The 68610-nt window shown below is 38.2% G+C and overlaps 4 protein-coding genes and 1 long non-coding RNA gene across 11 annotated transcripts; 2 read left to right on the plus strand and 3 right to left on the minus strand.

Moving 5' to 3' along the window:
- Positions 1–1451: 1451 nt before the first annotated feature.
- Positions 1452–5683, minus strand: LOC113462830. The gene is made up of 3 exons (XR_003385991.2): positions 5479–5683; positions 5239–5340; positions 1452–1700 (listed from the first exon to the last, which is right to left on the minus strand). It is a non-coding gene; the product is annotated as an uncharacterized LOC113462830 (long non-coding RNA).
- A 6848-nt stretch (positions 5684–12531) lies between these two features.
- Positions 12532–21462, plus strand: LOC103714699 (C2 and GRAM domain-containing protein At1g03370-like). 2 transcript variants are annotated; one of them, XM_039122472.1, is made up of 9 exons: positions 12532–13667; positions 14196–15458; positions 16481–16663; positions 18207–18490; positions 18591–18707; positions 19280–19542; positions 19914–20079; positions 20206–20478; positions 20616–21462. In XM_039122472.1, the coding sequence occupies exons 1-9, from the start codon at positions 13319–13321 to the stop codon at positions 20808–20810; spliced, it is 3093 nt and encodes a 1030-aa protein (XP_038978400.1). In that variant the 5' UTR covers positions 12532–13318; the 3' UTR covers positions 20811–21462. The 2 variants fall into 2 exon arrangements, with proteins under 2 accessions (XP_038978400.1, XP_038978401.1); XM_039122473.1 differs by having other exon boundaries at positions 18630–18707.
- Positions 21463–24961: 3499 nt separating this feature from the next.
- Positions 24962–26189, minus strand: LOC120108765 (probable E3 ubiquitin-protein ligase XERICO). Its single transcript, XM_039122474.1, has 2 exons — positions 26030–26189; positions 24962–25848 (listed from the first exon to the last, which is right to left on the minus strand). Exon 2 carries the CDS (start codon positions 25712–25714, stop codon positions 25199–25201), a length of 516 nt encoding a protein of 171 aa, XP_038978402.1. The 5' UTR covers positions 25715–25848; positions 26030–26189; the 3' UTR covers positions 24962–25198.
- Positions 26190–35196: 9007 nt separating this feature from the next.
- LOC103714696 (zinc finger protein CONSTANS-LIKE 10-like) lies at positions 35197–41853 on the minus strand. 3 transcript variants are annotated; one of them, XM_008802057.3, is made up of 5 exons: positions 41721–41853; positions 39866–40524; positions 38783–39004; positions 37584–37906; positions 35197–36096 (listed from the first exon to the last, which is right to left on the minus strand). In XM_008802057.3, the coding sequence occupies exons 2-5, from the start codon at positions 40445–40447 to the stop codon at positions 35976–35978; spliced, it is 1248 nt and encodes a 415-aa protein (XP_008800279.2). In that variant the 5' UTR covers positions 40448–40524; positions 41721–41853; the 3' UTR covers positions 35197–35975. The 3 variants fall into 3 exon arrangements, with proteins under 3 accessions (XP_008800279.2, XP_008800277.2, XP_008800276.2); XM_008802055.3 differs by having other exon boundaries at positions 41692–41843; XM_008802054.4 differs by having other exon boundaries at positions 39866–41842.
- A 5823-nt stretch (positions 41854–47676) lies between these two features.
- LOC120108766 lies at positions 47677–60189 on the plus strand. 4 transcript variants are annotated; one of them, XM_039122478.1, is made up of 10 exons: positions 47677–47914; positions 51422–51781; positions 52027–52151; positions 53676–54496; positions 54625–55946; positions 57830–57909; positions 58030–58125; positions 58218–58291; positions 59268–59403; positions 59892–60189. In XM_039122478.1, the coding sequence occupies exons 3-10, from the start codon at positions 52140–52142 to the stop codon at positions 59973–59975; spliced, it is 2625 nt and encodes an 874-aa protein (XP_038978406.1). In that variant the 5' UTR covers positions 47677–47914; positions 51422–51781; positions 52027–52139; the 3' UTR covers positions 59976–60189. The 4 variants fall into 4 exon arrangements, with proteins under 4 accessions (XP_038978406.1, XP_038978405.1, XP_038978403.1 ...); XM_039122477.1 differs by having other exon boundaries at positions 51422–51777; XM_039122475.1 differs by having other exon boundaries at positions 51422–51514.
- The last annotated feature ends 8421 nt before the right edge of the window (positions 60190–68610 follow it).

Here is a 68610-nt window from a genome sequence, read left to right on the forward strand (position 1 = left end):
CTATAAATATAATATCATATTATATTATATCATAATACATTAATATGTTATGTTAAATAATTTAATATTATGTTATATTATGGAAAATTAATTTATACTAATAATTATAATATTTTATAACTTTATTATTGTATTATACTATAAATATTATATTATATTACATTACATTACATTATAATACATTAATATGTTATTTTAAATAATTTAATATTATGTTATATTATGAAAAATTAATTTATAATAATAATTATAATATTTTATACCTTTATTATTGTATTATACTATAAATATTGTATTATATTACATTACATTATAATACATTAATATGTTATTTTAAATAATTTAATATTATGTTATATTATGAGAAATTAATTTATACTAACAATTATAATATTTTATACTTTTATTATTGTATTATACTATAAATATAATATATATTACACTATATCATAATACATTAATATGTTATGTTAAATAATTTAATATTATGTTATATTACCAAATATTAATTTACTCTAATAATTATATTACTATTATGCTATATTAACATAATATTATTTTATATTACAATAATATTATACTATATCGTATATTTATGTATTAATTTATGTTATGTTTTATTATGTTCTGTTGTATAATACTATGCAATGTCCTTTATGGTAATTTTGTCATACAAAAGCACTTTCTAAGTTTGTTTACCAAACATAAAACAAAGTACCACAACACTTTACGAATGTAGTTACCAAACAGCAAACAGCTTTTTATAACAGCTCTACTTCAGACAGCTCTACTTCCAACAGCTCTACTTCTAACAGCTCTGCTGCCAACAGCTCCCCCAAACAGGGCCTAATTTATTCTAGGTGGGTTTCGACGTTTGGTAGTGCATGTTAATTTTTACTATCCCTAATTAACACGTTACTATCCAACAAGGCTATACCAAACTGAAAGATCATCATAGTTCCTTTGTTTTTGTAAACATGCCTTTCATTCAAAAGTTTTGGATCAAACAAAAGCTTGTTCCTCCACAAAAAGGAACAAAACCAAGATTTTTAGGTAATACAAATTCGAAGTATATCAAGAAAAAGCTACGTAAAACTGCAAAAAGCCACGAGTGCTGCTATGGAACACCACTTAGCTATTCGGGGTTATGGATTCTTACAATTTTAAATGATAATATTGAATTTTGTACTAAACTCACAAACTCGTATCTGTTTAGCCAAAAAAATCCTCTACTTCATAATTATATGAATTCACAGCACATGCAAATCAAGTATAAAAATTAATAAATAATTTCAGATGTAAATCAAGAATAAGATAATTTAAAGACAAATAATAAACCGCTGATGATATTTGATAATAATTTTCTCTTTTTTATGCGCACGAGGTATTTTAGAATTAATAGAAAAGATGTTTTCATCCAAAAAATTGGACAAGCAAAACTATTGGAGAATATTTTAAGATTTGAAATCATATCTTTTAAAATTATCAACATTTGTAGGAAGTCCAATGTATGAGTTTTGTTGTGAAGCTATAAACTATTCCTTTGAGGGGGGAGGTTGCAAACATATCACGATCATTGAGCAAATGATCAAGAGCAAATTGCACAAAGTTGTTTCCTCCATTTGGAGTCATTTGTTTACGTGGGCTTTGCTTGGGTGTGTCGTGTCCACCTTATACTCTCGATCTAAAGACCGCTGTATCTGCGTAAAACACCAAAAAAAGCTATCAGATAATACGGAAGTCATTCCGTTCAGAGGTGTATAACAAATTTACATGGAAACTGATAATGAATTATAAGCATCCAAAATTGCCAAAATCAGGTTATTGCAGTGCATAAGTTAAATTTCAAAAAAAAAATCAAAATTGCAAAAAGAAAGAACAGAGGGACAAAAAGTTAACATGAGGAGTGAAACAGTCAGTTGGCACGTGCGGCACAAGCCGAGGGTTTGTTCTCTCAAACAAGATTCACAGCTATCTTCACATTAGTTGTGTCACGCCCCGAATTTGGTTCATAACACGGCCGTGCTATTGCGAACCCTTGCCCACAATAACACGCAGCCACTTTAAAACTTTAAATCAATTATGAACAATTTCTTTCTTGAATGTTATCAAATGTTTCATCAATAAAAGATTGATTACAAAGCATCTAAAAATAGCAACATTTAATGTGTCATTTTCTTTTCCCCATAACCCTGAAGCATGTCACGCTCCTCGTTCCTAGCATCTCCTATTCATCTGTAAGAACATAAATAAATGGGTATGAGCTATAAAGCTCAGTAAGTAACCATGCATAATCTTATCTGATCAATCATAATATTTTCTCATACTAGTGCATTAATTTAAGAAACTAACGGTTGTAACAAAGTAAGCATTTCATATAACAAACCAGTCATATAAACTATGCATGTCCATTTATGCAACTTCATAAACATGGCTATGCATCATAAAACTTTTGTCATTATCCCATGAGTTGAAATCCGTGCTCATCATTATTTATGCTTTGAAATCCGTGCTCATCATTATTCATGCTTTGAAATCCGTGCTCATCATTATTCATGCTTTGAAATTCGTGCTCATCATTATTCATGCTTTGAAATCCGTACTCATCATTATTCATGCTTTGAAATCCGTACTTATCATTATTCATACTTTGAAATTCGTGCTCTCAGATGATAGTGCAGCTATGGTCACTATTATTACCCGTGACAGGACCATAATCTTTACCAACTATTATTCCCCGTTGGCAGGGTCTAAGTCAAGCTACTATAACCCGCTGGCGAGGGCCGTATGCCGAGCTACTGTAACCCGCTGGCGAGGGCCATAATCTTTGCCAACTATTGTTCCCCGTTGGCAGGGTCTAAACCAAGCTACTATAACCCGCTGGCGAGGGCCGTATGCCGAGCTACTGTAACCCGCTGGCGAGGGCCGTATGCCGAGCTACTGTAACCCGCTGGCGAGGGCCATAATCTTTGCCAACTATTGTTCCCCGTTGGCAGGGTCTAAACCAAGCTACTATAACCCGCTGGCGAGGGCCGTACATAGCGATCTGAGAGTTCTTAAAAACATATCATGCTTTTCATAAATCTTTTCTCATCGGTACATTGGAAAGTGAGTAATGGCATCATGCTGAATAAAATTCATGATCATGCTGAAAACTTTATTTTTCTTTCCATGCATCTTTCTACCTCATCATAATAATGTGTAAATAATATAATAATCATTATGGATGCTATTTATCCAAAATCATGCAATCATTTGCTAACACATGTTGGATCCTAATTTTGTGAAAATATAAATAATCATATACAATTTCATAATCAAATAGTCACAAGTATTTGATAAAACATAAGATTATATCCGGGTTACTTATATTTTCTACAATTTATATACATAATTCCAATTCTATAAATAATACTTTTTCACCATATAAAACGTGATACATGATCCATAATAAGATTAAGACATGTTACTTACTTTAATTTGCCCATCAAATGCCAATTCTTCAATACCTAGCAAGATCATTAAATTACATATCACTGACATATTTAATTTCTATTTATTTATAATCTTAAAGTCATTTACAACCCATCCCTAGGACTCAATTTCATTTTCGGGTCCATAGCCCAATTTAATTTATGGTTCAGGCCCATGGCCCAATTCAATTTCTGGTTATGGTCTAATCTACTTCCTGGTTCGGATTTGATTAAATTCCTGATTCAGGTCTGGTTTACCTTCTGGTTCGGGTTTGACCCAATTGCTCTCTGGTTCAGGTCAGGGCCCATTTGCATTCAGGCCCAAAGTTTAATTGGTTTCTGGATCAGGCCCGTGGCCTGATTCAATTACTGGGCCCATTTGTATTCAGGCCCAGAAACACAATTAGTTAATTTATAATTAATCCTTATCAGTTCTAATTAATTTAAAAGGGAGCCTAGTCTCAAACTATATTCAATTTAGTTCCTATATTAAAATTTGAGCTCTTCAAGCCCAGTTAGTTTTAGTTTTAAGAACACTAGGCTTGAATCAGGGCCCAGCCCGGCTTCAGGCTTCTAAAGCCAAGTTTATTTGAAGCGCACTCCGGAATCAGGCCCATTTCGGCCCACAGCCATTTTTTATTATTTTTTTTATTTCTCTAATTTTCTTTTTGTTCTAATCATTTATCCGGACAGGTCGGAATATGAGATGGAAAGGATAGAGTGATCAGAAGATTCACCTAGCTCCGGGAAGGGGCTGTGAGCGATGATGTCGAGCTGGGGTGCCTCCTCCTCCGGCGCCGCCGCTCTCAATCCAATTCCTTGTAGCAGGAGAAAGAGGGTAAGAGGCAGTGAAGGATGGTCGATGGAATCTCACAGAGGAGCCATGGCATTTATAGCCTCATCGGAAGGTAGGGGGAGGGAGAACGGCCACTGTTGAGTGGTTATAACCGCCTCAACAGCTTCCTTCCCGAAGCTCCCACTGTTGGACCTCCAGATGGGCCACCGACTACGATCCAGGTTGGCCCGTCTGGCCCAATAATTACAAGTTGTCTTGTCATTTAATTTAGTTTGACCTATTCAATAAATGAGTTATATGGGTCTGATCTAGCTACCTATTGAATAAACAAGTCGGATTTAGATTTAAAATTTTAACCCATTTAATAAACAGATCGGATTTAGATTGATGAATGTTTAATCCAACTCGCATCCAATTCGACCCATATCTGGCCCAACCTAACCCGATTGCCACTCTTAATGTAGTGTTATAACAAAATGCAGACGGCACCAAAAAAACAAAACGAGGAATGTGCAAGTCATTTCACCCGAAGTTTAATTAGCCAATCAAACGAACTGATATAGCTCATCAAAAAAGATGTCTTTAAATTTCAGTTTATTTTACTCGATTTTATGGTTACTTTTCTTTTCTCTATTACTCAACAAGCCGAATGCTTTCAAACTTCTAACTCTATCTCTTACTCTAACAATCCTTCTATAATTCATTACCATTTTAAAAAATAATGGTAGATAATTACAAGAACTACGAAAGTTGTTAAAAAAATAATGACAAAAAAAAAAACATTTTAGAATAACACCCAGATGATAAGATACAAGTACAGTTATTTGTCCACTAAATCAGAAAACCAACGAGCATCATCATATGATTCACCCGAAAGTTTCGGAACAGACATCCTTAGGAAACTCCAATTTAGTGGACAAATAACCAAAAACAATAGAGATAATAGTATATGAAAGAATCCGAACACACCTTCCGGAAAAGAAACTTTTTTTTTTCTTTCTGAAAAGCATGAACTCAGCTAAAACGATGGTTGGAGTCCCAGCTATCTTAGCCATCTGATAGAACCCCACACTGCAAACAGGAAAACAACACTCAGAAAAATTGAAGAATAAATTAATGAGCGTTAAAAACAATTTACAGTGGCAGTTCAGCATCAAAAATCACTGATGGTTTCTGCAGTTGTTTCAGCAATTACAGGCATAATTATACCTCTTACGTTTTCAGCTGATGTTAGACAGACCAGTGGAAAGAAATATGACAGCACCCAAGATGAACAGAGAAGAGTAAGGTGTGGATTTAGAGGGAGGGGAGGCAGGTAATAGTGAAAGAGCATTGAAGATGGCCATCAGAAACCAAGCAGTCCCATAGTGGATTAGTGACAGCGTCACTGGGAAATTGAATCCAACCTTGCCCATCACCTATCATAGAATGTACTGCATAAGCAAGCATTTTAATTTTTGCAGAAGAAGATAATTAACAGGAAGTACAGTTAGTGTAAAGATCCTAGCAACTGACTGAAGTGATAAGGAACAGAGCAACCAAGATATGTAGTACCAACCACTTTGTTTGCCATGATAATTCCAACAGCTGCTGTGAGATTAAATGTCATTGCTATTGCTACAACTGGACCACAGAATCTTAGCTGCTGGCATTTTACTCCTTGGGAAGTATGAAGGTCACTATGCAAAGAACTCCGCAGTTGTTCCAGTGCTCGAACGTGGCAGCAGCAGCCATGAAAGTGAGACACGAGTACCACACAAAACCATTTTAGTCTTCCCATGGAAAAATTTACTTCATTTGCTGCCATCATATGATTGCTGAGTCTTGAATTTGGTAACAGGAAGCTTCCTATCTATCTATATTGGATTTTTCAAAACGCAAACTCGACGGAAATACAGGAATATCGGAGAAATGGTGGGAAGAGTACAAGCTGTAGAATGCTATGCAAAGACGTACGGTTCGCTTCTGCTAGTTTCAAAGAGCAAGGAATGAAGGAAACAGGAAACCCTTGCGTAATTATCTGTTTCTTTTTCAAAAGCTTGAATTTTGTATGTGGAAGAGCAGCAAAAAAGTTTGAATTTTGTATGTGGAAGAGCAGAAAGCAACAAGCAGTAGAGCACGAAAAGAGAATGGTAGTGGAGAGGATAGGGCTTCTAAAAGATTCAAACTTCCATACTTTTAAACAAAATAATCTCAGCTCTGCGAGCAAACTCTAAGCCGCATGTGATGTAACAACCCGAGACATCACCTAAAATAATTAGATAGAAGATATTTTTTGAGTTCCTCAGTTCTACATAAATAACTAAGATCTTGTCAACAAATAAATGATGCAGGACCAAAATTACTAAATATACATTCACACCGATTCTTACGTAGTTTTTCTTTTTAAGTCTTAATATTCCAAATATAAAGATCAAGATAACCAAAGCCCATACCTTATTACAGAAAACTATAACTTCAGATTTATGTTGAGAAAAAGAAAATAAAAACCCATATACCAAGGGTACATTTGGTATGGCTTTTATTTTTATTTTTGAAATTATAAAAATTTAAAAAATAATACAATTTTTTCACTTATTATTTTTAAATATTATTTTTATTATTGGATATTTTTTTAAAAAAATATTATTTTCAAAAATAAAATATTCATAAGCCCTACCATCTCCGCCACCTTTGTTTTATTGTTCTTATTATTATAGCCCTAGTTACACCATTATTACTATTGTCACCACCATCGTCTAGATAGTGTCCCCACCATCCTTATTACCATCTTCACGTTACTAGCACCCTCACTACCACCATCATCGTTATCCTTTTATCACCATTATAATTGTATAGGATACTATATTTATAATTTTTAAAATAATTATCTATATCAATTATATTTATATTTTTAAAAATTTAAAAATAAAATAGAAATTTTTTACTTTCCTTTTTTTATTTTCCTATTTTTAAAAATAATAAAAAGACCTTGGTAGGAAATGGCATCTAGATCAAATGCCCACGGAACCGATTTTCAGAGGCCTACAAGCCCCATTGCTTCGATTGAAAACGAAAGACATAACATAAAGATCTAAAAAATTCTATAAACTAAGAAACTCCATGCCCTAGAGAGAGAGAGCCCAACCATGTTCCCCTGCATCGCTGACCTTGCGCTTGATAAACTTCCGAGCATCCCGACCGATGATGAAATCCAGCACTCCCCTACCGATTTGGTGGAAGAGCGCATCAGCTCAGCCCCCAAACCAACCACCGATCCTCTCCCTTTCCATCCCCAACATAATCAGAGATCGATTTCCCCAAATCCCTGTGCTTTCTCCGCTCCAATGGCGATCCTAGGATCCAAAAAAGAACAGCTTGGCGAGAAAAATGGCGTCTTTCTTTCCGTAAAGCTAGCATCTTGGACAAAGAAGGAGAGGAAGGAATCAGAAGAGAGTTGACAGAAGTCCGTCGACCTCGAGCTCCGTAATGGAATCGATGGATCGAGAGAGAGAGAGAGAGACAGTGTGTGCGTGTTGAGGAGGGCCTGCCGGTAACAACATTTGAAACTGTACGAATTATTTAGTTTAGAGTGGTCTTGTTTGCATAAAAGGATTTTTTGTGTGCATCCCATACATGGAGGCTCTTGAAGGTGCTTGACTTCTGTTGGTCGATCTCATATGTCTGATCTACCGTGTTTAATCCATTGAAACTTCAGTCGCTACATTTTAATTGAACATTCTGTTTGCATTACTTTTTTTTAAAAAAAATGAAAATAGAAAAATAAATTGGCTAAAGAAGTGATGATAGCAATGCAGGCAATGAAGATGCCGGTAGTGTTGGTTGTAGTATAATGAAAGCGGTGACAATGGCTATAGAAGTAGTAGCGGTGATAGGAGTACTTACGATATAGTAGAGACAACAATGATGGTGACGGTAATGTTGTGAAGATGAGAGTGATGATGGTGGTAGCAATGGTACCGAGTTTGTGGTAGAGGCCATTATAACGGTGATGATGGTATTTCAATATCAATAATTTTGTAATATGGATATTGACAAGATTTCAAAATAAAATTTTCTCATTTTCATTTTTTATAAAAAAATATAAAATAAAAATAATAGTATCATACATTTCTATTTAATTTTAATTTTTTAAAATAAAAAATAAGAAATAAAATAACACCAAACAATAAATTATATACATATATATATATATTATTATTTGCTTACCGCCTTGTATTTAAGATGATATTGTTTATCAAAGAGTAATAATAGCAAAGTGATATATTAGATTTGTGATTTTCAAGTACTCTTGTGCATTCAAATTCTTATGGTTTTAACAAAAAATCTATAACCTTCGGTAAGCACCGAATACATGACGTCTACTTATCGCAAGCAGTCGCTACATTCTTGTGCATTTATAGTGCAAGCAGTTTATATATTGCACCCATTTTTTATTTAGACTAATTTGAGCATATTGCTTTAAGATTTTCTTGATAGGGCATTTGGCAGCATCAATATATACGGTAGTGTTCGTAAGAAAGTCAAAAATGTCAACTGCATGTGCATAATACACATTTACATTCAATTTCTTAACAAATGCATGAAAATTTATATGAGTGCATGACACATAGGATAGATTATTATTCCATCCATTGGTTTATCATATCACACCCAATGAAAATTCTCTCTCAAATGTCGTCCATCAACGATGGTCTGAAATATGCAAAACTCAAATTAGCCTTTGCATAGAGCTTCTATTTATTCGCTTAAAATTTTGTCTTATTAACACAATATTGGAGGTTACTCCATTTGATCCAACTTGGCTTTCTTCTACCAAGTAGTTGTCTAATTAGCTACAACTCAACTCACTTGTAGGGTGAGTTACAATTAGGGCTGGAAGTGGGCCGGGCCGGGTCGGGCCAAACCCCTACCCGAGCCCGGCCCGAATTTTTTTTCCGGGCTTCGGGCCGGGCCGGGGCCCGAAAAATTTTTAAGGAACAAGGCCCGAGCCCGGCCCGAGCCCGGCCCAAGCCCATTTGGGCCGGCCCAGTTGGGCCCTAACCTGGGCCGGCCCGTTTGGAATGTTTTCTTACCTTGATGTAGTAGGCCTTCTTTATCTCAGCAGCAGATGGATCAACATTCACACCCAAAGTATCATAATACTCGGTTTCTTTCACCATGGCTTTAAAATCTATCTACCTAACAAGAATCCAGAAAACAGCTTTACTTATCGGTCTCTACCTAACAAGAATCCAGAAAAAAACCATGTGAATATATGCAAATACCTAAAAGTATGAATTACAAACACCCACCTGGAAGGGGGAGTGGAAGAGGGAGAATAAAATCCCGCAATTTTAACAGAAAGCTTTGAATATCAGCTTAAACGTGTTCATATAGATCTTTTCTTTCATCTTTTCTATGCACATAGTCCATCAAATAACAATATCACACAAAGATATGTACAGATTCAAACCCCGACATATTAAGAAAAGGAAAGCCTAAAAAATTTCCCAAAAATATCTGAATAAGCTAAAGATAAGCATCCTAAGTGGAATTAAAAAGTAGCCAATGTCAATGCTCGAACATAAATGAAAATCGCTGAATAGCATAAGATAACCCAAAAAATTTTTAAAAAAAAACTTGAGACCTAATGTTAGAAGATACAAACAGTGCGGAATAAATTTACAAATAACATAAAAGAAGAACAAATAAAAAGAAAACGACACGAAGAACAAATCTTGTGTTTTCCCAGAACAATGAAAAAGGAAAATAGGGCACGGACAACTTAATTGAATAGGAGAGGAGAAAAACGGAGGGGGAAGACCACATCTCCAAAAAGGATAGGAAAATCGCAACGATTAGAAAATAAAGATCAAATCACGGCTTATTTATGCGATTTTTTTTTTCAAAAATAGAAAGAGGAGACAATACCTCAACAACACGCAGGCAAATCTTGTGAAGCTTCCCAAATCTTTAGAATTTTTGGATCCTTTTCTCGTTTCCTCCCGAGTCCGTAAACAAGATCTTGACGGGAGCAACCGCGGGGGGGGGGGGGGGGGGGGGGGGGACTTGGACCCTTGGTTGTGAAGGAGCGGAGGGAGAAGAGGAGGCCGAACATGAGTTTCTGGTCCTGCTGTGCGTCGAGGGTGTGAAGCGGAGAGAAGAGGACACGCCGGAGAGAGTGGGGGTGGGGGGAAAGGGGGTGTATGAGTATGAGGCGTTGGCGGGAGAGAAGAGCACACGCCGGAGCCGACGACAACGAGCCTCCCCCGCTCTCGTCTTGCCTCTGCGCTCGACGAGCCGACGACGACGCCTCCACCGGACCCTAGACGACGACGACGACGAGCCTCCACGCCTCCACCGGACCCTAGACGAAGAAGACGATGGTCGACGAGCTCTGGCGGACTGGCCCTCTGCAAATCGCGCACGGCTAGGGCTAGGGCTGGAGCAGTGGAGGCTCTGGCGGCGGCTCTGGCGGACGGCTAGGGCTGGAGCCTAGAGACGATGGTCGAGTGTCGACGAGCTCTGGCGGACGGCTAGGGCTGGAGCAGTGGAGCTGGAAGTCGGCACGGGCGCACGGCAACCTTGAATCCTTGATAAAATCCCCAAATCCCGTAACCCCTAAACCGGCTAGTCCCACTCCCAAATGCAATTCGGGCCGTGAATTTGGGCTTGGTTCGGGCTGTCATTGGGCTCGGGCTTGGTCCGGGCCAGGGCCGGGCCAATGGGAAACCCGAGCCCGGCCCGAAATAAAATTGGGCTTAAGTTTGCAGCCCGAGCCCGGCCCGAAATTCATTGGGTCGAGCCCATAGCCCGGCCCGCAGGCGGCCCAGCCCGATGGGCTTCGGGCCGGCCCGAGCCCACTTCCAGCCCTAGTTACAATGCAACCTAACACCATTGTTTGGAAGCTTGTGAGTTATAGGTTGAGCTGCAGCCTATCTGTACATTAGCTTGCAACTTAATCTATGTCTAAAATAGTAGTAGGTCGAACTACAACAACTCAAGGGATAAAAAATGGCATTTGATGTGGTTCATCTCATTTCTTCTAACCCTCTCTTGTTCACAAGTGAAATTTTGAGGACCCTCATTCGAGAGAAGGCCACATTAGAGATGTTCTTGGCAAGCCTCATCTGTATGCTGGAGACAATCTCGACATCCCTCATCTCTATGATAGAGCCGATCTAAATAGCTCTTGTAGCCCTCTGGCCATGGTTTGTCAAATTGGTACCAAGGGGTGTACCAGTTGATGACGTTTTGGTATAGTACAGACCTATATCATGTCGATTCGATATGTACTGAACTAGGGGAGGGAGAGAGAGTTAGAGAGAGACAGAAAGAGAGGCCCATAGGGATGGGGAGAGGGAGGACTAGGAGGGAGAGAGAAGGGCGATTGAAGGGGTCGACAGTTGCTAGAGAGGGGAGGAGTGGGAGAAGAAAAGGGAGGGAGAGATGAGAGAGAGAGAGAGAGAGTGAAGGGCAGTCCACAATTACCCCAAAGAGCGAAGAGGAAGAAGAAGATGGAAGAAGGAATGGAGGGAGAGGGAGATAGAATGACAATTGAAGGGGGTTGATAGTTGCCGAAGAGTGGGGAAGGAGGGGAGCATGAGGGGACCTAATATTGAGAGAGAGTCAGAGCTAGGGTTCCGAAAGATCTTTGAGCTAAGGTGGATCACGAAAAGTCCATCGAATCTTGGAGAGAAGCGCCAAAGAATAGTTTAAGGACTAAACTGACTCGTATGACCATACCTGATGTTAGTTCAGTTCAGTACAGAACGAACCATTCAATTTAGGTCTGTTTGGTATTTCTTGCCTTCAGCCTTTACAATGAACAAGAAAAGAAGCTCGAGGGCAAGCAAAAGGTTGCTGTCACCGTCCCTTGGTTTGACTCCTAAGAAGAGAGTAATAAAGTTGACGATGTCCACAATCCTAAAATTGGCCATGATGCCGTCCCCTCCAGATCGTTGTAATACCGCTATTGCTACCCTCTTCTCGTCCCTTGCTTCCTGCCCTAGACCTTGTCCTATAGTTGGTGCCTCCTACATCATTGCTGACCCCTTTTCCTCCCTCCCCTCAGGCATTGCCCCTCCTCCTCATCGATGGTGCCACTCTCTCCTGCCCTGACCCTACCCTTCCTTCACTTCTACCCTGAACCCCAATGCGGCGCCAACCATTTTAAAACCCCTGCAGGTGGGGACTCTAGCGGCATTGCAGTGCAACTCCGCCAATGGGGGTCAAACCACCCCTAATCGCAGGGTTTGTCCGCTCCAAATTATATTATTATAGCCTTCTCATTCTCATTATTTAAAATATCAAGCAGGGCATGTTATGGCCATCACACCAATCCTCTAATGCCATGTTGGCATGAAAGGCAGATTGTTTTCCCAAGTTAGTAACCCAAATTTGTCAGTTTAATAAATAATTATAATTTATAAAAAGGGTCGACATTAATTTAATTAAAGTTCAAGACCGCGCGAGGACGGAGACCTTCCTTCCCCTCTCCTAGCCTCTTCCCCCACCCCAACCAACCCTATCTCCCGAGTCGTAAATTTCGTACCACCCGGTTTTAGTAAAAGAGGTTTTTTTATAGCTAAAATCTGGAAAAAAAATTCGACATTTTTTTGTCCTCCTCCCCTCGCTTCCCGTGACATTCTCACGAAATCCCCTCTCCAGTGATGATTTCCGGCGCCGATTTCTTTGCTTTCTGATCAAATTCGTGGAGGGGTGGTTCGATTTCCTGCGGTCGTTAAGTTGGATATCGGTTTTTCTCTGTTTCGCCTTTTGTCTTGTCGCTCTCGTCCGAGTCGCTCTTCCTGTAGCTCTCCGCTGGATTTGAGTCCATTTGGGGTTTTCGATGGGTCGTGTCGGATTGGATGGGCATAAGGAATTAGGGTTTTTAGCAGCCGAAAGGGAGTTTTTCTAATTGTTTTTGGTAATTGACTCTGTGGCGAATGTGATCTGTTCTCATCTGTTTTTCTCTCTCCCAAAAAAAACTCCTTTTGCAACTGATCTTCCTCATTTATGATTTTCCCATCATTCTTTAGCTCCTATCGTTTGATAATTCTTCACAATGAAGCTCCTGGTGCATGTTATTGAAGCCCGTAACCTCCAGGCGTTGGGTCTCAATGGCCTGAGTGATGCCTATGTAAAATTACAGATCGGAAAACAACGGGCAAAAACTAAGGTGGTCAAGAAGAACTTGAACCCTGTATGGAATGAGGAGTTCAGCTTCCTAGTCGGGGACCCCAGCGAGGAGCTCACGGTCTATGTTTTGGATGAAGACAAGATCTTCAGTGATGATTTCCTGGGACAGGTCAAGGTGCCATTGTTGAAGGTCTTGGATACAGATGATCTTTCACTTGGGACGCAATGGTATCAGCTGCAGCCCAAGAACAAGAAGTCTAAGAGCAAGGACTATGGTAATATATCTCTCTTAATATCTTTTCTATATTGGTGGATTTTTATATGTGTTTTGCTTGACTTTTGTGATCTTTATTTTTTTTATTTTAATATTCGAAATAAGTTTCCACCAATTGAGCTTCATAATAGTTTCCTTTGATTACAGTTTTAGTGAATATTGAGCAATCTATCTATGTGGCATTTTGCTATCTATGTGCTGCATTTGAATATGTTTGTCTCCTAGTTGAAATTTAGGATTCTGTTTCATGATTCACGGTTTCCAAGTGATCCAGGATACAAAGGGTAGGCTAGCAGCCATTTTGATCCAACTATTTGTTCATTGTGTTAAATTTATCTAATGATCTGATACGCTAGTCACGATTAAAATAGTAAATAGATGTAACATTGTCATGTGCTGTAAATGTCTAAGTATGAAGAAGAAATTAATGGAGACTTCAGATGGAAAGAATGCTGTGACTGTGTGGTTAAAGGGTCAAGTTTCTTCTCTTCTTCTCTCGTAATTGTATTCTTTTGGTTTTGTCCTGCAGGAGATATTCGTCTCACTGTAACTTTGTCTCAGAAAAACACTGATGAAATACCCATAGTCACTCATTCATTTTTTGTTGATCATTCATCAAACTCTGATAAATCATTCGAATTAACAAGAGGACCAACCCCACTATGTTCTAACAGAATCTTGGAAAGATATGCTGTACCAGTGATTGACAAAACGGAACCTGTCAAGGGAGACAAGTTGAATGCACCGACATTTGTTGATCGTCTGTTTCATATTTTTGCCGGGAAAAATGCAGAGGCTGCATTGCCTTCTAGCAGGAATCTTGACTGCCCAGAAGACCTACAAGAAGCATTTGCAAGCCCTGAGACTTCTGAAAGACAAACTAATGATACATGCTCTAATATCACATTTGATGAACTACTGAAAACAATTGAATCGAAGGATCAAGGAAGCGAAATGCCTGGAAATCTACGAGGAGGAGTACTTCTTGACCAATCTTATGTTGTTGCACCTCGTGATCTGAACTCTCTTCTCTTGTCACCAAGTTCAAATTTCTTGCAATCACTTGCTGAGCTTCAAGGAACTACAAGTCTGCAAACTGAACCTTGGAGACTTGAAATTGGTGGAGAGAGCTTGAAAAGAGTGATTACCTACACAAAAGCTGCGACCAAATTAGTAAAAGCTGTGAAAGCCACAGAGGAGCAGACTTATCTGAAGGCTGATGGAAAAAATTATGCTGTTTTAACAAATGTGAGTACTCCTGATGTTCCTTTCGGTAATTGTTTCCGGACAGAGGTTCTTTTCTGCATAATGCCTGGGCCTGATTTGCCATCTGAAGACCAATCTTCACGTCTGCTAATTTCCTGGCGCATGAATTTCCTCCAGAGTACTATAATGAAAGGTATGATCGAAAATGGAGCAAAGCAAGGCTTAAAGGATAGCTTTGCCCAGTTTGCTGATTTGCTTTCGCAGAATATAAAACCACTTGATCAAGAAGACACTGGGCACAACAAAGACCAGATCTTAGCTTCTTTGCAAAATGAGCAGGAGTCAGACTGGAAGCTGGCATTTAGATTCTTTGGAAATTTTACTGTTATATCATCAGTTTTTGTGGCCTTCTATGTTCTTATACACATCTTGCTTGCAAGCCCTAGTATAGTTCAGGGGCTCGAGTTTCGTGGCCTAGATCTGCCTGACTCAATTGGGGAAGTTGTGGTTTGTGGTGTTTTGGTTCTTCAAGGACAGCGTGTTCTTGATATGATAGGACGCTTCTTGCAGGCCCGGAAGCGGAGAGGTAAGACTTGATTTCCCTGGACCATATCTTATATTTCAATCAACTTTTTCTTTTAAAATTCTATCAGCACGAAGAGTTTTTTTTTTTACATTACTAAGAGATATTGTAGTTTCTCATAATATTAGTGCAGTTCTAATATTGAATTTTATGTGATTCAGAAGGTGTTCGTAACCTTTAGTTATTTGATATGTAAGGTTAGTACTAATATAGTATTATATTTATAGCAAAGCGTAAGACATCCTCCTTCTTTGTTGTTTTCAAGCCATTTGTATATTGTTCAGAGGTAATGATGCTATATTCAAGGGGTAGTATCACTTGCTGGAACTTTTTGCTATCCTTGAAAATTCATGCCTCTATCATTTTGCTTGACTTGCTGAACTTAAAACATCCGAAACAGGTTGACGAGTTAAGTCTTCTATCGTCCTTACAAGGAAAACCATAATATGATACATAATATGCATATATCCTTAGTTCTAAAGCTTAGATACTTCCCTAGAGGAGACTTGCTGGTGTCTAATATGTATCAGATGCAAATAGTTCTCAGTATACAGTACAGCACTTGTTAAATATTTTCGTACAGACTCAATTATTTAATAAAAATATTGTGGTATCTAATTACTTTACCTGATTTCTTCTTGCATTGTTAGATGTTTGTTATATAATTAACTATGTAAATGATTTTTTTTTAATTTCCATGCAATGACCATTTTCTTGACAATTTTTTCTGGATTTGCCGATACCAACATGTCCATTATGTGTTATACATGTAATTTGTATCCATATACATGCTTCATAAATTGTAAGACTTCATTTATATTGGTACCTTTATCAATTTCAACTTCGACTTATGGTGAATAAAGAATTAAGTTTTCCTGCTTATAGCAACTGCACTCTGTCTTAGGCTGGAAACCATCAGTCTTAGTTCCCTTGTTTTAGCTTGCCAGTAACATATCTTATTCTTTTTTCAGTTAGTTGGAGACTATCCACATGCTGTAGAAAGTAACTTATTTTCCTTAATGCAGGCAGTGATCATGGAGTCAAAGCACAAGGGGATGGATGGTTGCTAACTATTGCCTTAATTGAGGGCAGTAATTTAGCAGCAGTGGATTCAACTGGTTATTCTGATCCCTATGTGGTTTTCACATGCAATGGTAAAACTAAAACCAGTTCAATAAAATTCCAAACTCTGGAGCCTCAATGGAATGGTAATTAAAGATATCTCTAAATCTTGAAATTCTTTAATATTCTGCATAGATTACTACTTTATATTACTAAATTGAACCACCACCATATTTGCATTTTTCAGTTTCCAGCCTAGAATTTTCTTAAATAACGGACTGTTGAGACTTGCTAACTTTATGTTTGATGACCAGTAACCAGTGAGGATGCCAGCTAGTGTAGTTGGCTGGTAAATTCATTGGGGGTTGGTATGCATGACATGGGTTCAAGTCCTGGAATCACCTGATTTTCGGTGAGGTTTCCTTCTACAAAATTTTAGATGGTCCATCAGTTAGGGAGAACAAAAGACATATGCAGACTTAAAAAGTATTGATAATACAGGTGAGAGTGTTCAAATTATTAAAGCAATTTATTATATTAACAGTATAATAAAGATTTGGACTACCCAATTTACATTAACTCCTTGAAAAGAGGATTTTAATGGTTCAAAATCAATGGACTATCAAAATTCAAGATCCAAACTTAGAAACCAAAGTTGATGTGTTTTGATGGTCTCTAACTTAATTATCAAGTAGGTGTCAAAATGAAAGATTTTAATAATATGATACTATATTTTACTATATTTTGATGATCAAAACATAATGAATTTAAATCCACCCATGTTTTAAGATGTATGGATCATGATCCATAAATTGGATTTTCAATTTATGTACCTCATTATGTATTTTATCACACGCTATAATTGATATTCTTCATTTTTGTACCAACTTGGTACAAGATTAGAATTTAGAAATCATAAAAGTATTTGAATCCTGATTTTGAGCATCTTTTTTATCAATGTTTGGATCTTCGTTTTGAATGGTCATTAACTCATTTAGCAAGAAGTTAACTTAGAGTGCGTAGTCCAACTCTAATATAAATTACTTATATATTAAAATGATATATGGCATTGTAATAAATTTTTATGTTTTCACATATAATAATTATCTTATAATTTGTACACTACAATATTAGGTGCATCCTAATAATATGACTTTATTGTAGGAATAATATACTGCATAAACTGTTGGTCAGCTGTGTCAGAATAACTAAACAGTTTACTGAACCAAAAGAGTGTAGCAAGGTCATTTCCAAGGTAATCACAGCTCTTTCTATCCTAAACAACCAAATATAGAAATTAAGCTAGTCAGTTGTAGGTGATGAAGACAATAGTTCCTGCAACTGTAACTGCTAGCAAATTAAACAGAAAGTTGTTAATTGAATTGTTGCATTATTAGTTGCACCTGCAACTTAAATTGGAAGCAAGTGGAACTACAGGCAATTAAACAGTCCTATAATAGTTCAAGAACATTTTTGACTCTCTTCCAGTCTGATGCGTTGTTCATTTATAAATTGGTGTCAAACTATATAACTTACCGACCTGCACTATAATATATGATCAATATACAGAGATAACACATTGACTGAAACCTTGTGTGAATGAAATAACAATATATGAGAGGTAGGATACTATTATCTCTAATCTATAAGTTTTCCATTCACTAATTCATTTTCTGTTGATTTTTACAGAAATCTTTGAATTTGATGCCATGCATGATCCTCCATCAATGATGGATGTGGATGTGTATGATTTTGATGGGCCTTTTGACGAAGCTACATCTCTTGGTCATGCTGAAGTCAACTTTGTGAAATCTAATTTGTCAGAACTAGCAGATTTTTGGATTCCTCTTCAAGGGAAGTTAGCTCAGGCATGCCAGTCTAAGTTGCACTTGAGGATTTTTCTGAACAACACACGGGGCACTGATATTGTGACAGAGTATCTAACAAAAATGGAGAAAGAAGTTGGAAAGAAGGTGGGTACTTATCTCTTATTTGGCATCTCTCATAACTCAGTGTGAAACTGTAGCTTATACATTCCTATTTTAACTAAGTTCGGGACAAATCTATGTGTAGATAAATTTGAGGTCTCCTCAGGCAAATTTTGCATTTCAGAAGCTTTTCGGTCTGCCACCAGAAGAATTTCTCATCAATGATTTTACCTGTCACTTGAAGCGCAAGATGCCCATGCAGGTACTTATTTACTTCCATTATGTTGTACTCTATTGGAATCCTCAGTTTGCCCCCATACTTCACAATGCTGTCTGAAAAATTTGTTCTCCTCAAACATTTCACATAGGATGGCAATAATATATTTGGTCTGCTTGTTAGCTACTCAGTCGTCATCACTGTTACAGTCATATAGTGGGCCAGTCAGCTTACTTCAGCAATCGGCAGCTCACCATGCCAACTTGCAGTTTTTAAATTTTTGACTCCTCGGGCAATTTAGACAATAGTTTCTTGGCATATTTATGGTCTGAATGTCGAGGTAGTGATTATAGAAAATGGTTGCCTTCAAATGTTTGACATTGTCCAATCAGGTTCAATAATGATATGATCCAATTACATCTATTGGTTGATTAATGGAATAATGTGAATGCAATTTTGATGGCCTTTTATAAACTGAGTCATGTTATAAATTTTGTATAGTTCGTCAGACTATATGACCCATGCCTTATTGAAAGTATATAATGTTCATATGATATAAGGATCAGCATACATGCCAACTGAAAAAAATTACTGGTTTTTTTACTTTTTCCTTGCAGGGCCGCCTCTTTCTATCTCCAAGAATAATTGGGTTTTATGCAAACTTGTTTGGACACAAAACAAAGTTTTTCTTTCTTTGGGAAGATATTGAGGACATCCAGGTGATTCCTCCAACTCTGGCATCAATGGCTAGCCCATCTCTTTTGATTATTCTCCGCAGGGGAAAAGGTATGGATGCAAAGCATGGCGCAAAGACTGTTGATCAGGATGGGAGACTTAGGTTTCATTTCCAGTCATTTGTATCATTCAATGTAGCCAACAGGTAATACTCTTCACTTATTTCCTTGTACAATATTTTGAATCTTATGTAAGGCATACATTCAAGTTAAAGAAAATTTGTTTCCTTTTTTACTCTTATCAGTTTGTTTTCTGCATGGGTTGATGATACATTAGTTCCTTATTCTATTTCATTTTTGTACTGCCCTTGCTATTAGTGGTTTATAAACCTACACAACATGCTCATACATTGTTTTTCTAGTCCTTTGGATTAAGAAAGTGCTGTTTTTTGGTTTAATGCCTACCAGGGTTTTCATGTATTCAGATCTGGATTTTAGGTTTTTTAAGTTGCATGTCTGATTCTCCAATACTTCACCTCTTGATAAAGAGAGTATATGTAATTTTAATGCCTAACAGGACAATCATGGCATTATGGAAGGCTAGGTCCTTGAGCCCTGAACAAATAGTGCAGATAGTTGAAGAAGAATCTGAAGCAACCCTCCATAGTGAGGAGAGTGGATCTTTCTTAGGGATAGAGGATGCCAACATGTCAGAAGTCTTCTCATCTACCATTTCAATTGATGTGAGTTTTCCTTCTTTTTTTTGCCCTTTCTCCACGTATATATATGATATGTGTGTATTCTCAAATTGAGCTTGCCTGGGGATCACCAAAATGACAAGGGAACTGCGACCATTGACGTGTCTTCAGATGAACTCATTGATGGAGGTATTTGAAGGAACTTCATTGGAGCGAAGGGTAATGGAGAAAGTTGGTTGTGTCAACTACTCTATATCAGCGTGGGAACCAGTTAAGCCTGACATTTACCAAAGGCAAGTTCATTACAAATTTGACAAGAGTTTATCTCGTTATGGAGGTGAAGTAACTAGCACGCAGCAAAAATGTCCCTTGGCTGATAAAAATGGATGGATTATTGAAGAAGTGATGACACTCCAAGGGGTTCTGCTTGGTGACTACTTTAATGTAAGAACATCTTTTTCAAACTAATGTTTTCGCTGTGGCTTTAAGTGTATGGAAGTACTGTATATAGATTGTACAGATTCTCAATAGTGGCTTTTCTGAGATTTTTGTCCAATCATGTGCTCTTTTTTCTCATGCAGCTTCACTTGAGGTACCAAATGGAGGATCTTTCCCCTAAACTGAAGGCCTGCAATGTTCAGGTATCCTTGGGGATTGCTTGGTTGAAGAGCACTAAGCATCAGAAGAGAATAACAAAGAATGTAATGTCCAATTCATCAGCTCGACTCAAGGAGATGTTCAGTCAAGTTGAAAAGGAATTCATAGGGGGAAAGTAGAATGATTCTTTTCACTGCTACATGCAGCTATTTGTGAATAGCAGCACCACATAAAAAAGATAGTGTGAATATCAGCTTGGATTCTGAGCATCAAAAAACAGATGATCCGTATTCAGAAGTTTGATTATTTTGGTTGGAACGAAGCAACTTCAAAGGTTCGGCTGCGAGCCTGAGAATTGGTTCTGAGCTCTAGATTTTGATTCTTGCTCATTCAGGCATCAAATAAAAGAGTACCAAGAGTTTTCATTATGGATTCTTCTGGATATCGTATGATGGATCCTCGGCGGCTTTCTCCATTCTCCTGTCAATTAGGGAGCTTTGGTAAGAGAGGGGCGTGCCGCGCTGGTGAAGTATGATGAAATTCTTGGGGGCATCAGGGTCTGAAGTGGTAATGACTTGGAAACTAGCTGGCCAGTGATATTTCTTGCTAACATGAGTAGCAAAATTATTGAAAGGAATATTGGTTTCATCCTGCCTGTACACCTATAGTCCAATCACAAGGTAAAAACATGATAAATGATTCTTTTCTGCAAGTAAAAAGGTTTTGATGATCTTTTTTCTTTCCTGGTCCACATACCAAGTATGTAGAGGGAGGTAAAAAAATTTGTATTCAGAATTTATCTTAGATGAACATGTTTTTCCTAATTTTTAACAGCGGGCACTGTTGTTAAGCCCCTAATTTTCTTCCTGAAGGTAGGCTGAACAAAAGGAGGGTCTTCTTAGCCTCTTAAATGCAGAGCAATTCTTAATGCATCCACATTTTGACAACTGAAGCCTTTTCAGGGGTCTCATATTTGGCCTATTAGAGGATTTATCCAAGTAATCATCACAAGTCGTTCCATCTTTTCTTTAAAAAGCTAACTTCGATCTATAGGAGGGCCAGGATGCCATAGCCTCCAATTTGTCATCCAGGATACTAGGATACTAAAGCCCATATCCTTGATTTGACCGTCAATTCACTTCCCGAGAGATTAAACAGAAAATTAGCATTTTCCGACGTTCTGGTTTCTCCGTGGTCATCCGCAAATAGAATGCCAGTAAAAGAGATGCTCTTTCTCGGTAATAATCTTAAAGTCCTTCCATTTAACTAGCCGAACACCCTCTAGCTTTCTTCTCGGCGATAGGCACTCCACCTCCAGGTCCGAGGCGGCTTTCACCACCACCTTCCGGCGGTCCGCATCCCCGACCCTCAACCCCACCGGCGCCCTCACCGTAATGTCCAGCCGCACGCTCCGTGTCCTGGTCCCGCTGCAGCATCGCCGCTACCCCAGCTTCCAGCTTCTCCCGCCCCTTCAGCGACACTGTCATCATCGCCAAGCTATGCGCCTCCTGGTAGAACACCGGCGGCTGCCCCGAGCATAACTTCACCCTGTGGTACGCCACCGCGGCCCACCCTCCCTCCTTGTACTCTACACCGACTTCTTGTTGGGGTTCTCGGCCCGCACTACGGCGACCGCCAGCTCCGCTGCGACGCTCCTGTTGAAATCACCACTTGTCCTAAAAGCTTCAGATCATAGGATGAGGTAGATTTATTTATATATTTATATTTTCTTACACTCCCCCTTACATATGGGCAAGACTTTTTTTTTTAATGGGCGAGCCCAACATTTGATTTTTTTTTTTTTAATAATGGGGTTAAAGAGTGCGGAGACAGGATTCGAACTCAGGACCTCTGCTCTGCTATCATCATGTTAAAATCACCATTTGTCCTAAAAACTTAAACTAATAGAATGAAGTAGTTTTATTTATATATTTATATTGTCTTACAACTCCGTCCTTGGGATCGATGTCGAGGGCGGCTACGTACGCCAAAGCGCTCGACCTCGTAGGTGGGTTGATGATGTGGTAGATGCAGAGGAAGGAGGCGACGGAGATGAGGAGGAAGAGGTTGCAGAAGCAATAGAGGCGGCGGCGGTGGCCACAGCCCATGGAGCGGTGGCTGCAGGGATGGTAGTAGCTAGGGGGTGTAGGACAGCGGGCGAGGGACGCCTATGCTGGGTGGAGGGGAGACCTTGGAGAAGAAGGAGGTTGTGAAGGTGGTGGCCTCTCCCTCTTAGGGAAAGGTGTACGTGTTCGGTTTGACGTCGGGTGGCTGGCTGGAAGGGATCAAGGGATGCAGTGGTTTTGGGCAGCCTTGAACAAGAGAAAATGGCCTTTGCTCTTGCCTCTTGGCAAGCCGGCCAAGCATTGAGCTAGTTGTCGGCATTTGCAAATACAAAGTTGTAATTGGGCACAGCAGTGTAAACTTCGTAGGGGTACCATACCAGCTCTCAAAGTCTTCACCAGCTACACTAGTTAACATTAACAGACAGCAAGTTTCTGTGCTAACTGAACTTCTTGGCATCTCTTTTCATTTGACAAAAATATAGGATTAAGCTTAGGTATGGCATCCCGGCCGCAACTGCAATGTCCCTGCAGCAGAAGCAGGGATGGCAATCTATAGTCCGGACCTGATCGATTAGTTGTCTAGGCTCATCTGAAATGAATAGACGAGTTAAAGATTTTTTATAACTTTGTCAAGTATGGAATATTTGACTGGGACTTGCTTGATTATAACTTCCTGAGTTAAACAAATCTTAAAATTTACTACAAGATCCAGCATGTCAGCGCATGCTGTCATATACCATCTCCGAATTGATACATAATACAGAGGGCATACTGAATGTTAGTATGCTGAACCAACTCTTGTACCAGATATTACCAATATTGTACGGAAATATGAAACCGAAATCGGTGAATCTTGATTTATTCCTACATCTCTAATAACGATAGCAGAGTAAAGGTTTGTTTCGCATTATTCTAAAAGTTATTATTATGTATAAATCTCTTACTATGGACAAATTGCAAACTCCAAATCTTCTCCCGTAAAAATTTCTATGCATACATACCAGAAATATATCATCACCATATAGGGCTGAAAGCGAGTCGGATTGTATCCAACAGTATCCATTTCCTTATCCGATTTTTGTCAGATTCAGATACTATTTTTTTTGATCCGATCGGATCCAGACAGTCAGTTCAAAAATCTCCCGAATACGGATGCTGATACATCTGATTTTTCCAAATTCAGATCCAGATCCAAATATCCGTATAACAAGAATAAGTAAAAAGAAGATGTTTAAGTTAAGTTAAAACAGAAAACTAATTAAGTAATTATCCAAACCTAAACTAAAAGAAACCTAGATATCATATGACTGTCACTTAAGATAGTAACTCAAATACGAAATACTTGATTTAAATAAAATCCTTCGAATCACTCTGCACGTCTTAAAGGCTCAAACCTCTCATTCGTTTGTTTCATCCTTCTTTCTTCTTTGTCATTTTCAAACAACTAGAATTTCTAAAGTCCTATCCACTTCTTAGTTTTCACCCGACAATTATAACCAGTGATAGCTGTGAGACTTTTGGAGGTGCTATAGATCTCATCTGCTTTAATGATGAACACTCTTGGGCCGGGTAGGAGCTATGCCCGATAAATGTTGCGGGCCAGAGCAGTGATGACGTAAAAGGCTGGGTCTATGCCCAATCACTGCTCTGGCCCGCAATATTCATCGGGCATAGCTCCTACCCAGCCCATGCCGCTGCCAGTTCAATTTCCGACGCCAAGGTATCAAAGACATTTATCATGTCTTTGATCACAATCCTACAAAGGGAAGTAGGGAGGGTAGACACATTCAATATTTGAAATTATCAAATGTGGTATTCACTTACACATCAAGAAAATCAGCTTAAATCTTTCATTACTCAAAACCAGCTTATGATCAGTATTGCAGCGACCAGAAATGTTTCGCATATGATGCAGCCTATATATCAACCAAATAAAAAAAAAATCAATCAGCACTTTTGAGTTCCAAATCGACGTATCATCCGAATTTCAAAGGTCTGACAAGTGACAACTCAATTGAACCTTAGAGACATCATCCAACCCAGACCAAAATACAAAGCAATTTCACATGCAAGCCTCCCACTCAAACCAGAGCTCGAACCAGATTCCTCGTAGGTCTGGTACATGTCTATTAAGTGGCTAGAGTAGGCCCAAATCCAAATCCTAAACACGATACGAGATTCAGATAAACATGCACCCAAATCCAAGAATTAATCTTGATTAACAAAATCCCAACAAGATGACAAGAACCAAATAAATATTCAAATTTAGAGAAAAAAGGGCATTTTTAGTTCCTCACAGAAAGTTTAACCGTACACACAAAAGTCGTCATATATTTACAAGGAATAAAACTACAATAGGAAAAAAAAATCTAAAAAAAGATACCGCGTATCATTACCAAAAGTGTACACACAACAGTCGTCATATATTTACAAGAATTACGACCACAAAAAAAAAAAGAAATCTGAAAAAAAGATACCGGGTATCATCACCGAATCAAACACTACTGAGAACCCTCTGCGCAGTGGCAAGCGCCGTAATTACTACTAATACCAGAGCGAAGAAGAGGCGGCGGCGGCGGGGGGGACGGTGGCTCGTCGGTCGGAAGGAAGTGGGACCGGCAGAGGGGACACGTGGCGTGATGGTAGTCGAGCCAGCGCTCGAGGCAGGCCTTGTGGAAGAGGTGGCCGCAGGAGAGGCGGTTCACCACCGACTCCGGCTCGAACCGGGTTAGGCAAACCCGGCAGTCGACCACCTGCTGGCGCCGGCGCTCGAAGGCCGACCCGAACCGGATGGGCTTGAACCGGCTCCGGAAGCGGTCGGTGAGGGTGGGCTCCGGAGGCCTATCGGAAGCGGAGACCAAACCGGTCGGGTCCGGAGCCGGGGGGAAGGGGCGGAAGCCGAGGACGTGCAGGACGGAGCGGACGATCTCCTTGAGGACGGAGACGATGAGGGCGGTGTTCACCAGGAGGAGGGTCAGCATGCCCTCCGAGGGCGTCGGCAGGCTCGAGAGACCCATCGCCGTCGGATCAACGAGATCGAACGGCTCCGATTCTATCCAATGCCTCCTTGGACCTCGTCCAGATCCGGCCCAAGCAAGCTCAGGGATCACGAAACGATGCTTTCCCACTTCTCGATCTAAGCAGCTGCGATCTGTGAGTAAACAACAAATACCAAAAGAATTAGATCAAATAGTTCCCCTTCTTTCTATTGAAGATGGAGGTAAAAATTGGATCTTTGATTGCCAAATACATCGAGAAACCTATCAGAGCTCTCGAAATTTGAACAAATTTGGGAATTATTGAGAAAACCAGAGAAAGAGACAGAGGATTACTCTGCTTGAAAATTTTGAGCTGAGATTTTGCTTCTTGGGTTGGCTTTGGCTTCAAGTACAGGGAAGAGAGAGAGAGAGAGAGAGAGAGAAGAAGGTGAGACAAGAGAAGCGAGAGGGCGGAGTCACGGAATCCAATTCCCGTATGGGGATGGGAGCCTTGGTCTCACCGCCCCCTACTTAAAAAGCCGCCCTTCTTTCTTGGACCGGACTCTAACTACGGATTTAACCATAGTTAGTTCCACCACTCTCACCTGGGGTTAATTTTACTCCCACTCTCTGGCTGGCTCTATTAATGATACCTAAAACTCAATTATGTAAGATTCCTCCATCCATTAGTGCTATTGATGATATGGTTTTGCCGTTTAGGTTAGAAGATATAAAGTTACTTAGTACATCAACCTCCATTAGTGCTAATAAAATGATTTGGAATAGTCGATGACTAAATATAGAGTTACTTATTACACCCACCTCCAAATCACCCAACACTAGACCTTATGGCTGAATAATGGGTCCCATTAGAGGGTACCATTAAGGATGTGGGTGTGGGTGCGTCCAATAGATGTATTAAATGTCCTTATTGAGACTGCAAGCAGCTGCATTGATTAATAATTGAACTAGTGTTCAATATGGCTATCCATAGAAATATCATAGATTTGGCCATTGAAGTGATGGTGGTGAAGTCGAGAACCCACTTTCATTGTCAATGGAGCCTTCTCGTTCAGCCGGAACAAAGACATTCAGGGGAAGAGTTTGGTGATATATAAGTTGTTGTCTTGATGACATGCTTGTTTTGTTACATTGTAGGATAAATAGTTCATATGTTGTTGTCGTGCATCATGTATTTTTTTTTCCTTGCACCCTTTGTTTTTATCATTGTTAAAATTATAATAATTTAAATCAAACAATGTAGGTAACCCATTATGAACCGGAAAACTAGATGAAAAAAATCTCTCTAGCTCATAAGTGAGAGCCAAAAAAACTTGCAAATCTTATAAATTAATAATGAAAAATCTCAAAAAAACTGATAATATCAGGTAAGCAAAAATTCTCATTATATCATTGAATTGATCAAATCAAAATCATAGAATAAGGAAAAATTCATATATTATGGAATCGATCAAATCAAAATCAGAGATGGTATGATATTTGAAATGTTAAGACTAGCTCCCTGTAGGAGAGGATAGGCGAGACTCATAATGGATTTTCTCTAATCAACAATCTCATAAGATTGAAGAATTAAAAAAATACGAGCTACCTTTCAGGTATGCGATATCTGTCTAATGCTGATAGAATGTAGTGCCTTTCAAATAGTGCATGTGTATCAGAAGACGAACAGGGCTGCAGACTAGGTCGCTTCCTATACTACGCAGCATTCTGAAGAGGTTCTTTGGCTATATTAGGAGCACCTCCTCACATTTGTATTAGATTATAATTTTTGATTCTGCTGGCTCTACTTATATTAGAGTTGAGTGAGCAGCCGTTGTACAAAAAAAAAAAAATGAGCTACTTTTTCATATGCCATATATTATTTTATGTACGGATTATTTTAAAATATATATATAGAAATCCCTATGATAAGTGTGCTATGGAATCTTTAATTTATGAAATATCATAAATTTCCTTGCCTCGTTGATGGTGCATTGCACTTGCTAGAAGACACGAAGGCATACGCGTAGGGTTCATTTCCTGCATTCTAAATTTTTCAATTCTTGCATTTATTCCAACGCCCATCAAGATGGTCCCTGGGGGATGGCACGGTGACATTTGTCCCAATCCTCATTTCCACCGTTCAGCAACGCGCCACCTTTGCAAAGACCGCCAAGCTGATGTTGTCTTATAGCAACGCTGGAGTGCTAGGTTTGTGGCATTCATTGCACCCAGCCCCTTCGGTAGTGTCCAACGTGGCAGGCTCTTAGAAAATGTCAGGCCATCATAAGCCTCTTTGGCGACACATGTATACGTTGTCAACATCAAAGTTACGAATGGGAGCTCATGCATTTATCGATTCCTTTACTTATTTGGATTCCTGCCCGTGTTCCACCTGCCAAAGAAGAAGACGATAGCATATTCCCCTATGTCACTTCCTTTTATGTTGGAATTCCTCATTGGTGGCGAATTTGGATCTTTTGAAGGTAGGAAAAAGAAAGGCATGTATATATGTGTGCCGATAAGGCTATGAGTTGCTGTCACAAAAATACCATCCAAAAACTCTCTTCCCCTTCAGTAGGCCCTGTGATGAGATTGCACAAAAATGTCAAACCTAGCATTCTCTAGCTATATTACTGCTACTACCATGGACTGAAAGCGATTCCCCGAACAATATATATATGCACTAGATTATTTGATTGCTCCCCTATAAAGCTATTAGGGTTCTAAATGAACTGAATAGCTCGTGAATTACTAATTGAGCTCGAATAGCAAAATACTCAGTTTGAAAGCTTGCAAACCTAGTAAAATATTTTTTATTTTTAATAATATTATATTTTATTTATAATATATTATTAGTTTAATAATTTAAAATATAATATTATGTTATATTTTGGTTTAATCGTATTTTTAATTATGATCAAGGATTGAAGTTGAGCTCAAGCTCGAGTATTACTTGGTTAATATCCACATCAAGTTGAGTCAATTTTGAGTACTATTTATTTTGGATTGACTTGAGTATGAGCTTAGATATTAAAGCTCGATTGATCTCCAATGAAGTTTCGAGCTCTAATATTTTGGACTAAGTTGAGCTCGAGCCTCTAACTACTTAGCTCAGCTCATCTCGATCGATTGCACACCTGCGATGCTGTCTATGCAGGAATAGTTTCGGCATTCATTAATGTTATTAATTCTTCGAGCATGGTTAGGTAAACGTCACTGCATGATCCCTGGGTTATCTTTTGGTGTATTTATATATATATATATATATGTATATATATATATATGTATATATATATATATATATATATGTATATATATGTATATATATGTATATATATGTATATATATGTATATATATGTATATATATGTATATATATGTATATATATGTATATATATGTATATATATGTATATATATATATATATATATATATATATATATATATATATGTATATATATATATGTACGAGTCCAAATGGGTCCACCCATCAAAAAGAGCGAGTTTGAGTGTAAGAATGTTCTCGATCCGGAGGCCAACCTAACCCATGCACACAAAGGGCCCTACTTCTTTGCGAAAGATGAGGAGAATGATCGGCGGTGGGTTGTCTTCTCGTGGTAGCGATGACTCCTTGCCTCGTCAGTTGCACGATGCCAATGCAATGGTCGTTCTGTTCGAAAAAGCAGTTAAAAGTGAGTCGAGGTGTGATTGGTGTAGCTCCTGAGCTGGGCTCTAAACGTCCCGTTGGTCATGTTGCTGCAGAGAGAAGTGCACTAACATCGAGGTGGTAGCACGGTGGGAACGGAACTTTAATTCCACAAGAATGGTTCAAGTTCGAAAGCATGGACATCGATTAAACGTAGGAACCAGATACCCCCCGCCATGGTTTATCTAATGGAATCGCTATCTAGTCCGCTGTTACTTAGATGGTGCTGGTATGATGTACTCACACGTGAGGCAATCTACGAGTAGGGGAAGGTATGAGTAGAACGGAGTCTATCCGCATCGAACATTCTTCAGTGCGGGGGGAGAAACAGTGGGGGTTGCTACGCGGGTGAGGTTCTCCTCACCCTACTCTTCCCTTTTGTTTACCGAAAAAAATAAAAGAGAGAATTGCACCCGGTCGCCAACTTGTTATTCATGCCGATAAGGAACCCGCAAGCGTTCACGGCCGATGGCCACAAGCTTGTTATCAGCGTCAGAAAACCTACAGGCCTGCATTTGCTTCCCCAGAGTATTCTTGGTGTGTCTCCCTGGGTATTGCTGCCCTGACTATTATATTTAACAGTCACGAGCAATACAATGTTTGACCTTCAGCAAGCCGTCGAGGTTGATTTCCACCACCTTGACGTTGCTATCGCCAAAGAATAGTTTCGGTGGATCGTTTGTTTTGTTGCAACTGATGTCAAAGCCATCGTGGTAGCCGTTGTCAATGATGCCGAGGGGGGTAAGGGATACTGAGGGCTCGTTTGGTTCGCGGAAAAAGAAAGAGAAAAGTGTGGTCAACGGAAAAGTAATTAGATGCCTCTTGTTTGGTTAGAGTTTTCAAAGAAGAGAGATGAGAAAGTTGTATTCCCATGAAAATATGATTCTCACATTTCATGGAAAAGTCTTTCTCATGAGAAACATGGGAAAGTTACTTTCCCATGAGGCGGAAATCACTCCATTTTTATTTTTTCCCAAAAAGACCCTTCAGCATTAAAGAAGTATTAAAGAGGTATTAAAGATCTAATTTTTATTAAGGGCATAATAGGAATTATACATAACTTTTCTAGGAAAGTGGATGGCCAACCAAATATAAGCACTTTGGAAATTTGTCACTTTTCCATGGTCAACCAAACATGCTAAAAGTACTTTTCTAGGCATTCTCTTTCTAGGAATATGATTCCTACGAACCAAACGAGCCCTAAGGGTGCGGCAAATGTTGCGGTTGAAGCAGTATCTCTCGGCAGACTATTTCCTTCGTCGGCGATGCTGCTATACTTCTCATTCTTCCTCTACTTCTCCCGTTGCTGCTGCTTCTAAATTTTTTGTTGTTTTTAACTTTTTTTTGTTCCTGTGCTTCTAAATATATACTTCCGCTTAAATACTGCATATGCAGAATCCGGGGAGCAGTTGACCGGATTCTTTTTGTTGTTCTTGCGCTTCGTGTTGACTTTTTTCTGAAAATTTCATGTGGTTGACCTGGGTTTAGAATTACATGAGCAATGATTGCTGTGATGTTGGACATTTTGAACAAAAAAATAATGGGGTTTGTGTTCAATGGAAAACTTGCCAACCAACGGCAAACAGCGGGAAAAAGAAAAATCAAAGTAGTTGAAGGATTATAATACTAAAGATTGCTAATATGCTGAAAAGTTGACCACGCTTCGTTCTTGCTGGTCTTCTTTTCTTCTTTTTTTTTTTTCCGAAGGCGGGTGAATCATAACTAATGAGTATGGATGCATCCAATAAAGTCAAAAAACAGAATGCCTCAGAGTGCCAAGGGCAACTCCCCATCATTAGCCCATAGGGTGCTATAGGAATGGCTGGCTACATAAGCAGTTACCTAATCTGCAGCTTCATTAGCTTCATAGAACATATGCTGAGATACCAAAAATGCTGAGATAAGGAAAAATCTAGAATGAAGAGGTTCTGGTTATATCTTTCACGCGGAAGAATGACCAATCACCTTTCACAATATCAACCGTTGGATGGAGCCTCATGTAGATCTCAAAGCACGGCAAACAACATTATTCACTGCCTGCACAAATCTCAAAGCAGTTATTGCGCAATCCAACAGCAGTCGCTTGAAGGAAGGTGATTCCTTCTTTCACACAAAAGATACAACCCAAACCTGTTATGTAAGATACCTATGATTGCTAATTTGTTGAAGAGCTTCTTTGTGGCTAGTCTTCGGTAATTGAAAATGTTGTCAAGAGGTAAGGAAAGATATGCCCTATCGGACTAACCAAACAAACTAGCAGCAAAGAATAGGGGCGAATCGGCCGCCAAGCAAACTTGCTGCGTTAAGTTAAGACAAAGACTTCTTTTTTATTGAAATTCCTTCGAGCGTTAAACCCTTAATATATGCTGATACGCATGGTATTTTGCTCTTAAGAACTTAATTTATGGGAGTTTAAGGTTGAGGTTGTATATTTGCATAAAAGAGTGATTGATCTTCTTGCACAATGAAAACCATTGGATCTCATCTTACACAGATCTCAAAGCACTCCAAATTTTTTTATTTATTTCTACGTAGAACTTAAAGCACTCATTACACCATTCAATGGTGGATTTGTGAGAATGAAGGTGATTCCTTCTTTCACACGAAAGATAAAACTCGAACCTGATTTATAATGCCAAAAATTAATTACTAATATTCTTAAGAGTTGACAAAGCCAATAAGGAAACTAGGAAAGGTCTATTATGTCTAGATGTAAGACTATGCTGCCAAATAAATTATTAAATTTAATAATTATTTATAAAATAAAATATAAATAATTTTAATATTAATTTTAGATTATTTAATAGATATTTATATATCAATATTTTAAAAATGATTCTTGGTGCGATGATAAAGTTGTTTCAATATGACTTGATGAGCAGGAATCCAAAATATGAAAGTAGCCTTTCTGTAAATAGGATAAGGTTGCATATCTAACCAAGTTTACTGTTTCTGAATATTTTAGCATCCAACCAGCCCAACTTTCCGAATCCAACGAGCTTGCATAAACCAAGTTTACCGACTGTTTCAACATCCAATTAAACCTTCCGGATTCAAGAAGCTCCCACCTCCACCGTCCTTCATCTTGAACAAATTTTGCTTAAATTCTTGTTGGGTCTATAGTCTGTCCAGGTGCATAGAGCACGATCATTTATTGGGTACCCACTCTGTTTGGACTCCGCACATATTAGATGGAGATGCAGGTCCTAAGCAGATAACATTATTTAATAAGCTTAGATTGAATTTGGTATTAGTATTACTTTTCTTTTTAAAAAAATAATATTAGAAACAGAAATTTAGTTACTATTTTTTCAGATTTATAGCAATAGAAACATGTTTGGTAGTCACTATATTTTTTTTTCACTAATAGAACTACAAGGACATATTTAGTAAGTAGGGTCAGAAGTGGAGATGGCCCAGGAAGTGGCGCATAATAATGCGTTCAGCCTTGGCAAAGCTGAAAACTATTGCGTAGGGGCGATCAGAGAAGGCGCAAACCATAGCAGAAGAGGAGGGAGTGGCGGACGCGAACAATAGAAGCCTCAATAGAGGTCGGCAATGGTGGAGGGAGGAAAGTGGGAGGTGAGAAGGTCGGCGATGACAATGAGTGGGGCGACAGAGGACAGTGCAATGATAGGATGCTGAGGTTGTTGAATAATGCTTTTTTTTCTTTGTATTCAATAAGTATTGCATGACCGAATAATTCGAGGGGCGCACAACGGGGAGGGTCCTTTTTAGTAGATGGCTCATCGGGCCATCATAGCGCGACTTCTTTGGTAAAAAGAACTTGAATTGCTAATCCATGTTAGGTCAACATCGAGACGGAGCATCTAAGTTGGCTCTGTCAAGGAAGTGAAACAGGCATTCCTAGGTTGAGGTTACCATAGGATCGACCCTCAGTCAGGCCTCCGATTCCAAGGAGTTGATTCAGCAAGTTCCCTTTGCTACCCCGCGGGAAGTCTAATCGGAGCAATCGGTGGTTCCGTAATGAGTAGTCGAATACACATTCATATTGGAAGGAGTTGGGAAGGAAGCTGGAGTAGACGAAAAGTCAGAGAGTCGGGATAGAGGGAGAGTTGGAACACATAGAGGAAAAGAAGCCTCAAAAAATATTTTTTTAAAAAATAGAAGTAAAATTTTTTTACGTCCATATTGTTAGAAATACTAAAATATTTTTTAAAATAAAAATAAAAACAAGACAACTAAATACTAAATGGGATTGCTCGCATGCGATGTAGAAGTGTGGTATCTGCTAATTAATCAGTTATTGGCTTGATCATTCTCAAGTAAATACTAAATGGGATGACAGTATTAAATCCTTTGATCTTGTCAGATGCCAAAGTAGAGTCATTGGACAACAAAGTTTAGCAAATATTTAGATAAAATCCAAATAAAAGGTTTTGCATTGGAAGCGTTTGCTCAAGTTGCCTGCCTGGATTCATGGTTCTAACATCATTGTTGCTTCCAACACTATCTCTGCCTTCGTTTACTCCCATCCCTCGAGGGAAGGAAATCAAGCAGCAGATTTTCGCACCAATTTCGCTTCTTCCTCGGCTACAACCCATATCTGGATTGCTTCGCTTCCGAATGATCTTGCTTATTTAGTTTGGGCTGATGTTTAGCTTTTTCAATTTTAGAGTCAAGGTTAAAGAGTCAAGATGCAGAGCAACCACCATCCAAAGGTGCCTTTAAAGGTAAGACCGATATCTATTAAGACAATAGAGTCCAAAATTACTATATGACCACAAATTAATTATGAACCTTTTAAATATTTATTCAAGTAACAACTAAGCCCGTATTATATAATAAATCAAAGTAAAATCAGTCCATAATCAAAGAAAGCCTAGCTTACAAAAAAAATTACAGCCCAGCTCTACATCTTTATTGCCGCCCAACACTATATAGAAACAAAAGAAACAAAAAAATTTCAAAAAATAGAGAGTTTTATGAAAGGAAGCCACAAAACCCTTTGTGGCTGATCACAGTAGTTTATGACCTCTTTTCTACTGGGTTCTCTCCGAGATATTATAGCTACCGATGCAAATTGTTGTATTTATTCAAGAAATACATAAAATAGACAGATCAACAACAACAATAACAAAAAATGTCAGCATTATAACAACAAAATTTCTCTTCTTGGACACTCCTCTTCATAATGATGTACCGCTAGTAGATTGGGAAACAAAGATTCTGTCATGAAAGATGGTGCAGATGTTTCTAAAATCTTTGCTTGGTCAAGATCTATGACACTCCTCTTCATAATGATGTACCGCTAGTAGATTGATCAGGAAACTGGAAGCAAATTATACAAAGAAATAAACTAGATTGCTTCCATCCATAAAGGCAAATGATGGCCACTAGATAGGACCCGAAACCTCTAATTAATAGTTGAACCATTAAGGCAAAAGGCAAATAACAAGTACTTAAAACTACGCAAGTGAAATAGGCTGGCTTGGGAATTAAAATCATCCTGATTCACAAGATCAGAACATGAAGTTCCATTCCATTCACTCCACCAAAGTTACAGGACTGTTAAGCTATTCAGACTAAACATTGCTATGACAAATATGCCTTTTTATATGTTAGGATGAACTTCCCATTCAAAAACAAACAAAAAAAAAGTTAGGATGACTGGCCTCGAAAATGGAACAAAGGAAACATAGAAAAAAATGAATAACAAAGCTAGCATGAGCAGCAGCAGCAGCAGCAGCAGATAGCTAGCACTAAAGAGTCATGACTGAAGGGAAGCTAGAACTTAAGGGAGCATGGTAAATAAGACCATACAAATAAGATTTTTTAAGGATTTTTGTAAATATAAGAAATCAATCGGCTTAGCTATAGACTTAAACAGAGATCTACAGAAATTCAATTACAGTATTTTCTACAGTTAAAGGCAAAAAAGACCAACTTTACAGCTTTTCCAAACCTTCAGTTACATAAGTAGTTCTCTTTCACATGTGAATAAATACAAAGTGAACTCTCTCAGTTACAACAGACTGTATACTCTACAGATTACACAAGAAAAAAATTAGTACGTACAGACATCTTAAGTAAAGCCAAAGTTGGTAGGAGTGCTCTGCACAGGGCAAGGCATGGAAACTGGATCCAAAATTGGAGTCAGGCAATAATGAGCAAAGATGAAGAGGCATGAGATAGGATGGAGGATAGGATCGAAGAACCAGAATGGATACCTGTTCATATGTACTGGAAGAGCGGCTTAAATGCCTCCTTGTCCAAAATTATAGAAAATGCATGATCCATCAGATAGAGCAGAGAAAAGGAAGAACAAACTACTTGAATGCTGGGCTTCTGGGGGCTGAGTTGACCCTAATGCAGCTACATGACTCAGCAAATTTATCCGGAATGACTACTTCAAGAATTCTGAGCCAACCATTGCAACCTTCGTCTTTTTTATCCTCTTGCTTTCTTTCTTCTTCTTTTTTCATTTTTTTCGCCTTTTTTTGTTTTTGATTAACCGATGGGCATATTAATTCAAGGGAAGGGTACATATCAGTCTGGAGTATCCCAAAATATTTATCAGCTGAAAGTAACTCTTACACTAAGTAAGGATGTTGGGCTGCTATCAACAGCTTCATGCCTGGCAGAGTGGATCATAATCATAAGCTTCACCTGCCTTAACAAATCGTCCCTTCACCCGCCGCCTGACATCTGCCCTTGCTTTCCTAGATGCATACCTAATTTTTTTCTCAAACCTGTTTGAAAGCAAGAACAAAATTGTTGGTTTTGCAATTCAAATTCACCTACAAGTTTTACTAGCAATCATTTTGTCAAAACAAACTAGAACATCGAGAGTTACTCTAGCTACCTGTAACATTATATCAGCATAGCTGATATACAACCAACTATTTCCATGCAGATAATTCTACAACTACAATGCTTTTTGTCATATGCCAAAAATGGTGCATGAAGATAAACAATAGTATTTTAATTGAATGATAACATATTTCTAGGGTTTAGAAAATAACAGCAATAGCTAGCTGATGACAACAGGAATGATGATATGGATGTTGTTTTGAGGTTTTATGATATTTTTATGAAGTTGACATACTCAAGGATATAATTCAGCAAACCTGTAAGCAGTAGACAGGCTCAGGGAGCTGTGGAATCTAGCTTGGACACAAAGTTTGACACAAGGAGGTGAATATGAATTTGGACAGTGGGTGTGTTGCATAAGATGCAGACTTCATGTTCATTAGTTTCACGTGAGGCATGTGGTCCATCTGAAAACTAGTCAACAATCCAAGTCCCTGAAGTGCCTATCTTTTAAATAGTTTAATCCTAATTATTCTTTTTGGAGGATCCTAAACTATCAATTGCATTAACGGAATGCTGTTCAATAAATATGCTAACGATGGTATAGGATAGCAAACAATAAAAATATAAGAATGAATAATGATATATATTCTAATGCTCATCAGAATGTCATGGCATTAACAACAAATCAGTGAAACATAATACACTGACAGAACCTGGACTTCATAATATCTGATTCATAACTTCCCAAAAGTGGTTGATGCGAATTGACTAGCACGTGTAAATTGTGCTGATACATGGTCACAGACAATTATATATTACACAAGAACAACTTCCATATATATAAGGTTTAGAGCCATGAAGTCGACAAAGATACTGGCATTTAGATAATGATATGAGAAAAGCTGGGCTCTTGGACAGAATAAAGGGAGTTTATTCTGACTGGGTGATTGTAATTATCCAATCTAAGCATCTTTTAATAGAAAAAGATAAACAGTACAGCCAATAAATAAGCTTTCATTAAGCTAAGCAGTCAGTTGACAATCAAATTTGGGCATAGCCCACTTGGGAGGCTTTGTCAAAAGCATAATTCATGTTATTTGTCAGGTAACAGGCTACCAAATGGTTTGTTTACACACACCGCATATCCAGAGAATTTGATATCATTTTCTTGTTCATATGTGAACTAAGGATCCGTAATAGATACTCCCAATGCTTTTAAATTTCTGATAGGTTTTGATGGCCTTGGTACTCTCAAATAAAGAAGATCCATGTGCAACTGAATTGGATGTTCTAAAATCCCATATTTAAGACCAACACCTAGGACAATAAAAATATAAATATAAAAGGCATAAAAGGCTGGTGTGTGCGCAAACCTGCTTGCATCTAAGAATGTAATGACAGATGTATGTTGTTAAAAACTTACTGGCGTATTTTCTTCTTTTCCTTGTAACGCATCACAGCACTGTCCCTGCCAGCCGGAGTGTATGAGGAACTCTCTGGACCAGTAGGGCACCAAGGAGGCTCGCCCATAAAAAGCATCGATGACATCCCACAATCTTGATAATCTCCAGCACTGCTCTCACCAGTCAAACCAGAAAAGGAAAGAGATAGGCTGGACCGAGCTTGCCTTCCTGGGAAACACAGGTTAGGATCTGCTTTACTTCCAAGATTTGGCATCACAGAATCAGCAGATACTGCATTGCTAAATGTAGCTCGCATAGGTTCGGCCTGTCCACCAGATGATGCCTGAGAAGTAAAAAAGAGAATAAGGATCTAGCTATCTATCATATATACGTAGTGTGTATGCGTGCATATGTATATGTATATGGATATAGATATATACGAATACACACAAGCGCTCAGATATGCCTATGTAAAGTGTGCACGTGCACAGAAACCTATTCGAAACTCCAGAAATCTAGTTTACAGTAAATAAGACCATGAAAAGATTTTTGACGGTTGAATTGAGGGCATAAGATCAACTTTTGCAAGCAAATTCTCATGAACATACAAGGAAGAAGATGACATATTAGCAAAGCATATTTAATGTCGAAGAAAAAAATTCCAGATCAGATAATGCAATAGAAATTTATGGACTTGAGGAATAAAAGCAATTTCTTAGTAAAGTGTATATACGAAAAAACACAGGCCACAAGCTAGTTTTTTAGCTACTTTTTTATTTTCCTTGATCATTTCCCTTGGCAGTTTCCACTGGCAGTAAATCATTGTAGTTGACATATGTCGACTATCAAGGGAACTATGAAGTTTAGGTCATCAAGAAGTCCATTCATTTGCTAAGAGGAGAAAAAATAAATAAATTGGGATGATTCAAATTTTGATTTGAAGACTGCTAAGAAGAACAATATGCCAAAACAAACTGAAAATTTATGGGAACTACAAAAAGCTGGAGCTGCCAATACTACTAAGTATCTGGGATATAGTTCACTCTCTTGGCTACTATACCTGGATTTCTTTTTTCCAAGTTACCATGCAGCTGATTCCTTACAAGAATAATTTAGAAAACCATGCATTATGTTTTGAAAGTTGTAGAAATCTCACTTTTATGGCCATAGCATATGAAGACCCCTACCAGAGGCACTTGAAAGAATTTATAACATGTACCTCTGCAATAAATTCATCCTGGCAGTTGGAATTGAAAGCTGACATTTCCTTCAGTTCAAAAAAACTGTCAATTCCTGCATCATCAAAAAGCTGTTCAGCAGTACTATGAGACGCACCAAATAGTTCTTCATAATTCCCAAAAGTCAAGTCAACATCATCCATGTTGAAATCATCATAGAGGTCATCCTTGCAGAAAAGATCCTTTGTCCCAGTAGAGTATAGCTGCAATATTGAATTATAGAGTAACTTAGCACTTAGCAACCACAAAGGAAGCAAACAATTTTTCAAACAAACACAAAGTGTTGAGAACAGCATCACGTCTTGTTGTTTTAAATGACTGTCCATAATTTTTATGCACTCAAAAGTGATAACTTAATTGAGTTTGAAAATAACATAATTTTTTGTTCAAAGTGAAACATCACGTCCATAAAAATGGTCATTCCTTTCAAACTGAACTGATGCCCTATGTAGTGGGCTCAGATGAAAAGGGAAACAGAACATTCCAGATGCTTTATTTAGTGTTTTGGGGAACACTTGCGATGCTTTATGAAGCAGGCTCAGATGAAACTTATTGCAACAAACATGAACATAACTGCAGCCAAAACTTGGAATGGACCTTCACATAGCAGCAAGTAGTACACTATACACTTGAGTGTGAACAGACCAAGATAATTTACAAAGCATGCTTGATAAACAACCTTTTTATTAGTACTTTCAAGAAACAGAGAATTCTAAACAGATACTTCATATGCAATAAGATAAAGAAAATACAAAATAAGAATTAAAAAAAGTGCATAAGGTGTTCAACAGATGAAATAGGAGAAGCTTTGAACATGGCACGTGAATAAAAAGACTTCCACCAGAATACACATACATAAATACATATACAAAAATAAATACACAGACATTCAAAAACACATATGTCTACACAGACTAACAGACTGATCATTCATTCAAATCAATAAATGGAAATAGATTCTTTCAGCAAAACATGACATAACTGATTGAAACCAAATCTAAGTGACAGAAGTCAGAAACACTCATTGTTTGGCGGTAGAGGGGTATTTTAAAGCCTTCATGCACCTTAGGAGTAGTAGAATCCACTGAACCAGCTGGCTGATCTGCACCGCATATCATAGGATTTACTGCAGTTATTGAAGATGAAACAATCCGAGGATTGAGCTTATTAGCAGATTCCATATCATCCATCTTGCCTGTGCTGGCTATGTCTATGGTACTGCTGCTCTCTGGAGCTCCCCAGAAGTTACTGACACTGTTATCATTGATGCTCATCAAGCCCATCCCCTGTTCACAGTTAGAATCTAGCATGGGAGGAAACTCCAGAACAAAGGACCAAATTCTCGAAAGTTCAGCTGCTGATGGGCATCCTGTGTAGCTGTTGATTGTCTGCTTTTTATGACATGAAGCCGAACCACCATGCCCATTCCAATCACAGTTTTGGCAAAGTGAAACATTTTCTTCGATGCACCTAACTATGGCTGGTTGTGTAATGCATCTATCACACATAAGAGTGCGAGAGTGACGTCTAGAAAGTGCATTTGCAGAATGAACATTGCGGTCACATGACAAGCATAAGCTAGCAGCATCAGGCCTGCAGTACACCACAGATCTTTGCTCGCCACAGAAATCACAAAGAGGACCCATGCTTCCTTTTCTGGAACCAGATAGGTGGCCAAACCAGCAATGATACTCCTTGTTTTGCTTTAGAAAAGTTCTGCAACCTACACAAGAGTCTTCCAATTTAAGATTATTCAGCATCAAAGCCACTAGCATTTCCTGCAACTTTCAAGCACCGTTACAGGGATACTAGGTCATGCCTGAGAAAATGAACATCGGCATGTGTGCACGTGTGCATACAACCAATAGAGCATAATGAGCACAATTTTGATCATTTTTCACACCAAAAATAAAGAAAGAAATATATAACTCTTTGAACATCAAAAGAATAATCTCCCGATGCAATCACCTCAGATTTGCTAAAAGCATAGTGCATCAAAGATGGATGAATCTCACCATAAACAGTTCATATTTGATATCCATAGCTATTAATTATAAAAAGCAGACATATGTGCAGCTCCAATTACCCAGATGCCCAGCTTATACAATTGCCTATCCACGTTCATATCATATTTCAATAAGATATTCCAGTTCATGGAGTCATAAGCAAATGGACTCTCCCAATTTGCCGCCCCCACCTTATAAAATTCATCAAGAGTAACAGGACATGAGTACCTCCAAGCCTAGAATCTTCCAATTCCAAAAGAATTTAAAAGATTGTTGCTTAGTGCATATTCATTTAAATCACCCTTAGAACATAAGGCAAAAACAAAAGCTAATCACGTCAACTTCAAAGAGTGGTTCAGCCCCCAAAGTCTATCATAAAACATAGGAAATCGCCCAAACATTTCCAGCGGATCTCATAGACTCACAACCGGAGGAATTACTTATATTAGCAGTAGGATCCTCGCAACAAATTTAAATAAAAAACAACATGCGGAAAAATCTAAAAAAGATCTTCTTTTCCAAAAATTCCACAGATTTCCATAAAAAATAAGCATTCTAACATCAAAAAGAAAAGATAATTTAAAAAAGGAAAACAAAGATGAACCAATCTAAAATATACAAACAAAAAAGTTAAAAAATCTTTCTTTAACATAAAGATTTAGCTAAAACACGTAATCTCTCGTCAAAAATTCAAAAAGAAAAGAGAAAAATCACCTCAAATTCTATATTTGCACTCAAAATCCACATCCAAATCCAAAAGAGAAGACAATTCATAAGAACGTTACTTCAGAAAACAGTCAACTACCAAAATTCTTTAAATTTCTCCAAAAAAACTGAAAAAAAAAACACAATTTCTACGCAAACAAGCCGCTGAATATCCAAACCTGACAAGAAAGATTCCAAGAATACTTGCCGATACCGATATATCTCTATCAAAAGGAAGCTCCTTTTTCCCTTCTTCGTGCCAGTTCGTCTTCAAACCCTAGAGAGGAGGAGAAGAATTCCGGGCTCCCTCTTGGCTCTTGCCAAGCTATGGAGAGAGAGAGACGAGGGGGTAGAGATATGATGGTGGGGTTTGGCGGGGCCCAAAGAGCTAATGGGAAAAAAAAGCCTCGCAGCCTTGTTGCGCTTTTATGGGGCATTTCCGCAAATAAGGGGGAGGATAAGGGGGGGTTAGTGTTGGCGCGGGTTACAGACCCGACTCGAGATCCAACGCCAACTCGAGACGTACGGCGTCAGGACGACTTTTTCCATGGCCCTGCCGAATGACCCATTTGCCCCTCTCCGTTCCGTTATAATGGACTTCCCGTGTTAAAAAAATAATAAATAATAATAAATAAATAATAATTTAATCATGACCATTCAAAGCCAATGATTATTGTCTGCCATGTTCTTAAGGCCGTTCGAATTCGGCTTAAAGAAAACTCAGCATTATCTGTTGGATCTAGCATCATTGCCTTATTTAGTGGTGAACACTTTTCTGCAGAATTTTTTGGATACTTGGATCACCTACGTACTCTAAAGAATGAATAGGACGGCCGACTAGGTGGCATTCTTCGTTGCTCACCACTTCGATGGCCTGATTTGAGATAATTTGAAAATTTTTTTCTTTTTTATTTTTTACATTTTTTGCACTTGCACTAGATGTGATGCTTTTTGTGTTAAAAAAAAAAAAAAAAACATGCCCACTATTCTAAACGCAGGAATTCAGTAAGGCGTTCAATGTAAATAATGCATCCAACGATGGTACTAGGTGTAAATAAAAACTCTTACATGGACATCTATGACAAAAAGGCACCAACATTTGGAAGCTAATGACAATAACTTTTTCTCCGGAATAAATAACCCGGGAAAAATTTTGGGAAATACCTCAAATACACTTTTACCCCTCCTCCACGAGAGAAACCGATCGGAGTACCCCTCGCTTATTAAACAGTCGAAAGCGAAAAAGGTCGACCCCACCACGACAAAGAAAGCTTACGCTCGCGTACGGTCCCCACCGTCTGAACAGGAAGACCACTCAACAGACACCTTGCAATCAATGGTCCCCTCTACCAATCAAAAAATCATTAGTCTTCCATTTGGTGGGACCTATTTCTGTTTCGACATGTAAAGTGCATATTTTATAGTGGTGCACTAAGATAAAAATTTGATGGATAAGATCTATAAAAAAAACAAGTCTTCAATGATTCATGGTGTGCACCATAACATAATACATACCGTATAAAATATAATTTCTAGCTATTTAGTATTTTTTAAAAAATATATATATATTACTATAAGCATCATATGGTGGCACATGTAGATCTAGTTTGAAAGAGCTGTTGGTAGTAGAACTTTTGGAAACTGTCGGAAGTAGAGTTTTCTGAAATAAAAAATTTTTAAAAAAATATTTGCTGTTTGATAACTATATTTATAAAATGCTGTGGTACTTTAACATGTGTTTGGTAAACAAACTGAAAAAATACTTTAGTTAGGACTCTAATAAATTTTTCTGTTCGTAAAGAAACAAAGTGTGTAATTGTTATATTTTATTATATAAATTTTGGTAAAAAAAGATAAAGCTCAAAATAGTTTTTTCTAAAATAATTTTTTAAAATTTTTATCAAATATTTTTTTATATAAAAGCATTTTTTGGAGGGCCAGAAAGTGTCTTTTGGACCTCCAAAATTTTTTCGGGGTCGTAGTCAATTATAATTATTTTTTCTATAAATTTTGTTCATCAAGTATTTATCTTGATAATGGCCGTAAAAATAAGTGGCTGTGATTATTTACGCTGGTAGGTAGGGATCTAGAGTTCATTGATCCGACGGTCAGGATAGGATCCACTAGATAAGCTGCCGGGAGAACCTACAACGGCCGGGTCTAGCGGCGAATTTTGTCACGTACGCAGCCGCCAGCTTTATGGGGAAAGGTGAGGGATCTTTTCCTGGGAAAATTATACTTTTATGTTCGGTGCATGATGACCGTTGGATGATCAATCATCGTGAGAACTTTAATTTTCGTAAAGTGGGCTACCACGTGTCAGCATCTGCGTCCTTGTCGTTGCTCCTGCAGATCTGAGCGAAATTTCGGACTGATCATTTCAACTGAAACACCGGATCACAGCGGTCTGATCAGGATCAGATGGATGGAGAGACAGAAGTCGGCGAAGCGATATTTAGTTTAATCCAAGGGGCATAATTGTATCGATATTTCCTAGGAGGATTAGGTATTACCGGACGGCGGGACGGGGCGAGGTTGGGCCACGTCATAGGCAATATTGGATGGTGACGTCAGCGCCACGCGGCTCTGTCGCTGCTGAACTGGCAAGATTATCTGCAACGCCAACGGAAAAGTGCGTCTCGGTGGTGCACGTGTCGTTAGATGGATCGCTCATGTGGGGACCGCAAGGATAGGAATGGCTAGCTGGTGGGTTCTGATTGGCTGGTCGGGGTAGTGGGAACTGAGATTCGGGCGATCCAGTGAATGGTAGAAATATTCGGAAGTGTGATATAGACGCGCCGTTTATTTACTCTGGATGCGGAAATGAATGGTCTTTATCAGATGACGTGGCGCACTCGACACCGACGTGATTTAGTTAAACGGGAAATTGGGATTCCAGGTGCTTCCTTAAAACGTTATGTACGGTCCTCTTCGTTCAAATTATTGCCAGGAGGCGTTTAGGAGAGCATCATTTAAAAAACCGGAGTTGGACACGGAAAAGAGAGAAGTGGGCATGTGATAGTGTCACGCTGGCATGAGATGCTGCACTACAGTCTATTTTTCTAAATATGAATGAATTTCCTACAAGAGCTGTTATTATGGCCGAAAATAGGCTCAAACCGACTCGGGTCCATCGGGCCTGGCCTACTTCTGACCCAGCTATGGACTAAGCCTAAAAAATTTAAGACCGATTTAGAATTAAATATATAGCCTATTTATTTTTTATGCCAAACTGTTCGGTCTAGGATCGAGCCTGAGCCCAAACAAAGTCTGAAACGGAGATCGAATTTAAGCCCACATCATCCTTCCTTAAATCTTTAGGCTCGCAATATTGAATATTAGCGTTCTCAAACTTCTGTAGAATCTTCTGAATGTATAATAATTGGATACAATTCAATATATGTTAAAATGACTGGAACTCTGAATTATTAATGAGAAAATCGTTTGTGATTTAATGAACTAGAGTCCATTCCACAAATTTGGGCCGACCAAATCGAGTTCAGGGCAGGCTTAGGCTTAGGCCGGCTCAGGCCTACACTTTCCAAAAATTTCCAAACCTAAGTCTAGCCCAATGCCCAAAAAAAATTTGGGTGGGGCTCAAGTAGGGGTGTAGCCCAACCTAGCTCGGCCTATTTTCAGCCCTAGTTATTATATAAAAAAAAATATTTTCATATCTTGGTCTCTATTAAATTATTAAAAAAAACATGCAGTCATAGAATAATCCACATCTTGATAGCGAGTGATTATTGATTGGACCAGGTCCACCACTTAGCTAATGGACCAATCCAACTATGGAGCAACATCACAAAAACATACAACTTAGAAAAGAGCGCAATCTATGTGCTTTAATGCACATTGCTTCGTGGTTGGACTAGTCCGCCAGCTCAATGATGGATCTGGGCCAATTAAAAATTATACCTTGATAGCTACAATTTTCAAACTATACAATTCTAAATCATCTGATGACCTACCCCGCCAACTGCTTGTACACACCTTACCTCTAAAACTTGTCCTTTAAAGAATCCAAGATTGATATTGCTAAAAAAAAAGGTTGATTATTAAATTCTCCATATAATACACTGCACAATGTTTAAGATGTGCAACTGATGAAAGTATAAGGGCATGTCCAAGTGCTATATATAAGGTTATAAATCTAGACACCCAATAATATAATGTGTGGATGAGGAAGTAATAGCAAATTTAGATCACCCAAAATTATTCGAAAAAAAAATTTTACAGTATGTTCTTAACGTATATTCATGGGAATATAGATTTAGGATTAAATTCTCAAAAAATGATATAATTTATTTTGTCCAAGTCAAGACAACGTTATATAACAACATAGATTTGCATGTAGACAGTTGTAGTTCACCTCGACTACTTTTTCATGTATATATCACTATTGTTTATATACTTGCAACTAGGCAACAATGATAACCCAACAAAAAAAATTAAATGAACATGGTTGAAGGGTTTCTAGCATAAATCCATGCTCTATTGGGCTAGGACGCAATGCTTGTGAACACAACACTTGGATCGTAAGCTATAAATCTTCCTAAAATTATTAGCTCGATCTAAGATAATCAAGTTCTTAATTTAAAATCAATCATCATTAAATATTTAGAGCATCTCTAATTTAAACATGTTCATCCTGCTACTCCTTGCATATTATTTTGGACCAATGTTTGACATACCTCACAATGCGGTATTTTTCAAATGTAAACAAGTAGAGGTGGGGCTGAGTAAAGACTGACTAGGACTCAAGTATGGGTTTTAAATAATTATCGTTGTTTGGAAAGTTCAAGTTCTTTCCTGTCATCATAGCATGGTCTAAATAACAAACATTACCATGTCAAATGACTGTTATAATGTTCCCCCATCATTACTACATGAATAATATCAAGGAAAAAATAATGGCCATTACAACAAGTTACTTAGTGTTATTATAAATATAAATAAATGTCACTGTCTGGCATTTGCATGTTCCCTTAATAAAATAATATATATTTTTATTTTTTTCCAAAATATTTTTTTCATGAAAAGGTTCATAAAAGAAGAAAATTATTTATTATTAAACCTAGAGAAGGACAACAACATTTTACCCATCATAAAGGCTATATAACCACTCTAAAATCACACAAGACGAGATAAATAATGTCTATTATAATCACTATAATGACCAATTATAGTTTCTAAGATCGGATATAACAGAATATCATGTTAATGGAATCCTATTAGAAACTTTTAACCAATAACTCACCTCGTGTGGATTTTATTAAAAAAATTTGCAAGGGATGTAAAAATTAAAATTACACATTATACGCCAGGCTGAGATTACACAATAAATGCTATATCATAACATTATATATATAGGATTTTTTGCATAGATGCTTTTTTAAAAAATTAAATTTACATAAATATTCTTTTAAAATTTATATTTATTTATGTACTTTTATAAAATACTGTTTTTTATAAATATAACGAATTTTCTAACACCATTAATAAAAAACATATTTATTTTTAATTTAAAATAAAATAAAATTTTAAAATTATTTTTTAGTTTTCCATCGCGATCGCCTTATAAATATTCCTTTTGCATATTTACCTATTAAAGATATTTTAATTATTTTATTTTAAAATCGTTATTTTTTTAACGTTGTTAGATAGAGTGACTATATATGCAAAAAAAAAAAAAGGATAAAAAAGAGAGGATAGAATAGCAAAACAAGTATTTTACAAAGTTATACATGCAAATATAAATTTGGAATGGCGTTCATGTAAATTTTGATTTTAGAAAAGTATTCATGCAAAATAAAAAAAATCTATATATATATATATATATATATATAAAGTTAAGATATATATCCAATTCTGTTGGATTAGGATTGGGGATAGCCCCAAATCTCCAAAACGAGAAACATCCTCGGATCTGCCTTTGGACCCTTGCTTAGTCCATGCGCTTACCGGCCCGGGTCGGATCTGGTTAGAGTCCGGATCGGTTGCGGTTCGCGATAACCCTATTGGGAACCCGCGTCGGGAAGGAGAGCCGGCCGGGGTTCGCATGCTTCTTGTCCCCCTTCACCATTCACGTGCGATGCACGCGCATACGTAGGGTGGGAGGGAGGGCCGGCCCGGGTTCATATGCTTTTTGCCCCAGGCCCAGGGCGGACCAAGGGGGTATCTCGCGTTTTCGGCTCTCTCCGCGCTTCCCACCTCATCTTGGCTTCTTCCCCCCTCCCCCTAAAAAACCCTAGTTCGACTGGAATTGGATTTCGTAGCATCTTTCTCGGCCTCGAGAGAGCTCGTTATTGGGATCGATGGGAAAGAGGAAGGAGCGCCGCCTTGCGGCTATGATGGCTGCGAGTCGGAGGGTAAAGCTCGATCTCTGCGCGGAACCCTCTGGTATTCTCCAATTACCCTTCCCTCTTTCTGTTGTCGTATCTTTGCCCCCTACCGCCCCCCGGGGGCCTTTTTTTCCAGGGTTTCGGGGCTTCCCTTTGTTCTTATTCTCCTGGTGGGATTCTAGACGTCGATTTTCTGGAAAATCTGGATTTTGGTTAAATTTTTAGTTGCTAATTGATTTTACGAGATCGATATTTTTGTCGACGCTTATCTCTGTATCTCAAAAAAAGAGGGATTTTTCTTTTTCATCCAATTAACCTTTTTTTTTCTTTTTTCGTTTCTCTCTCTCACGACTCTCATCTCCTCCATTTAAACAATCTTTCTTTTAATCCTTTTGAAAAAATATAAAGGTTTCCTGGCTTCGGAAACTTATATGAATCAGCATCGCGAAAAGTTTCTTTTCTGTTGTTTATCTGCCTGAGGTATTTAGCCTCATAATTTTCTCGTGCGATGGTTCGACAAAAATTTCGACACGAGATTGGGAAAAAATAGAATAATTTGAAAAGAAAATTAGAACTTTTCTTTTTTTCTTTTCTCGACATCCAAAATAACAAGTGGTTCCCACTTTGTTATAGACTCATTTTATCAAACAAAGCTTATCCACTCTAGTAGTTTGAAATCGGTGATTTTGAACTCAGTAACACAGCGAATAATAGAGTTGCTTGTTTGGGAATCCTTACCCCCCCTCTCTCTGATACCTGATTCGACAGGGAAATGGTTCAGCTATGATCATATGAGAATTGAGCTGCATGGGACCTAGCTTAATTGCATGGAATCCTCTAATTATTGGCATACATTGTTAGATTTTGGCTATTGCTTCTTTTCTGGAAGCTTGGGATTCTCTGTGCGCGCGAACCGTGATTGTAATGTCTATACTCCAAAATTCAGAAGATTCCTTTAATTGCTAGCATGCTTACTCCATGCATGTCATGGCAACACTTGGAAACCATTACTTGATGAGGTGGAAGAAATTTGGTCCAATTCAACAGCATATGATGCATATATGCATTCTGACCTATATCTGGATATAGGACCCGTACGATCACCCATTCATATTAACATGCCTATAAATGCAATGTACCTCAAGGGAAAAAAGGAGAAAAAAAAGGAATCACATACTTGGGTTAAAGCATGGTTGAAGGTTCTCTGCACCACCCTGAACCGTCCGGTTAAGGGCATTACTAAACTGTACCGAGGGCAAACCAGCATGGTTTTGCCTCAGTTCGACAAATCAACGAGGGAGAAGGAGAGAGAGGAAAAGAAAGAGAGAGAGGGAGGGAGGGAGGGAGGGAGGGAGAGGGAGGAAGAGAGAGAGAGAGAGTGGCCGAGAGAGAGCGAGAGAGACTTCGCTAAGTAAAGTTGGAAAATCAATTGCGGACTTCAGTTTGGAAATCTCAAAAAGAAAAAAAAATTTAGGTCTCCCTGTTGCAAAATGAAATAGGGGCAACTCCAACCACCAACGAGATCTCGCTCTCTCTCGGCTTCTCTCTCTCTCCTCGTCTTCCTCTCTCTCCTTCTCTCTCTCCCCTCCCTCTCTGGCTCTTCTTGTGTTGGTACACCCCGGAACGTCACAGTATGGACTGTATCGTATTGTATCGCGGGTCAATTGGTAGGATCCTGGTATTGGTACAACAAATCTTACTTGGTTCCCCAAATCAGTGGAAGTGAGAACAACATCAGGTGAATACTTGTGAAAGTTGATCTTTTAAAATAATCTAGGGTGAAGAAGCGCTTATGTGACAAGGCTGATAGTGAGATCAGGAAAGTATGCAAAGAAGATAAAATATTTTGGCTGAAGTTTGTAGCTACTAAAATATCAAGCTTGCAATAATGTTGGAGTTAGTTCATCAGGAGACTGTTGTTATGTGTAGTCACCTGACGATTGATATACCTCATGCTTTCTGGACAAACTATCACTAGATCATCATATCTTCATACACATGTATTTATGTATGCAAAAAGAGGTGCATGTAAAAAAAATAGGAAGTTATTTATCAATATTCTCAGTTGAAAATAGGAATTCACTGGCACCCTTCCTTTTCATGTTAATTAGAAACAGTACGTGTAAATTTATATGTCTAGGAATGCAATTATAAATGCACGGATGCATGCATGCATGTATGTATCTATAGTCTTTCAACGTATGCATGTATGTATGTATCTATCTATCTATCTCGAACCCTATAAACATAGGTTTTTATAGATTTGGGGTCATGCATATGATATATTTAAGCACATATTATTATGTATGTATACATTTATATGTAAATATAACTATTGATTCAATTGCTAAGAGTGCTAGGCACCTATTAAATGAAATCTCCCTAACAGGGAAAAAGGCGAAAACATGATTTGTCCAATCATTCCCTCCCTCAGAGCTAAATAGCATTGGACTAACTCGCCACGGGAAAGCTAGCCATGAGTAAAGTAAGGTTATACATTTATATATGTATGTACATATCTATAACACACACACACACACACACATATATATATACAAATGTTTGTTCTTGTAGTTTCTAATTATAAATAATACATGGATGCTATGAAGAGAGCATGATATATCAAATTGGAAAGAAGTTTCACATTGTATTAACAAGGGGAAAACTTAAAGTGTCAAAAATTTAACTGCAAAGGGTCTTCCATTCAAAACCTTAGATCCTAGCTCTGGCCTCCAACAAGATGGATGATCGAGGAATCTCAGCAATTTCTACCACTTATTAAAACAATAATATTCTATCTTACTAATATTCTTTTAGTACGAGTTTGGTACATATGTTCAAAGTACAATATATCTTGAAAGTGTTTTTGATTATTTACTTTTACTGCATATTCATGAAGCCATGCTTAAATGTTAATTTATTGAAATAGTACAAATTTTGGATAGCATAAATGAAGAAGCGGACTGAAGAATGATTAATGTAAAGTGGACTGAAGAATGATTAATGTAAAGTGGACTAAAGAATGATTAATGTAAAGTGGACTAGAGAATGATTGAATGCTTTTGTACTAAATTTCCATCGGCTGGGCTGTTGCTTGGGATATGTGCTCGGTCATTGCATAGAGTCACCTGGGCATTATCAGGTTCCAACAGCTCAGCAAGATAATTTGGACATGTTTTGATAGTTTTGGTACCTGCGCATGTTTTTGCATTTATATTGTATTGGCTTCAATTAGTACTTGATATAGCCGACCCAAAGTAGTAGGGACAAAGCTTGATGGTTGTGGTTGTGACTTTAATTAGTACCTTATGGTTCAAGTCCTTAGGTACGTTAGCTTGGGCTCTATTCAGCCTATGAGAGGCGCTTCTAAAAACAAAAAAAAAAAGTTAATTGCCAAAAAAAAACAAAAAGAAAAAAGCTAACTTTGTACACTTCACAGCTAAATTTTGCTTTTAAGCTAACATATGAGTTGTTTGGCCATTTTTTGTTATGGCATCTTGTACACTTGGTAAATCAGCAAGTTTCTGTTTATGCTGTAGTGACACTTATTCTCTTTTAATTATAGGAGAGATGGTGGGCAGTTCTTTACATGATGAAGTAGGAGGGGAACTAGATAAGGACCACCAAGCTGGGGTCCCGACTTCACCATCTCCTTCAGGTGGGTTTCATCAGTTTCTTTGAAAGGGCTATGTAGAGAAGATATGCCTGCAAAGCATATTTTTGGTGGAATTTTCGAAATGTTGTACAAGCTTGTTGTATGCACCGAGTGTCTGGTTATGTAGGGTGGCTGAGGTCTGAGGAACATTCAGTAATCATTTCAGATCAGGCTGCCATTGAGAAAATTGAATGACTTCCGACCTGTTATTATCTTTTGGCATCATCTAGGCGTGGAGATTTCAGGAGGAAAATATTGCCTTCTCGGTTCGTATGTCTCTAGCTTTATTTGGTTTCTACCTCCTGACATGATTTTTGTTTATGATTGCCAGGTGACTGTGATAAATTCTGTATTCACTTAACAGAGAATTAAAGGCTTATAAAGCTTATATTCCTTTATATTTGACTATTACTGAACTGGAAATTTTGTCTATTTCTTTGTTGTACCTAAAGTGGTTGCTCTGAGCAGCCTTTATTGGTTTTTGAGATATTTTACAAGTGAATTCGTTTCCTCAGGTCAGAAACAGGAGAATCCCTTATTGTTACTTGGACAGTATAGCGATGACGAGTTGGATGAGGAAGTAAGTGAACAGCTAAAGCATGCTGTTGAAGAAAGTTCTTCAGTTAATATGGATGACCAGGTGATTGCTAGCTTGAATTTTTCTTTTGCCTTCTGCAATATGGATTCTACTTGAGAGAGCTTTGATAGAAACTGTTGAAATCATGTACCTTATTATTGTCCTTAAGCTTATACATAAAAATTACATGTTTCTTTTTGTTGCTTGTGCAGGCAACCTAATAAATACAGCATATTGCTGTGGAAAGCCATTTTAGACACCATGTGTAATGTGCTGTCATTATATTGCTTCTAAAACATGATAATACCTGATGATATCTCTTTACATTTTAAAGAAATCTTGGATGTAATGCTGTCATAATTAAGAATCCAATTTTGAGAACACTAATAAGCTTGTATATTGAGTGTTATAGACTTATCAAGCTTCAACTTAAGTTCTCATCTAGCTGCATTAAAAAAAAAGAAGAATGGAAGGCGCATTTTATGCATCATATCCAACTGCGAGGCCAGTGCTCATTGCTTAACCATGGAAATCTGTTTTACCAGTTGAATGGTTATTATTTATTTTATCCTACAAATTATGACATGGTGAAAGTGGTCCTTAAAATAAAGCTCCTTTTGTCATACATGATCTTTATATAGTGTTTTATTCAATAGGAACAATTGAGCAATTTTAGCTTAGGGAGTCTGAGCTTTTTTAAATGCTGTCCTTTTTTCTTGGTTAGTATTGAACATTAGCAGGGGCATGTAGTCTGGTCTGTTGGCGATTATATATGAAGAGCTGTTTTATGGATTTGCGGCCGGCACGCTATGCATGTTCAGAGAATATAATACTTGAAAGACAGTATTAGTGTGGCATTTTATCCTTTACATTTCTATACAATTAAAATCAGTAATTTACATAATCAAGTGTTAATTTAGAATAATGAGCAGGTTCACTTAGATATTTCTTTTTTGGATTTTGGTCAGTATCCATTTCCCTGCAACCTGCATTTATCCAGCCTCTGTCAGGCATATATCAACTAGGGTGTATAGGTCATAAAAATTTTGTGCCATCAAGAATCGCAAGGAAAGAAATGTTGTTCATAAATTTGACATTCTTTTAGTATAGAACACATTTTTTTTCTTCAAGCATTACTTTATATCTGGTTACAGGTAATAACAGATTGTTTAGTTCAGCAACAAAAAAATTTCTAGAGCACCCAGTTTCTGTTTCCAACTGTTTGATGTTTTATGATGTCTTTGCTTGGATCTCTGGCCCCTACCTTTGCTATGTGACAAAAGTATTTCATTAATCCTTTGGTTGTTTTCCTGTGGTGTTGCCATGAGACAGCTGTTTTGGACCATTTAGTGCCCTACTATGGCTTGTTTGTTCATGTATCTTGCGTTTTCTTTTGGTATCTTTTCATGGCCCATCCAGATTTTCTCGTTAGGCTCATTTTTCAGTTAATGAGTCGTAAGCATGCTTACATTTTGTGGCAATAACTGTCAGCTGTGATTTATTTGTTCTGCCAAATCTATCATATGTAGGTTTTTTCATTGGGACCTCTTCATCTGCCCAGTAATCATAAAATATTGATTTTGACAGGTTCAAGAAAGTGCGCATGCAGGTGGGAATACAGGAAATAATAATGAGAAAGCCTCTACTTCTGGTGATGTTAAACAAGACTCAGATCAATTGGATACCCTCAAGAATGTGGATGGCCATGATGCAAATGAATGTAAGAATACTATTGTGGCTACTCAGTACAGTGAATCTGATTCCGTAGCTAAAACTGTTCCTGATGCTTCTGGAATGCAAATTATCGGTGATATGACTGGTGGTTGGAAGGTTGTAATGCATGAGCAGAGCAATCAATGTTATTACTGGAATACTGTGACAGGGGAAACCTCATGGGAGATACCTAAGGAATTGGCTTTAGCAGGAACGTGCAGCGAGGAAAATGTGTCTTTGGCAGTTGATGAAAAAGTAGATTACAGTGTGCCTGCTCATACTCATTCTGACACCCAATTGGCATCATATTCAAATGTTTTGGTTGCTGATGGTCATGGCAGTGGTGATTCAATCTCCAGAAGCATGGAAACCTACGGAAGTGTGGAGATGGGAGTAAACGGAGAGATTGTACATGCAGCTTATGATGTAAATCAAGGTTTAGCACATTATAACACTGCTTTAGTTGGTATATCTTGTGAGGAATCATCTGCACTGTCTGCTTTTGGTTCATTGCAACAATCAAGTCTCCTCCTTTCGGAGCATACGACTAACGCAGGGGAAGAATGTCCTTTGCCGAGTGTTGAAGATAAGCTTTTGACAAGACCTACCGGATGCTATGAAACAGTGGATGTTCATTCTGTTCGGCTTGTGAAATATGGTGAAAATTTATTGCAGAGATTGAAGGCATTAGATGGGTATTTACTGTTTTTGCTTCGTTCTAGTTTCTTTCTGCATCTTTATTTTTTCCAGTTTTTCTTTTTTGAACACATCTTTCCGAAATTATGGTGCATGTTCTTATATCTGAAAGGTATTGTGGTTTTAGGTCCCAGAGATGTGTTGGAGGACTACAGTGGATTGCAAAGGAGATTGAGATCAGAGTATCTGATTGTAAAGCACTATCATCGTATGGATCATCTCTGCTTCCATTCTGGTGGCATACAGAAACACGGCTTAAATTACTTGAATCTGCTATTGTCGAAGGGGAGTCTTCTTGTCTTCTTCAATCTAAACATGACAGCCAAGTTGAGGCTGAGCAAACTCCTTCCTGGAAGGAAGAACATTCGGTGCCACATCACATAGAAACAGGATCTGATGTGGTTGAAAGGAACAGCGCATCTGGTGATGCTGAAAATAATTGCCCTTCTTTTAGCAATGATGTGGTGAAGGTACAGAGTGAAGCCAGCAACTGCATACTCGAGACTGAAAATGTCAGGATTATAGGGCTTTCTTCTGGTTCTGTCAGCCAGGGTATGGGAAGTGAGAAGTCAGCAGAGATTTTGCTGCCCAAAGTCGATTTACATGCTGAAGATGTGGACATGGATGTGGAAATGGAGGTTGATGATGAAACTGTCGCAGGCCAGACAGTTGCTGAGGCTGGATCAAGTGCAGAATGTCCTGCTCCAACAAAACAGATAATTCAATCAAATTCATTAGCATTGGAGTGCCCTTCTGTTCCATTAGATGATTCTAGCATTCCACCTCCTCCAGATGAAGAGTGGATTCCTCCCCCGCCTCCTGACAGTGAACCAGTTCCTCCACCTCCACCTGAAGAACCACCTGCACCTGCACCATGTCCTCCAGCTTATGATAATACCCTTTCTCCTTACCAGGATCAGTATAACTTGGCATACACTCTTCCAACATACGAGTATTATGCCCCTGTGGCGAGTGAAATTACAAATGCTAATTATTATGCACAAGCTGATGGATCTCATGTTGCTCAACTTCAGCCACCATCTTATTATGAACCAGCCATTGCAAGTGCTTTTCCTGAAATGGCTGCTGATGTTAATCCTGCTGAACCTATAGCATACTATGACCTTTCAAGTGGTGTTGTTCCTCATGCACCTGTAGTCAGTAGCACAGGATCTGGGTTTTATGTTGAATCTGCACCTGTCAGTTATCATAGTGCCGTTACCGCATCAGATTATACAAGATCTGTTGGGTCTGCCATGGTTTCTGAGAGGACATCCTTGCCCCAGGTGAAGCCTACATCTGATATGTCTGCAGTTACCAACGAGACTGAGACAGCCAGTGTGCAAGCAGATTCCATTGCGTCCACGGTCCAAGCTGCTGGAACTGCTTTGGGGAATGGAAGTGCCTCTGCTGCACCATCTTCAGCTTCCCAAAAGAACCAATCCAAAGGTCAGAGTCCCTAGGAAATTTTTTACATGCATATGTATGCATGCAGACACTAAATATGGCACACATGCTTATGCTTTTACGTGCAGTGAAAAGTTATATATGGTTTTTCAATGTTAACATTCAAAATGCATCTTTGATTAAATAAGAAAAGGAACTCTGATTTAAGACATCGTGCAAAAAAAACATTAAAAGAGTGGTTTTATTGTAAAAATTTACAATCCATAAATTATCCATTATGTTACAATATATATGTGGCAGCTCAATAATATAATGAATGCTATTATATGTTATGACAACTGAATAACATTATATAACAGTCATAATTGCCATTTTTTAGTTGTTTTGCTGTTTAGAAAATGTTGTAGTCTCATACTAAAATCTGTATAAATATATTGTACTGTTAATATGAATTGGAGTCCGTTCATTTATGAGGCTGTTTCCAAACTGATATAACTATTTCCATCCTAAATAAAAATGGCCCTCTCAGTTCAGTTGTCACTCCAAGGCTTTCTTTGGGTTGGAAAGAGTGTTATCCAAGTGGAATGATTGTAAAGTTTTGAAGAAAATGGAGGGATAAACTGAAATAATGTATTCTAATTCTTTTCCTGAATTGATTTATCTCTGGTAAGTCGTACGAGTTAGTAGATTTTTTTTTTCTTTCTTAAGGGCCTTTTTGCTCTTACTGATTTGTTTTAAAGAGAATAGATTGCTGTTTTGTGGGAAAAGCAGTATTTCATTTTATTTGGCATTATCTTAGGACCAAATAGGGCCTAAGGGAGAGAAACAATAGCACTGTACCTCTCAAAATTGGGAGTGTATATGAAATTACATGAATAAGAGAGAAAAGTTAGATTGGGGATCACAACTGTCGATGCAACCTCACACGTTCATTGCACATGCTTGACTCTCGTATACTTTATAAATATTGATCTCATCAGAAAGTGTTGTTATCATGCTTTCATCACTCATTTTTTTAACAGCTGGTATAAACCATTAAAATATCTTGATATCTTATTCCATATAAATGTCCGCTAGAAAGTTCTAATTTCACCTTTATGAACGAATTATACACAGATAGAATGAGTAATGGTTGGAGAGAGAAGGGTTGGTGAGCCTGATTAGGAGAGAGCATTTATACCTCATTATGGTACTCAGGAGGGTGCTTCATTTGTGAGGAGTTGATTAGGATAGGAATTGAATGAAAGAAAGAACGGGGTGGAATAGGGAGGGTAAGAAGGCTGCAATGGTCCTGAGATAGAAAGTTGGAATATAAGGATTAAATTAGATGCAACAGGAATGCATGGATTTGTGTTGGATGTTTGAGAGAGGAGTACTACACATGGATAGGCAAGACACTGGTACTTAATTCCTGAGGCTGTCATTTGAGATGGAAGAATTCCAAGATATTGCGTGTGATAAAGGTCAAATGCCACTATAACTTTATGCGGAAAAAATGATTGGGTATCACGTAATGGGGCAATGGAAGAGCGAATGTAGAAGACTGTGTGAGGAACCATATTCATGGGAGGAACTCCATTCTCCATCAATCCCAAGGTGAGAGAATGGGAAAAATATAAAGGAGAGAAAAAAAGAGAGCCATTAAGTGTGTCACAGAAAAAAGGTTTCTCAGGCTATTAGGTATAGGAGCATTTGAGAGTTATGAATTGTCCACATATAAGAGAGATTGTTACCACAGTTGCACTCACCCATGTATGGGTGGGTGGCTGTGCTTGCATGTGTGCCTGGTTGCATTTGTATATGCGGGTGTTTGTACATGCATGTGTGCATGCATATGCCCTGCTTCTACTAGTGTTTTTCTTCTGGTACCATATTCCATTATTTCTTTGCTAAATGATGTTCTATTCTCCTACCTCTTATACCAGTTGCACGTAGCAAGAAGCGTACAGTTGCAGTTGCTCCAACTTTGAGGTCCAACAAGAAAGTTTCCAGTTTGGTGGATAAGGTATGTTTCGCATCTTATGTGCTTCTTTGTGCTGAAACCATTACTTATACACTGCATGTGTGTGCGTGTGCGCTTGGCTGCACCTGAACAATTGTCTAAGTGGTATTTTCATTTGATCAGTGGAAGGCTGCAAAAGAGGAATTGCATGGGGATGAGGATGAGGAACCTGAAAATGCTTATGAGATAGTAGAAAAAAAGCGTCAGAAGGAAATTGAGGTATTTATGAATGCATTTTCTGTTTATTTGTTGTATAATTTGTTGCTGGCCCTTTTTCTCTCCTTCTAATGTTTACTTTTTCGCAAATGCAGGAATGGCGTACGCATCAGATTGCAAGTGGAGGAGCTCAAGATAATGCTAATTTTGTTCCTTTGGGTGGTGACTGGTATGTTTTCTTCGGGACCCAAAGTTCAAACCTTCATATATGATTTAGCGGTTATATCTTATAATAATGCTAAGAATTTTTTTTTCATTTGATGAAGTTACTGTTGACAGTGTGTATCTGATAACAATACTGATATATATATTGATGAAAATACTGTTGAATGAGTGCATGTGCGCATGTGTGCTTGCATGTGGGTCTGTCATACCAAAAACTAAAACACCATTATCATTCCCATGCCAGTGAGAACTAGCATACTTGACTATGGAATTGTATCACACCATGCTGTGCCAGTCATGTGCAGGGGCACAGTGGCCTTTTGCCAGCATGGACTGGCATGGAGCTGTAGTGCTGTACACGTGATGCAGTGGTGTGTAGCTTGGTACTTTGCCTTTATATGTTCTGCATGGTACATACCATGTGGTATGGGCTAATGTGGTACACTAGCTAAATCCTTGGACCAGACACTAGAAATGCATGTGATGCTTTGATTTATGAATGAATGGTTAGTGTTTCGTGCATATCTCTATTGGTAGTGGGTTATTTTCTATAAAAGAAAGTGGGCATGATGTCTAGGCCGACCATGATATAAACAGAGATGCATGAGGGATACAGCCATATATCTAGAAATTTTGCTTTTAGTTTGATGTGAGGTTCTTGTTTAATACGGTCGTTGGATAGCGGTAGCATCCTACTTCACTGATAGGGTGTCTTTGTTATGTTTCATGTATACGTTCCTAGAGTATCTGCTAGCCATTTCCTAGATTCATTGTCAATAATTACTTTAATTCTAACATCCTTTGAACTTAAAAGAAGTTAAACTACATGGGAAATGCCAAATTGCCTCATTGAGATTCTACATCTGCTTTAGTTCATCTTGTCTATTTGGACTTGGTGAGTGTGCATCATTTCGTGTTTCATCTTAAGGTTACGGAAGGTGGAACAAACACAATAATTTGATTGCATATGGATTGCACAGGCGTGAACGAGTAAAACGCAGGAGAGCAGAAGCAAAAGCTGAAGCAGGTGAAGCACCAAGGGAACAGGGAGTTGAGAATGAGAAAAAGCAGCCTGATCTAGTACAACTCTCCAAAGATCTCCCTTCTGGATGGCAGGTTTGCAGCACATCTACGTTTATTTTTCCTAAGTAGGGGCATCCAAATTTTCATTGCAATGCTTCTTAAGAAATCCAATTTGAGTGACCGGATGCATGTTTTTTTGTTATTCTTTTTCTTTATCTCTTTTTTTAATGAAAAAAACTTGCTTGAAAAATGATGCAACTATTATACTGATGGGTGTATCTAGTTGTGATTTTTTCACTTTTTGTACATAATAAAAACCTTCTCTTGGCTTTTGTTTAAGATCAAGTGTAGTACATAGAAATACTAGAGTTTTCAACATGATTCCATCTATTATAAACTACTTATAAAGAGATGTTTTAAATCTTGGTTATTGTCTAATGTCTTGAGTCTAAATTTGTAAAAAGGTGGCATGTTTGCAATTGAAAAAGAAAAAGACTTTCTTTTGCTGTATTTCCCTTTTTTTCTCTTTTTATTGGAGGAAGTACATTTGAGCTTGTTCCTAATGCTTTGTTTATCTCCAGGCTTATTGGGACGAATCAACAAAGGAAGTCTACTATGGAAATAGCATCACCTCAGAGACAACCTGGTCTCGGCCAACAAGATGAAAAACCATTTCTTAACAATTAGTTTTCAATCTTTGATGTTCTCACTCCATGTATGGTGGCACTCAGAGAAGTTTTTTGTCGAGAGAATTGTGTTTCACGAGCTGCCTCTTTGTAATACAAATCTGAGTCACGTCCCTCGTGTTCTCTCCTTGCTGGTTGGCAAGTAATTTTTTTTTTCTCCATATTTATCCATACTAATGTTCTGATTGTTTTATGCTTTTGTTCATGTGTTTTCTTATATTATTTCTTTCATGTTGGAGACTGGTCATTTTATCGCTGCCCGGGTCATTTTATCAATGGCCTGCTTAAGCACCAGCACTTCTGCAATGCATGGATGGCTGGAGGTGGAGAACTGACCCTCTCTAGTTTTACTGTGACTTTGAGGGGATCTGGGCTTTCACAGGTAGGATCTTTAGGAAATTGTTCATTACACTTGCTCTGTCAACCTATACACTTTTGATGGAGTTCACTTGATTCCCCTGACTCTGTTTTCGCACCACATATGGTCGGCTTATGCAAATAGTTGTGATTATATTAACTTACAAGCAGTTAGAATTATTAATCAAATTTCTTGGATCTTGACATTTGAATTTAACTGAGAGTCTGTATTCCTCTTTCATAAAGGCGCACTACTTTTTTTTTTTAAGAAATTCTTTTAGCTGCATTTTATAGTATTGAAAGCTTAAAGCTTATATAATTTCTTAGGTTGTTGGGGACTGTTGGCTGATTTGTTTGCTTTCTTCGGGTTTGAATTTGGGGTCATATATCACGATGCAGATTTGGATTTTTTTTGTCTAAGTTAGGATGTGAAAATGTCGTCCCCCTAAATTAACGTTATTTTACGTCAACATTTATCTATATATACCAAAATAATATGATTTGGATGTATCTTAAACATAGTAAGGAAATTTTAAGTATATTTGTGAATCATTGAAATAAATTTTTTATATACAAATTCTTTTTGTATTATACTGATCTGCATCAGGAACCAGGTTTTGTCAAATACTCCCACCCGTCTCTTAGTGCGTTGGATAACTATCAGCATATCTTATTCTTTATATACTCCTTTTTCAGAAAAATGTCTCATTTAATCCAGTTATTTACCATTCAAGCATCCCTTTCTTTATAAGTGCGCTCTCACAGTATATTTGCCATCCAAACATCCCCGTAGAATCTTAGATAAACAGTGTGAATCACCAAGTCCCTGGTCATATCCCTGAATGGAGACCCCAACTGCGTCATGTTCGTAGATCAACAGCCTTGTCATCCCTAGGCCCAGCAATTGTTCTTGACACTGGTGGCTTGGGGGCCTGCATCTGCAACCAAAGGCTCAGTTCTGAAATGGTTGAGCATGATATTAGGCAATACCAATCCGTTCAGGTCGGATAAAGGATAAGCCAAAAATCTGGAACCAAACCTATCTATTAAACAGGTAAACAATTCTGACCTAACCTAATCAATTTATTAAACAGTTAAATCTAACCCAGTTTACAATGGATTAAATCAAGTTAAAAGGGTTAAATGGGTTAGGCATTGCCACAAGAGATGCCATGTTGTTTTAGAATACTCGCATTGATTCCTCATGGAGTCTCTCGGGAAGATTTTATTGGTTCTTCTGGATGCCAGACTTTCAGTTCAGTCTTTGAAAGGCAGAATCGAACAGGAAGGAGTGGATGAGTGCAAGGAATCTTGACGATCAAATGCTAATCTTGGGGAAGCTCCTCTTATCTGAAGATCCGGATGCTGGTATTGTATAGGGCCAGGCGCACACCTCGAGCAATGGTGCTGGGTTTCAATAAGAATGCAGGATTTTCCTTAACAGAAATAAGCTACAATGGATAATTCCTACTATTTGACAAAGACTGCACTTTTCCCATACCATTGATTGCCAGTATAGAGATTGGATGTGAACTCATTCAGAAAAATTATCATTTTCTCTTTTCTTTTCTTTTCTTTTCTTTTCTTTTAAAAAAAAAATGTGCACGTTGACAGTTTGGAAACCACAAAGGATTAAAAATTTGTTTTGAAATCTACAAAACCAATTCACACATAACTGCATTTCTGACCGTATCTCTTCTCTGCCTCAAACTTTGTAAATGAATGTGGAATAACGGTACAATTCAAAAACTACCCTCAACATGCACACCATATCCAATCTTTAAATCCCAGGAAATGAGAACTAAACAGATGAAACACCATCTTGATTAAGAGTAGCTACTTAATATTTATTACCTAATCTAAGCTTCAACTCTGCAGATTATCCTCAACTAAAAGCATAACCACTCTGTTGGTATGCCATGGCTTCAATTTCTGAATTGAAAGTACGTGCTGTCTTGCATTTTCCTTGATAGCTAACTTAACAATGGAGATCTTTGCAGCATCAGTTTTGCAGTTGATGATACAGCGGTCAGTGCTGTAGCTGCCAGAGTTTCAACCGCCCCAAGTAAATTCCCTTGATTGCAAGAGTACAGTTGACATTCAGAGCATCACCGCTCACAGCAACGTAACCTAAAATACTCAATTACAGAAAAACATTAGCATGACTTTCAACTACATACGAATTTGATTGTGGTTGACCGCCAGTTCCACTTCCCCAAGTTATGTATCTCACATAAGTTGGAGAAGTTCAGATCCACCCAGCTGTTCCCACCTCAGGTCATTCCGCAGCACCTGTTCAAAATGCACAAGAAGCTCTAAATCACGGCAGAGGATAATATTCATATGTTCGTATTTTGTTGAATAGCATTATACGCTTATACTATTTTGACAACTTAAATAAGTAGAAGTTCATTGAATTATCTGATACAAGAACCAAACAGTTGGATATTACAATCTGCCAAATATATTTTTCCAGCATCAGCTGATAAACTGTCAGAGTCAATACAGGAAGTAGCATATTTGCTTATTTATAAACAATGCAGTATCTCAATGAGTAGAAAAAGAGACACCATTTGTACAATCTGCAAAGAGGCGCTGCATTTTGTGATTGTTATCAATTCATTTAAAAAATTATTTGATGTACATACTGTATATTGGAGGAAGTTGAGGTATGGTAGCATTGAAAGATAAAAAGTGATGGGTTGAGCGTATCCAGCTTGGACAAGAGAGGGAGGCATCAATATGGGTTTCAAATCCAGGGAAGGGTCCAAAAACCTGTAGATCAACAGATTATGGCAACAAGTGCCATTTCCAAACATCTTCTCTTGGATAAGCACAAATGGTAAAGGATCTGCAAAAAAGTTTGTCTTGACGGGAAAAGGATTGACATAGAGTTTTAGCTTTTTAGATCAAAGGCTGAGCTGGCCCGGCAAACCTAACAGATGTGCGAAGGCCTCTTCTTAAAGTAAAACTATGATAACAAAGGGAAAAATTAAATAAAATAAAACAAGTGCTCGTATTTGTCTTCCACTTTTAGGAAACCATAAAAACTTACTGGTTGCCCATAAACTGCAATGTATTAGCAAACAAACTGGAAATATTCTTTAAGAATGAAATTCAGTGAGAAAGCACTCTGCACCGAAAGACCATTATATGAACTACAGTTGCCTGATAAGGATAAATTATCACTGCTTCATTTGGTTTGCATCCATGAGCTTATCATCATGACAATTTTATTGTTCAGTATGTATAAACCACAAGTTACATTCCTTGTCATTGATGTTGCTACAGAAATTATTTGAGGCACAAGCATTTCAAAAATCTGTAGGAAAACCAATCTTTCTCCACTAAGAATAATTATTGTTTAAATTCAGCTGCTATTAAACCTTCTATAGTAAGTTAGTAACCCTAAAGAACTGCATTAAAAAAAAACATTAAATCAGTTCAAATTCCATCTTGCAAACCATGATTTAATAAAACTAGATATTCTCTACATAAAGGGATAAAGCAATTAAGCAAACAAAAATCAAATCTTTCGAGTTTCAACTGACAGTAAATATATTTTATATGGCATAGATAGTGTTTAGCATGTCTAGAATAAGAAAAAGGTTAGCTCAAAACTAGTTCTTCTGCAAACAGGAAAAGAAATAGATGATCATTCAATACATCAAGCATATCAGTAAGCAGCATTAACGAAACCCATTAATAACAAGATTGACTGTGCATCATACCATGCAAAGATACAACTTCATCTGCCATGCCACTAGATTAGACATCAATGAAATGGGTTTTCTGAGAGATCAATGTTGTGACATAAAGTAAGATAGGAAGGTTGTACCATCAAATGCTATAATACGGCTCTGCTCTGAAAACAGAGAGACTAGATCACTTGAATTTGGTCAACTGAATTCTATCTAGAGAATGCTACCTGCTCCAGAATCTCATCTCTACCACTTACCCACTTCGTTACATACCACATATTAAAACGAAATTCTTTATCTCGACCATTTAATTAACACTAATATCTATTTTCTTTTCTTACAAAAATTAATATTTATTCAACAAGGAATAAACTTTTTCTCATTTTTCCGGTCACCATGTTATATGTTAGTTCAAAATTTAAAATAAGGGAGTGACAATATCAACGTTACAAAATCATGGACAAAAGGTACTTTGTGAGATTTTGGTGGGGAAGCTTGCAAGTCAAGTTTGTGGGGAGGCAGGTGTCGACCCAACCTTATGAGTGTTCGGACTATATAAGTTTGAGGAACAGTTACTTCACTTTTGACAGTTATACACTCCTAGAATGACCTAGAATAGGTCAGCTACATTCTCGTTGATCTATCATATAAAAGAATGATGAATTTGATGAAAACAAATATTAAATGGAATCAGCATAGAGTGGATGACATGGTGAAGTGTCTCTGGGTTGCTATGCGACATATGCCATATCATGATAGCCTGGGTAACTTATAGAACAATACAGATGCATACCATGACAACTTGGGGTAAATCTCACAAGAGAACAAATTGGCACTCCCATGTTGGACAACAAGGAGGGTTCAAACAAACAAAGATGGTGGATGCAGTTGTGGATGACTACATCGAAGGAGGTGCGAGAGGTGCACCAATTGACAAATTGGGGAACACTATGAGAGATTGTTCTGGACTTCAACAAATATGAAAAGACCCTGATAAGAATTGGTGCCTCTAATGTGCACCTGTCTGGGGAAGGGGAAAAATTTTAATCTAACATAGACAGAGTTTTCGATAAAGGATTTAGAAAAGTTTGTAATAACAGTAGGGATAGCTTTTAACACGTACAAAGTCAACCCTAAAAATATTAAGACAAGGCTTGATGGTTAAGGTTATCTGATTCTATTTTAGAACCATTACAAGCCTTAGGTGAGGTAAGAAGGTGTTGCCCAAGAAGACAACCCAAGAGGGGGGGTAAATTGAGTTTTGATTAATTTTCGATCAATTAAAAACTATGATTAGTAATTAACTAAATCTATCGCAAAGCAAATTAGTTAAGTTACTAGATGAAGTGAATGAGGAGAGAGAGAGAATACAGCAACCAATACAAACACGAACCAGATTTATAGTGGTTCGGAGCTAACCCTTGCTTCCTACGTCCACTCTCCAAGCTTCACTTGGGAGTTCACTATAATCCCTCGGATTACAGCCAGTTGTTTTACAAGTTCACAACCCAACTTGTTGTTTTACGAATATCCACAACGAACTCGGTCGGTTTTCACAGGCTCACCGACTAAAACCACCGATTGTTTTTCCGGGATCACAATCGAACCCTTACACCGTTGGTTTTAACTTCGGCTCACCAACAAACTTAAAACCCTTGATTCAATCCCCTGATTGAATCAAGTGAGAAAACAGTTTGGGAAAAGTTACAAGGAAAGCTTCTTAATAAGCAAATATTAAACAATATGAAAAAGAGAAGAGTTAGAAGCCTTCAAACAGAATTTGGAAGAGGAAGAAGGGGAGTCTCCTCTTTAAATGCGCTAACAATTTGATGTCAGAAGGAGAGACTTGAATGCGAAGGAAAGAGTTTGTTGGATGGAGTTCATGCACTTCTTTCTTCTTTCTCTTGTATTTACCCTTGAGAGCCTTTGGTAGGTGGAAATCCCTTTTTGTTTGAATGGAATAGCTCTCTTAGTGTCTACTACTGTTCATTCTGACTATTTAAGCAGTCCCCATTGAAAACTAGCCGTTAGACACCAAATTGTAGCCGTTCTGCACATTCTGTAACTCCTGACAATGTATCGTTGGCGGTCGGAGTCGACTCGCTCGATTCTGGAGTCGATTCGGCTGTTGCATGGAGTCGACTCATGCTTTACTGGAGACGACTCGCCCACTGGTCAGGATTTGAATTAAAGTGCTGTCCCGTTCTTGGAGTCGACTCGGGCCAAACCTGGAGGTCGACTCGCCAATATGTCGGGATGACTCGGCCCTTTGGAGACAACTCGTTCTCAGGGTTTCCAAAGATCTATTTTTCTGCAATTCTTTCTCGAGTCGACTCGGATCATCTTGGAGTCGACTCGGCTCTCAGAGCCCAAAAACTGATCCTCTGTCTTTGGAATTGAACTGCCTGCGGCAGTCGACTCGGATCGTCTTGGAGTCGACTCGGCTCTCAGAGCCGAAGTTGGTTCTCTGACTTTTAGTCTTGCTTCCTCTGAGAGTCGACTCGGACGTAACTAGGAGTCGGACTCGCCAAACTTCGGAGTTGACTCGTAACCTTCTGGAGTCGACTCGGTTGCAATGGTCTGAAATACATCGTTCTGTCTTTCTTCTGTTAACCTTAGGAGTCGACTCGGAAAACGTCGAGAGTCGACTCGGAAACCATTGGAGTCGACTCGAACCTTCTGAAGTCGACTCGCTGACAGGGTCTGAAAATCAACTTTCTGTTCTTCTGTCAGTTCTCAGTCGGAGTCGACTCGTAGTGTACCGGAGTCGACTCGAGCATGTGCCAGAACTTCTGAAACACTTGGAGTCGACTCGTAATCTTCTGGAGTCGACTCGAGCTTCAGACTTTGGTTCAAACTGAGTTCCTTACTTAACCAAATATATTGAACCAAAGCTAGAGATACTTAAACATAAATTCACAAATATTTGCCCTGAAACACTAGATTGAATTCATTAGTATAACATAAGATATACTCAATGCTTGAGCTCATCAAAATCAAATAGGGATATAATCAATCACTCCACAATCTCCCTCTTTTGATGATGACAAAACATTGAGTATTTGTAAAGTGAATTGCTCAACCAATAGGAGATTTATAATAGAGTTTAGAAATGAATTCAAATGTCTAGTCATTTAATTTATCCAAAATTGAAAGGTTTGAAATAGTAAACCTGAAATTAAAGCTCCCCTTTCATTTGGAATTATATAACCTTCATATCATGCAATCAATTGTTTGGCTTATACGTTTAATGAATTTGCTTTCTTAATATTTCAGATTCTCCCCCTCAACATATGCATTCAATTTTGTTTGGGTTCTCTGAATTTTCTTTTAATGTCTTGAAGCTTTTGATCTTAAATTCTTACTTTCAGAGGGAAGATCTGACAATTTGTTCTTGAGTATGATTCAACTAATCTCCGAATATCCCTTGAATAGATTCTGGAAATTACTTCTTGAGGAGCCCCAATAGAGAGATAATGAGCCTCGAGGTATCGAATCCACTAAGAACAAATTACATTTTGCTTTAAGGTTGTTCTTTTTAGTGATTTCCTTTACATTTCAATTCATATTTACATTTTGCTTTAAGGTTGTTCTTTTTAGTGATTTCCTTTACATTTCAATTCACATATTTTCTCCCCCTTTTTGTCATCATAGCAAAAAGGGCACAATACATAGAAAAAAGTATTAGAACTCAAGAATGCACAATTTTGAAAGAAAATTTCTACTCATTGTATTAAATTCAAATTTGAGTACAAGTGTGATTACATATCAAAAGAGTCCTCAAGGACTGTACATCATAAAAACAGATAAAAATACACTAATTTTTCTTTGTAGTGGAGGATGTGGCTCCCGTTTTCAGTCTATTCATTTGCATGACTAAGTTTATCCTCTCAGAGACGTTCCCTAGCTGCTCGATGATCTCCGAGGTGGCACTAGACTGTATCATGGTGAGCTGGGTCACACTTTCTTGGAGGGTGTCAAGCTTGGAGATCAAGGCATTTGCTAGTCTCTCTGCTCCCTGACTTGGCTACCTAGCTCAATTCTGATGCTGTCTCGCATCTTCCTTGTGTCATCCTTCACATCGCTAATGTTCCAGTATTGAGCTTGAACTAGGCTCCTTATGTTGTAGATTTCCTCCTTCAGGTCTGCAACCATTTTGGACACAGTTGCCAAGGAGGGGACTATCTCGGTGGAGGAAGCAGTCTGAGACCTCGTAGCTCCCTCAGCAGATCATCCCTCAGCTCTCCCACTATCTGCTGCCTCAACTCTCGGAGCTGCTCAGAAGATATCCTAACCTCCAAGGCTGCTGGAGAAGGGGGGCAGTGGAGGTGAGGGCTCATATGGGTAGGACCAGAGGTAGAAGGATAGGTGGGAAGATCTGTATAGTGCTTCCTGGTCATGGTCAGGGCTAGGGGAGTGGTGAGTGGTAGGGTCAGATGGTGTGGAAGTGGATGGTCTCTGTACCCAGACTCCCTCAACTCTATGAAAGCCCATACGATGGAGAGTCCCCTCACCCATGCGATCTGTGTGACGCAGTGAGCGAGAGGGTTCCCCCT

Source organism: Phoenix dactylifera, unplaced genomic scaffold, assembly GCF_009389715.1.
Source record: "Phoenix dactylifera cultivar Barhee BC4 unplaced genomic scaffold, palm_55x_up_171113_PBpolish2nd_filt_p 001539F, whole genome shotgun sequence".
Classification (NCBI taxonomy): domain Eukaryota; kingdom Viridiplantae; phylum Streptophyta; class Magnoliopsida; order Arecales; family Arecaceae; genus Phoenix; species Phoenix dactylifera.

Coding starts and splice junctions, on each gene's coding strand:
- LOC120108766 (XM_039122475.1), top strand. CDS start 47,830: ATGGGAAAGAGGAAGGAGCGCCGCCTTGCGGCTATGATGGCTGCGAGT. Junction 51,515..52,026: donor GACTTCACCATCTCCTTCAG/GTGGGTTTCATC, acceptor TCGTTTCCTCAG/GTCAGAAACAGGAGAATCCC. Junction 52,152..53,675: donor CAGTTAATATGGATGACCAG/GTGATTGCTAGC, acceptor TGATTTTGACAG/GTTCAAGAAAGTGCGCATGC.
- LOC103714699 (XM_039122472.1), top strand. CDS start 13,319: ATGAAGCTCCTGGTGCATGTTATTGAAGCCCGTAACCTCCAGGCGTTG. Junction 19,543..19,913: donor TCATTCAATGTAGCCAACAG/GTAATACTCTTC, acceptor AATGCCTAACAG/GACAATCATGGCATTATGGA. Junction 20,080..20,205: donor CATCTACCATTTCAATTGAT/GTGAGTTTTCCT, acceptor ACGTGTCTTCAG/ATGAACTCATTGATGGAGGT.
- LOC120108765 (XM_039122474.1), bottom strand. CDS start 25,714: ATGGGTCTCTCGAGCCTGCCGACGCCCTCGGAGGGCATGCTGACCCTC.
- LOC103714696 (XM_008802054.4), bottom strand. CDS start 40,576: ATGCTAGTGGCTTTGATGCTGAATAATCTTAAATTGGAAGACTCTTGT. Junction 39,005..39,865: donor TGGATTCTACTACTCCTAAG/GTGCATGAAGGC, acceptor TCAATATTGCAG/CTATACTCTACTGGGACAAA. Junction 36,097..37,583: donor GAAAAGAAGAAAATACGCCA/GTAAGTTTTTAA, acceptor GCTTTCAAACAG/GTTTGAGAAAAAAATTAGGT.